This window comes from Sinohyriopsis cumingii, chromosome 8 (assembly GCF_028554795.1).
Source record: "Sinohyriopsis cumingii isolate HCF-2022 chromosome 8, ASM2855479v2, whole genome shotgun sequence".
NCBI lineage: Eukaryota > Metazoa > Mollusca > Bivalvia > Unionida > Unionidae > Sinohyriopsis > Sinohyriopsis cumingii.
In genome coordinates, this window is record NC_142968.1 from 106,072,453 (window position 1) to 106,144,541 (window position 72,089).

Sequence of the window (72,089 nt, forward strand, 5' to 3'; positions counted from 1 at the left end):
AGGGGTTACTCTTGTAATGCAAATTTCGTAGTGTGGCAATATCCTCTACTGCCCTCTCCTGTCGGCAAGTATCTGAAGCACCTCCACGATGGTATCGCCCAGCTCTTGGCAGTCCAAGAGCTGGCACCCCGGTGTTTTGTGGGCCAGGATCATTTTGTCCATGACCATGTGCATTATCTCCATCCGTAAATTATCTTCCAGTTTTTTTATTCCTCCATGTTGACATGCGAGTAATTTAAGTTTGAACCTTGAATAATTGAATGTTCAATCGAGTACTGAATTAAAAAAATACCTACAGGCTAAATACTACAAGTTTTGGTTACAGTAGGTACTGACAATATCTGAGAGAGCAGATGCAAAGATTTTATAATATAAATACTATGAATCTTTGAGAAAAGTAATGTTGATTATATTGGTTCATAATTTTACTAAATAGTTCTATACTGTAAGTACAGGATAGTTTAAGCACATGTAAAACTTTCTGTTATACGTGCAGCTGTAAAAACGCTCTAGGTATAAGGTGAGTTTAAAATCATTCCACGTGAGCGATGTTCACCACAATTTTTCATTCATGTATAGAAAGATGAGAAAAAAGAAAACATATTAGTGCTCCCTGTAATAAACTGGTCAAAAATAAACACTTGTGAAACACAAAAATTATGTAAACATTATATCTAACTAAACTAACCTTTTTCTTTCCGCGGATAAGGAGTCCGTGGTAAATGAAACAAAACAACAAAGGGGTTCAATACTTTGCCATCCTTCCCTTATAATCCTTAATGAGCGATATGTTAAGATGTAAATGCAAAACAATGATATTGCAGTATACTATCCTAAAAGCGGGATCAAGTGGCATGCTTTGGTGGCGTGATCGATTCAGTTCGATCTATACCTGATGATAGTTACATGTGAGCGTGGGGACAAGTCTTGGTCTCGGCCGGTATGGGTAAAAGCTTGCCAGGAGCTTCTTACGTGTCGACGATTCTTTGCCTGGGTCATCCTCCACCAGTTTTCCTGGCGAACTATCGTTTGCTGAAAAAGGGCCTTCCCACATTACAACAACAATTATTCTATTCATCAGTATGGAGTATAGTTGTATAACTGGTTTATTAATTTTCCAGTTTGCTTTATCTTTTATTAGCGTTGTGAAAGTACTATTACTTCACAATGAATTATATTACTAATTTTTCTTTATCATCTCTCATGACTTTAGATATCTTTTTTATATATAATACAAACCAATATTGACTAAGGACATGTGTTTTTATTACTTGCAGTTTATTTATTTTTCTATAATTTTCTTTCCAATGATTTATATTTAGTTTTCTATAATTTTCTTTCCACTTATGTATATTATTTATATTTCTTAAATTCTATTTAAAATATGTTTATAGTTGTTTCCATAGTGATTTTATAATTTTAAAAAATGCTTCAAACTTTGATGGTTTCTTTTATACATCGAGGCATAAAGCCTTCGTGGTTTTCTCTCCAGATTCCTGTTAGGAGAGTCTCTATTTTGGATGGTTTATTTGCGATCCGGCTGCTTTTACAAATTATTCTTATGCTTTTTGTAAATGTACTTGTAAGAGAGTGTATCTCTGAAATAAAGTTTGTGCAACCTTCGGCATGTAGAAACATTTTAATCTCTTTCTGTACATTTAGTAATTTTATTCCATGGATACATTCCTTATTATTTTTATGCTAACAGTTTATATCCTTAACACATATAGCAACTTTCATGGTGCAAAACTACCTTTTATTTTTAATGCTTTTGTCAGAGCCCCATTTACATGTACCTTGGTGTGTGTGTGTGTGTGTGTGTGTGTGTATATATATATATATATATATATATATATATATATATATATATATATATATATATATTGTGTGTGTGTTCGATTCCAGGCGATTTGTCTTTGTTCGGCTGCATTATTGGTCATTTTATTCCCGTTGGAGTAATAGTACTTTCACCACTATATTCTTTTCAGCAATTGTATTGAGATGTTTACATTTTCATATTATGATTTTATTTATTTTTTAGTGAATGCTAAGTTTTGCTGACAAGTTTTGATAAAACTGATTTATTGAAAATTGCTTCTAAAATATTTATCCTTTGATAATACTTTGACATGCAACAAGATACCGACAGGGAGCAAAACTCATGTTATCTGAGTTTATCTCAGTTGAGGCCTTGATCGAAGGTCTTGACAGTTTTCTTCATAACATCTCACATTAGTTGAAATTGAGAGAATTCTCCATTGCTCAAGAAAATAAGACCAAGCTAGGAAATTAAAACTTTCAATTTGTCCAACATTTAAGAAAATAGAGATATTCATCGCTTTCAAAGACTTATCAGCCAATGTTTGTTGAACTTTAGAGAATTTTCCATTGCTCGAGAAAATAAGACCAAGCGACTTTCAATCACGTAAATATAATTTTCGGCTATATTCCATACTTCGTTTTGTCGCAGCGGATTACCCTTCGAAAGACCTAGCCTTTCGTTTTATTAGGACAGAATTTTCTTTAGTAAAAGTAATAAGATTTAAATTATGAAAGTAATTTTTCATTAAATTATATTGAAAGTAATTTTCTACTAAAATATATTGAGATTAATTTAACTTATTTCTGTATTACAACTATATACTATTTAATAAAGATTGCGCCCTTACGAGCAAAGGCAAAACTCCCTTGCACTATGCATTTCTCTTGTATCGAAAAGTCAGCAAAAATTATACGCGGTAAGCTGTGTAGGTTGTTTAACTAACGAATTCCAAAAATTCCTTCCGAATGAATAAGAAGCTAATGTAGCAGAATTGTCTATCTGATAACGTAGTCAACAGTCAGTTTATTTGCGAAGAGACGGGAGCCTCGTTCTGATTCGAGACGAACGAAAGCAGGAAAACTAGACGCGTGTCCATATATGGGATTACGTTCAAAACTGCGTTTAAAGAGCGGGCTTGCGCAAAATCAAACTCGTTCAATGCGGAATCAAGAGGCTGTCTTTTCTTACAGGTAAAAATCGTCTGTGTTAGTAAGCTTCTTTAAAGAATAGGCTCTTTTTAATATTTGAGATATTAATGGTAAAGTTCACATTTTTTTCCCCAACATTTTTCTGAGTTCTTTTATTTTATATTATATTGTAATGGAATGTTTAATTGTTTTAAAGAATTTATATTCATTTGTATTTATGGTAATTATTATTGGAAAAGACGAGTTCGTTATCAACTTCATGTTTAGATATAACGAGGAAATAAAATATTCTTTAAGTAATAAAGAATAATGTATAGTAACCTATTCCATATTTAGTATTCTATTTTAAATTTTGTAAAATACATTTCTTCGAAATGATTGTTGCATTAATCGCAACTATTGAATTTTAAACTTTTTGGCTACCATCACGTTAATCAAGATTTAACTATCTGTATTATATTCTAAAATGCAGAAATTATACAGAAGTAAGAAGTTGGTAAGCTGGAAGGAAAAGTGTAATCTTGTATGTATTTCGTGTATCTTAAATATAAAGGCTTTATAGGTGTATCTCATGGATGTACTATTATATATATCAATTATTTAAATAAAGAATCATCGTCCAGGAATCAGGAGACTCTGTCTTTTCTTACAGTCGTTCCCAACGTACCTCTGCTTGCCATATTCCACAAGATGTAGCCATATCTACACCATCATGAGTGACACCTCTTTTAAGAGAGCCTGAACTCTTTCTTCTCTCTCTCACCATGGGCAAAGACATTTCTTAACTTATGAGTAATTCCTTCTCAAAGCAAGAAATGAGAAGAAGGCTATGATTCAACACACACACAATCCTTATCATAACAGTTTTATCAAAGTTAATATTCAGACTCCATATATTATTGTAATCATGTAAACTGCCGATGAGCTTTTGTAAACCCTCAATGTTGTCTGAAAACACCCTAACTAAATCGTCAGCAAACTGTAACAAATGTAAAGACAACTCGTCTAAGGCAGTGTAGATCTCACCTATAAATTGTAAAGCTGTTTCCAGATCTTCATCAAGTAACGAAACTAGCATCAGTGCTGAAAGTTTACCTTGTATTAAACGTACTCTATACTGAAAAAGGGAGTTTTGTGTCCTCCAGTGGAAGACACAGTTTATCTAAACTTTGCATAGAACAAAGAACCTTTAACACTTTGATATTTGTGGTTGCGCACTACAGTTTGTACCAAGTATACGGTTAAAAAAAATTTACAGAAAAATAACTTCACTCGTTTTCTTCACGGGATATTTAAAAAAGACTTTTATCTTAGGTATTTTAGATGATCTTTTAATTCCGTTTATTTTGGAGTATGACTGATCGGTATAATGTGTGTTATATAATATCTAGCTTGGTCTTACTTCAGATGTGCATCTATTAATAAACTGCAAGCTCTGCTTAGTCATTTTCACTTTCTGGACTTCAAAGGCAAATTGTGACCCCCCCCCCCCAAACAAACATTATTCCCCCCCTAAAAAAACATCAAAACAAAACAAAATGAGCTGGTAATATTTTTTTACTCTTTACATATTTTGTAACTCATTTATTGCTGTTTCATAAGCTGTATAGCTACCTGGTATTATTCATTTCCATGTTTTAATAATTACTTAAGTTAATGTACTTTGGATTAGTTAAGGCTGATTTTTAGAGCACATAGGAACAGCCATTTTAGTCATGTGTAATTAGATCATGTACAATTTCTACAAATATAACATATTAAGTACAAAAATTTCAGCCACAGTACATGAAAGTAGCATAGACTTATGCCAAAATTCTCTCTACCCTAACTCAAAATTAATTTGCTACTGACTCTAGTAAACACTGACCACTCCCAAAGTGACTTTAGTTTCTTTCTATGCATACCAAATCTGACTGAGACTGGAAACAAACCCTAGGAAAGTAACTCATCAAATCAAACATGGATTGACTGGTATTTTACGGCACTACAACACATAAAAGGTTATATCAAACCAAGTCAATCTGCATAAAGTAACAATCATAAACACCACGATGGTCAGGTACAGGCAGATTCGAAAACCCCATTTCAGTCACTATTCCTGCACGCTAACCACGGAGTTCACCAGGTTCATTGTACGAGGTATTCCATACATGTGACCAATCAGGGCTCTAAGCCCGGGATGGGGGCACCATTTTGTAGATCCTGTTCTTTTATTCTGTATTTTACTTAAATAAACGCAAAACTTTTCTTAAAATTAAAATATTTAGTTTAGTTATTATTCTCATAACATTTAATACAATTAATAATAAACAGTTTGCGTTGTTGTTTTTTGTTTTATAAGGAGGGGCGCGTTTCGTCCAGCGCAAACGTGCGACAGACCTGAAGCCAATACAGTCCCACATACAGTGCCAATTAAAATATAACATGTAAATGTAACAAGACACGCATGTTGGCCTGATATCGCTCACCTGTCAGATAAATTAATGGTTTACACATTCATTAAGAAGGTTTAACCAGTATTGTAAGAAAACATCTAATTTAAATGAACTTCCAAACTCTGTATCATGCTGACAGGGCGGCCGTATAGTTTGCAAGCCCAAGTTGCCACTATAGCAATGGAGCCCAGCCAGTGGAGTTACTGTAGTATACCTAATTTTGTTGTCAACAGGAGTGCAGGTCCTCAAAGGTGTACCTTGCCCTAAGGCTGGTCCTGCATGCAGACTTTTCCTCTTTTACAACATTTTGATAAAAATCTTTTTAAAGATAAATGCATAATTATTATAGTCTCTCGCTCAAAATCAAAGTCATCCATGTACTTGATAAAAATAAACCAAGCAATCAAAAATACAGCTTCAAGATGATGATAAAGTCAGCCAATCAAGTACAAGATACCCCTCCCCACTAATATGCGTGGATTCAGCTTACTTTTGAAATTTCTTGGATCTGGATAATACATGTACAAATACCAAATGATCAAAACTTGGATCAGAATTATGGCTTGTAAATGAGGAAAAGCTTAGTCAGTCACATGCAAAATTATATCCATGCATCTTGTAATTTACTGAATAGTTCAGATCTTGATGAATATATTCCAAGTCTGATAAAAATGGACCACAGATATGGATTCCATAGTAGTAACAAGATCAGTCAATCAGACGAAAGATTTTGTCACTAATGTTTTTATCTCTCTCATTATTGAACCGATCCAAGATCTAATTGATATAAATCCCTTTCTCTTGTCTGATCAAAATCAAATCAGAAAAAGTGCTTCCAGAAAGGCAACAAATTCACCCAAATAGAAGATCAATTCGATTAATACATGTACATCTCGCTCATCGAACTTGTGCAATACACTGATGATTTAAGCGTATATTACAATTCAATAAAAATCGGATCAGAAATACGGCATCGAGAATGGTAAGATCAGCCAATCAGATTCAAGATCATCTCATTAATATGTGCTGATCTCATTCATTGTCGAACCCATCTGAAGTACTGGTGATATAACCATATGTTCCAAGTTCCATCCAGATCCGATCAGAAATGGTAACGTCAGTCAGGCAGAGGCAAGATTAACTGGATCTTGCTTACTATGGAATTTATTAGAATCAAATCAGATACAAGGTTGGGGGAGGGGGTAACACATTGAGCCAATCAGATGCAAGATCATAATGTGTCCAGGTGAGCTAAACTTGCGATTAGATTCATGTTTAGTTGGTTGCTTGTTATGCAGTCAGTCCTGTATTAAAGGTAAAATAAGCAATTATCTGTCTGAAACAATCACACGTTCAAGGTCAATCAAATCAATGTATTAATGAAAGTCTTTTATGATGTGACCATTCTTAGAAAACAATTCTGCATGCAGCAATCATTAAATAGATGTACACCAGGAAAAAATAAAATGGAAACTGGAGATGGACACTTGGAAAGGTTTTTGGATTTTGTGTGATTTGATATGAAATGGTCCAAATGATACAGCTTCCTAACTCCATCCTTGTCATATGAACCTAGCACGTGTACACAATATATATATTTACTCAGATGTCCTCAGACTAGTATCATTAAAGTAGGAAGGCAGCTAACTAGAAAGTAGAAAACAACATTTAATAAAGACATCTATATCAAACCATATTCTATAATGCATACAAATACATCTCAAGACACCAAGAGATCTGCCCTCAACACTTGCAGGGCAGCATATTATCATCTTTGATTATAATACTCCAAAATGTACATTTTTCTAATATTCAAATAAATTAGTTTGGAAACTTGGATGCACATGTTGCATAAAAAACTGAAAGAATCGGAACTGTATTTATACAGACCCTCTCCCCCCATTATCATAACAGCTGAGTATTCACAAGTTTTAATGACCATTTTAGAAACAGGAAGCTTTAAAACTATAATGGCATGGTTTTTATATGACCTTTTTGATCCGATTAGCAGCCAAAGTAATATTCCGATCCAATTAGCAACCAAAATGATATTCCGATCCATATTAGCAACCAAAATGATTTTCTGATCCATTAAGCAGCCAAAGTAATATTCTGATCCAATTAGCAACCAAAATGATATTCCGATCCAATTAGCAACCAAAATGGTATTCCGATCCATATTAGCAACCAAAATGATTTTCTGATCCATTTAGCAACCAAAATGATATTCCGATCCAATTAGCAACCAAAATGATATTCCGATCCATATTGGCAACCAAAATGATTTTCCGATCCATTTAGCAACCAAAATGATATTCTGATCCAATTAGCAGCCAAAGTAATATTCCGATCCAATTGGCAACCAAAATGATATTCTTATCCAATTAGCAGCCAAAATGATATTCCAATCCAATTAGCAACCAAAATGATATTCCGATCCATTTAGCAACTAAAATGATATTCCAATCCAATTAGCAGCCAAACTGATATTCCGATCCAAATAGCAACCAAAATGATATTCAGATCTATTTAGCAACCAATATGATATTTATAATTTCTGAAAAGTGAGTAACATTAAGTAGTTCATAAATTTTACTCCAACAGACTCCATGCTCACATCGTAGTATTTCTGCTGTTTAAAAAAAAAAAACTTGCTTCTGTACATCTGTAATTCTGTGATGCTATATTTATGGGATGGGTGGTTAGTTTGTTGTCACTGTACTCTTATTCTACCAGACGCATGGCTCAATGAGATTTATGTCATAGTAGTCTTATAAAACTCTGTACAGACGACTGTAATGCTCACAAAGCCTGTCCAAAAATATGGTAACGTTGATGATTGGTTCGAAGGTCAATCAGCATTCTTTATTAAAAAAAACACTGAATGACTCAAATGCACAATTCTCACAATTCCTTTTTACATTTCGCACCAACCACATAAAACACTTATAATGAATATAATGTTTCACTTCTGCACAAAAAGTTTCCTTTTAAATGAAAAAGTGGTTGTGAAATTAGAACATGTCAATGATTAGCAAGTTAGGAATATAAACATGTGAATAAAGCTGAAAATGTGCAGTAATTTGAAAACATATACACTCTAGTGGCCAACAGCAATGCATACAATGCAATACAGACATAAAAATGCACACAAAGCAATACACACATACAAATGCACACAAAGCAATACAGACATACAAATGCACACAAAGCAATACACACATACAAATGCACACAAAGCAATACACACATACAAATGCACACAAATACACACATACAAATGCACACAAAGCAATACACACATACAAATGCACACAAAGCAATATACACATACAAATGCACACAAAGCAATATACACATACAAATGCACACAAAGCAATACACATACAAATACACACAAAGCAATACACACATAACAAGGCATACATAACAAACAATATTATGTGGACAATAAGAATCCTTTCCAGTGCACTGGATGCAGCATGGAATATCATGTGTCAGGAAATGAATAACTAAAAAACACAACTGATGACGAATGAAGAAAACTAGTTTCTAACTAGCTGAAGTGCTTCAGCTCTCACTGAATCTTTAAAGAAGCTACAAAACCAAGAAAAAAAAAAATTAAACAAAAATCAGCATGCTCAATTTACAACAATATACACGACTGCATGTCTAACAGAAGTATTATTTGAAAAATTTAAATGTTGTGCCTTATTGGTTTGAACTTGTATTATTAAAATGACCCACTGAAAAACTGCCTATCGTCACCAAACAAGAGGCCACATATAGAGATGTCACAAACAGCCAGTGGCCAGCAAACAAGAGGTTACGTAATGGGATATGACCAACAGCCAGTGGCTGGTAAAGAAAACACTACATGATGTACATGACAAACAACGGTTGGAAAACAAGAGAGTAAAATGTACAACCACCAGTGACTGGTAAAGAGGAGACTAAATAAATAATCTTATGAATTACCATTGACTGATTAACATGAAACCATATATAACGAATTTCAATTTTTCCAAGAAACCTAAGTTTACCAGGAAACAAAACTGATTAACTTAGTCCCATTTTCTTAAAATTTGATTGAGCATAAGATGAAATAATCCACAAATTCTAAGATTATGTATCCTTAAGCCAGAGAAAAGTTGGAATTGCAGCACATCTGCACAATCATTATATACTGGCAGTAACAAATAGATACATGATGATATGATAAACCATTGCTGGTTGGTAAACAAGAGACTACATGGAGGGACATGATAAACAGCTGTTGGCTGGTTAACCAGATACTACACAGAGAAACATGACAAACAACTGTTGGTACAAGATACTACACATAGGGACACAACAAACAACTGTTGGTACAAGATACTACATAGAGGGACATGATAAACAACTGTTGGTACAAGATACTACACACAGAGACATGACAAACAACTGTTGGTACAAGATACTACATAGAGGGACATGACAAACAACTGTCGGTACAAGATACTACATAGAGGGACATGACACATAACTGTTGGTACAAGATACTACAAAGAGGGACATGACAAACAGCTGCTGACTGGTTAACCAGATACTACATAGAGGGACATGACAAACAACTGTTGACTGGTTAACCAGATACTACACAGAGGGACATGACAAACAGCTGTTGATTGATTAACCAGATACTACATAGAGGGACATGACAAACAGCTGTTGATTGATTAACCAGATACTACATAGAGGGACATGACAAACAACTGTTGATTGATTAACCAGATACTACATAGAGAAACATGACAAACAACTGTTGATTGATTAACCAGATACTACATAGAGGGACATGACAAACAGCTGTTGATTGATTAACCAGATACTACTTAGAGGGACATGACAAACAACTGTTGACTGGTTAACCAGATACTACATAGAGGGACATGACAAACAGCTGTTGATTGATTAACCAGATACTACATAGAGGGACATGACAAACAGCTGTTGATTGATTAACCAGATACTACATAGAGGGACATGACAAACAGCTGTTGATTGATTAACCAGATACTACATAGAGGGACATGACAAACAACTGTTGATTGATTAACCAGATACTACATAGAGAAACATGACAAACAGCTATTGGCTTGGTAACCAGATACTACATAGAGGGACATGACAAACAGCTGTTGATTGATTAACCAGATACTACATAGAGGGACATGACAAACAGCTGTTGATTGATTAACCAGATACTACATAGAGAAACATGACAAACAGCTGTTGATTGATTAACCAGATACTACATAGAGAAACATGACAAACAACTGTTGATTGATTAACCAGATACTACTTAGAGAAACATGACAAACAGCTATTGGCTTGGTAACCAGATACTACACAGAGGGACATAACAAACACTAAGTGGTTGGCATAGACGAGTTTACACAGACAGACCTGACAAACTGCCACAGACTACTAGACAAGAGAATACATAAAAGGATGGGACAAACTTCCAATGACTTGTAAACATGAAATAACCAGTACATAGCTGGTTGTGACAGTTTGCCAGTGGCTGGTAAAATAAAAGACTAGATACTGGGATCTGAGAATCTATTAGTGGTTGATAAACAAATGACTAGTATACAAGCTGAATTTGAGAGGTTTTGACCTTTCTTCATGCCACCTTAACTGTACACAATACAGCGAAAAAATGTGCATCGACTTTATGCAGAGAGCACACTAATTTGTTACTCACATGATACAACAAACCCATCATTGACAGGTGCTCTATTCTTGATGAATCTGAATTTCTCCAAGTCACTGTGTCAGCGACAGGTTTCTGGCCATTGTTCTCAGAATAATATATTCAGAATTATGAGTCCTTTCGTTCCTGTAAAAACTGAAATTGACTAATACTTTCATATTTTTGTACAACAAAATGGGAAAGAGGATTATTGTTGATATCACATGATAAATGGACCTCTGATACCACCAACATGTAGGTGCAAGATTTGTGTAGTTATATAACTAGAAATGCAAAGGGTGAGTATCAGGTAAAATTTTGTTAATGCTGTAGTTGTGTCTTGTCAGCAGAAAATACATAATGATTATAATACTTGCTATTTATCAGAAAATATATAATTTTTGATTTCATGCAGATATGACAAGAAATTTCATCATTTAAGTTTGCTAGGCCTGCTGGTAAGTGGTTACTATAATAATTTTCCTAAATCAGAAAACATGAACAAAATCCCACCTCACAAAACCTGAGCCTTTCTTTTGTATAAGGTGAGTTCGTATGTTTATTAACATTTGTTGAATTCTGATTTTGTCTTTGGCCCATAAAATCTGACTCAAGCAACACATTACAGTGTATCAATTTCCATTCAATAATATCTGTAGTTAGATTCATAGCAGCTGTAGGTAAATGTATATCATATTTCTCCGCCATTGGCAAAAGCACAAGCAAATCCATTTCCCTTAAAAAGAGTGGTCAGAACAGACAGAAATATTGATCAAGGACATCTTCAAATTGATGTTACCAATTTTTAAGAACCCTGAAATATTGAGACCTAGTTATGTTGACGATCTTTCGACTCCCTGAGACACAATTAAGATAATTAGGATGGCTTCTCAATTTAAAATTTTTGTTCAAAAATTGCTCCCTAAATAATTGATTGAAATAATTATTTAAAATGTTAACACCTAATTTAACAAAGTCAACTAGATCATCCAATTATCCAGAACGTTTTGTTATATCTTTAACGAATTTTTTAGAATTTGCCAAAATTCAATAAATTTTTTTATTCTTTTAATCATGATGACAAAAACTTATTGGTGTAAAATTGTCAAATGAAAACTATTTTCTCTCCCTTCTACAATATCTGACAAAAATTCCAATATTTCCAGAAATATAAGGAATGTAAATCATTTACAGAATTAATGTGAAAAATGTTAGAAACCATTACATGGCTCTTATACTTTAATCTGAATTACTTGAGACATATTTCATTTACTCCATTAGTTTCCTGGAACAGACTATATTATCAACATCATGCAATGCTATAACTGTGTATTATGTGACAAATCAGAATGCTGGGTATTAATGCTACCTGCCAAGAGATCATTTTCTAAATTGTTCCTGGCTGCCAAAGCATATCTGCGTCTAGATTTGCCCACACAACCTAGTACGTCACATTTCTCTGCAGCGTATCCTCTTTCGAAAACAAAGTTTGTAACAACTGAAACAATGCAAATAATTAAGAATGAAACCACCATTGCAAATGTTCTGAAAGGGAACAGCTGGCCATCATTGACATTAAATCCAGGATAGCGAATGAATTCTGGGAAGTTAAGGGTCATCTCTCCTGCACCAAGTCGTAGCAGCAATCCTGCTGCAAAACCAAGAATGGCTCCGTACGAGTTTGTGAATTTGAAGAATACAGCACAAGTTAACTGAGGAAGCACAATTACAAAGACTACATCAGCAGCTAGAATGAAAAGTCCATAAATAACGGGGACAAATATCGAAATCACGGTTGCCAATGCTCCAATGACAAATATAGACAGTCGTTGTATCCAAATTAACTCCTGGTCTGGAGCCTGAAAAATAAAGAACAAAGATATTAGTTCATCCTGAATCTGGTAAGGGCTATTCCATTTAAACATACCCCTGGGGGGGAAGGCACATTCAAAAATGGGTGAACACCCATAGAAATGATTTTTTTCTACCACCACCAGTCATAGCAGCGAATTTTGGACACCCATGCCCATGCATCTTTTGATATGACATGGCACAGAAGTGATTATTGTTTATTGATGACCATGCATGGAAGTTTTTTTATTTTGCCGTCCGTGGGGTAGTGGTATGTTTAAATGGAATAGCCCTAACAGAGAACTAGCTCCTCATAAAAATATCATGATAGTGCTATAAAAATGTTTAATTTCCTCCGTTTCCTCACAATTTACCTTTTTTTTCTCATCGTTACATATATGTGTATATTTTTTATATACACATGTCTAATGTATAACATGAATAGAGTTTCAACACTGTGTTTTCACCCATTAATCTCGTCATATGCAGTGAATCCACAATACATTAATTCCATCAAAAATATGCAGATTTAATATTAAACAACTTCTCTGAGATTATAATGTGTCTGAATTGATGGAAACAATTAGCAAAATTACATAACCAATGATGAAGTACATTTACTTTTCAGTACGTCCCAAGGTCAATAAACAGTGTCAGTAAATTTCATAATGTAAAGTTTTCTCATCTGCAAATCATAACACTTCAATGGGTTTTTTTTAAAACTAATTCATTTTAAGTTTTTTTCTGTTACTATCATATTTGCTGTTGGCAAAGTTACTCATATATCTCAAATGAAGAACTCAAACAATAACTTGTATCTCCAAGGCTTCAATCTTCTCTTTAACAGTAAAAGCTTTACATTTCCATATAAATGTCCACTAACACTTTTACACCTATTTGTTTGAATGACTACTGCAAGAAAAATTGTCAATGAGCAATGGGCCACATACATCTATATACAATTTTCAAGTTTTTTTTTATGTGAATAAATCATAATCGATACATTTCCAATGTTCATCATCTTTCATTACCATATTATGATTTGTATTACTGAGCACAACTGAAAATGCTATTAAAACAAGCATGCTCTACCACCAGTTAAGTGTGGAGGGGAGAGGTGGTACCTTCTATATTGGCTTGGAAAATATGTTGCTGTGACTATAAATTTGTGGGTTACACCCTCAACCCCAACTCCCAAAGCACAAAAGTGAATTTTAAATGATGCACAGTATCTAAAATTCTTAAAGTTTGCAATGGTTGAAGATCACAGACTCGTCTTATCAAATTAACAAATGTTGGTGAGTGATTTTCTTCAGCATTATTACATCTCCCTAATGAGATCACAATTTGTTTTTGTTAATGCTGCATGGCTGATTTACTCTCCATGTCATAAATCACTCAAGACTTTATAAGGTCTTTAGATATTTTGATAACTTCTTCGTTTTCTTTCATATGACTGCTATTGTGATCATCATTTAAAAACAATTCTGTTGATTATTTAATAATTTACAGCAACCACAACTAACTCACGTTACCTTCAATCTCTGCCAATGTTTATAACACTGTGATATGCCTTTTTAAAAAGGGACATCATACTGATGTAAATTATTTGATTTTAATTTTCGATAATGCAATCAAATTATAAACAATGTAAACTCTAACTGAAGTACCGGATGCAATAAGCTGTTATTATACCCATATTGCTTACATAAAATAATGTGCATGGATGATGTCATACTATAATCAATAGGTCATTATGACTTGTACAGCAAGCATATATTTTACACAAGTGGACTACCTTCATATAAATTGTGAGAACGTTGACAAATTCAGTTTAAGTAATTCTGAAACCTGTTTTCTAAAGAGCTGCCTGTAGATATTGTGAGTAAACATGGAACTGGAGCCCAGTATAGCGCTGTCCATTGATGACATAACTGCTGCAGATATGGCACCCAGGCCTACAATAGAGAGAGAAATTTTATTAATGTCCCTTCAACTTACCATTTTACTTGCTTATGAGACAAGTATCTGAGTCTGTGCAGTTTGTTAGGAGTAATCAGTAGAACAAACAACATAGACCCTGATCTGCAGGTACATTATGCTATGGCAGATGTTTGCATAGACTTGACTTATAAGCTAATACATGCGGTAAAATCTGATTGTGATATGAAAAGCCCATGTAAAATAGTGTATCCTTGCTTTTATTTCAGTACATTCCCAAACAAATCCAATATACTTAGTGTTTATTTCTAATGAAACTTGCCTTTCAGTGTTAAATTTTACACTTGTGAGAAGGCAACGATTTCATTTTATTACAAATGAATTAAAAGTCTGAGGAAATAAATCAATATAAATTGTCCATTCTAATATATTCAAACCTGTTAATATCATCCACTCATGGGAAAAAACAGCCAAACTGTACGACTTGGTTTTATAACAAATACCATTATTATTACGAACCGATTTAACTTTATAGATTAAATTGTAACTGACGCTTGAAACAGAATAATTTTTAAAAAAATCACTGATGACAGTTTATACCGTGCACCATGTCAAAATATTAATTTCACAAGTAACTTACAGTTTACATGTTATAAAATATTTGCTCTCTGTTTGGCCAACTTGTATAATTAGGCTTAAGAAAAAGCTGTTCACACTTCAAACAATATCTGGACTGAATCATCTGCTCAGCTCCCCAAGATAAAAAAAAATCGAAAGAATTTTGTTTTCTGATTAGTATTTTGAGTATAAATCCTTACAAATTATTGTTTAATACTATTACAACATTGTATGCACATTTGCATGTTTGAATGTTGGGATTTCTATGCCTTCCTCACTCATGCCAGCCACATTATTAAAGTAAATGTTATTGTTAATGATATAATCTTATGTTTGTTGCTCAATTTTCTATATATCTTATTCTATTTTATGTACTTCCAATGATCAATTCAACAAATAGTTTAAATCAAAAGATATGAGATATGTGAGATCATTGCAGACCTGCCAATCCTCTAAGGCAGTATATTTTTTCCTGTAAGACAAACAAATTTTCAGTTAAGGGTAACAAAATATCATGTACCACTATTGTTGTCATGGAATTGTATAAACTCCTTTATTTATTAAATAGATTTACTCAGGTTTCATTGGGAAAAAATGAATACTTCTAGTACACAGATGATGTATGGCTGCATTGTCTGTGTATAAATGCCTCAACGTAAGACTAAATGTTCATATTACAGAACATCTTGTCAGTGAGCAGTCTACTTAAGGACCTGCACATCTTCAGCTGTAGAGGTATGAGTTATTTATTCATTTCTTGTGTATAAGTTATAACTATTGTACTACCACTGTTATTTTTGTATATTTTCTATGTAGCTTCGGCTTATGTAGTATAATGCAAATATTTTTTTATTCTTGTTTGTGACTTGGCAAGAGATTTATATTAGCAATTAAGCTGCCTTTTATTAAGAAACGTTTAGTACCATAGGATATTTATCAGACACAGGTAGGTTCACTTCTGAATCTGGTTATTGCTGTGTAATATTGTGCCGATAATGTAATTTGTATAACTTACTGTATATAACGTGTTATCATGTATGCCTGTGTCATGCATAGTACACGGTGTTTGATGTATTTTCAGTTGATCGGAGTCAACATGGTACCAGCTGTAGAGCTAACCACAGAAGTTGACCACAGCAGCTTGCAAGCTGAACCATAGCAGCTGTAGAGCTGAGTGAACCGTGTCGCTGGTCGAGTAGCAGGTGATCAGGCATTGCTGACCGATTGGTGGGTGATGATTGTGTGAATGACCAAGATTTGAATGGTGGTTGGTGACTACCTGGAATACTGACTGCTTGGTTGACCAGTGTGATTGGTAGTAAAGTGTGCTGGTGATGGAGTGTGCAACTCCATACATGTAATTTTGTTGTTGTTGTAGGGCTTAACGCCATTTTTCAGCACAATATAGGCTATACATGGCGGCCAGTATAACTGGTGGAGGAAGAACCCTGGAAAATCCCAGGAAGAACAACCAACCCATGAGAAGCTACTGGCAAGCTTTCTCACATATCCACATTAGCTGAGCCTGAGACTCGTACCCACGCAGACAGAGGTGAGATGGCAGTGATCCGGAATGATGACATGTAATCTTGTAGATGTGGGGTTTGTAATACCCAGTGTTTTGGGATTGTAATACCCAGCGTTTTGGGATTGTAGTACTCAGTGTTTTGGGATTGTAAAGATATTTCATATGATACCTGTCCCTTTGTTTTCATCATTTTATTATTTGAGTAAAATACATCATTTTTCAATATTTGAGTGAATTCATTTTTACTATTTGAGTAAAACACGTTATTTTTTCGTCATGTGAAATTACTGTGAATCATTCACCTTTGTCCTTGAACTGTGTAAGGTCATTTATTTGTATTTTCATTTTGTTGCATTATTAGGGTTGTGCGGATTATGTTATCTTGTCTAATATTTGGATCTTATACAAGCTCGCATTAATCATAATTCTTTTCTCATTCAAGTCATTCATCATCGAGCATTGTATTTGTATCACCATCAAAAGTGTTAGGTTGCAAATCCAAAATACAACCCGGTTATCTTGTTACAATTGTTAAGTTGGTAAATATGCACTCATGAAGTTATATTCATGACTGATACAGCAATGGTAAACATGATGTTCAGCTGAATGGTTTGTGAAGTGCACTTTGACCAAAATTACCGTCAGTGCAGTTGCACAGACTACAGTACTAAACCCTATGGAACTGAATGGTTTCTTGCTATCTCTCAAGCTAATTGCTGTTACATATTTTAATTTCAGATGATGACAGCAATCATGGACATAATCAACACTTGATGTCGAATAAACATAACTGTTGCCCTTTCTGCATTTTTTACCCAAGAATCTGAATATTCCTCTATATTATTCTGAAATAACTATTAACACTTTTTAAAAATCTTATTTTTCTTGTTTATATTGATTATCTATTGTTTGTTGAATGCAATATTTTGAAAATATGATAAGCATGACCGATTAGGATTTTTAAATATAGCTTTCACAATTTTTCAGTCATATCGCTATGATGTCTGCAGTGTGGTAGTTTATAGTGATGTCTAGTACTGGGGCATCATGCTGCAGACATATTGCATGATGTCCCACCCAGTTGCATTATCCTGACACCTGGCTGACCAGTCCTAACATTAACCACTTAATGATGAGCACCAAGTGAGGCAGATATTAGTACCATTTTTATAAGCAATCTTTGGCATGACTCGGTCTGGGTTCGACCACTTGCATCAGAGGCGGATGCTCTAACCACTAGGCAAACAGAGCGGTAGAAATTTCTTTAACAGTTTAATCATGCGGAAGTTGTGCATGATAAAATATGTGCAATTTAAAGCATCTGAGTTACTTCTCTAATGTTAGTCTGGTTCCCTGACCAACTCTCCTAAATATAATAAGAAACACTGTTCCAAATCAAAAAGGAACAAGCCATATCCAGATTTTACAACTACAATCATTTTCTGCAACTTTTGCCTTTATTCTGACAGTCCATGTTTTAAGGGCCAAAAGAATTCATATCTCTCCTAAACAATAACTATTTCCACAGACCAACTTTTAATTTACAAGCAAAATTTAAAAAAAAAAGTAAAAGATTTTGAACAGTATGTGTCACAAAGTCACAGTGGCAAATCTCATTTCTGTTGTTACTTTACATCTACTTTTCTCCAAGGAAATGTTTCAACCCTCTCCCTCTAATGATAAAAGCTGCCTTGCTTCTGAATTTGATATATTTACATCTTTGAATTACAATGACAGTATGACATGAGTACACCGAATACAAGTAATATAAGAAATACTGACATATTAATTCACATATATCTAAAGATTGCCTTCCTCATTAAATAAAGTTTAATTGCATGCAAAGTGTGGCAACTGTTGACACATTCCAATAATTTATATAAGCTAAGCGAAAACTTAAACTGGTTAGGACACACCTGCATACATGACTTCTATGTAGGAGTTTTGCTGGGGGCGGGGAGTAAAGGTGGGAGGATTAGAATGTCCACTGTTACCATGTAACATGTAACTGTTATATAAATATACACCTGCTTAAAAAAGGACCCCTTTCTGTTTATAGTTTACATATTTAAAGTTTCAACAAAAAGTAGATGTATATACACAAAATGACTTTTATCTCCAAAACAGCAAAAATTTGCATATTTTCAGGATCCATATCATTAAACTTTGTGCTAATTATGGATGTTGTTTGATAATACTGCCATCATCATCATAACAATTATCATTGTTATCATCATCACCACCACCCTTATCATCATCTTCAGTGGCAAATCTATCTGACTGAATAATGATTTAATGTCAGTTTCTAAAAGACTACCTAGGATGGCAACTGGCTGTGGAGTAAATTCATGAAGCACGTAAGGCAACACCATGCTTGCTTTCCCAGCAAGAACAGGGGACATGCCCAAACTTGTGGAGTTCCAGTCTGAAATAGAAGGGAAAAAAAACAACAAAAAAGCAAGATTTAAACTGCACAGGAAGCATGCCATAACTTATATGACAAGACTGCCCCCAGTCTTTGATGATGAGGGCACTTACATAGCTGCCAACTTCTGAATACAAAAAATATTGACTGCTTATGACAAAAATACCAATTTTCAGGAACATATTCTGATTTTTAAAACTTTAATGCATTGTAACTATTTACAATGTCTACAACCATCAGTAAAGTAGGACAATAACTAACTTATTTAATGTCAAAGATGTATGTGTTGCACTTGTGCACCTCTGAATAGGCACTCTGTTCCATTTGGGTGCCCATTCAGAAGGTACAAGAGTACAACAAACTCACACTCAGACACAGGCTGTTTATAGGAGCCTTTTCCTCACCTTGTTTTTTTAATAAGCCTCAATTCCAATGTACCATCTTTCATTAATCATCCGAATTCTGTGCGATTTTTTTTTATTATTGATCTGTTTACATTTAAGCATGCAAGGAATCCTTTGAGATTTTACTCTCTGGACAAAGTGTGCAAATAAATCGCCAGCAACACTATCAACTGAAAGAGGAAGGATCATTTCTAAACGAAATAAAACAAACTTCCGATTGAATTACATCAAAGTTCTCTCTGGTATATATAAATGTTGCAAGGCTGTATTGTTGATGATGAAGCAACAAGCTGATGTTTACGAGCTTTTCATGCTGTTTTATGTCATGGGCACATCCATGCCCAGTAGTGAAATCACAATTATACAATTTGTAAAACAAAGTTTTTTCCTTTACAAGATGGAAATTGTCCTTCCAGTTCTGTTTTCTTTTTTTTTTGCTGGAGAAATTCTGATTCTTCTGCTTTCCTTATCGGCACAACAAGAAGTTGAATATTATGAGGGATGAGATGTGGTGATAGTGGCAACTGCTTTGTACAATACTGTGTTTAACAACTGGTATGGTAGCCTTGATTTCAAATGAACCAATAATATTTTAGAACTCTATATCCCTATATATATACGATTCATTTACTATCAGAATGAAACTGGGTGTCCATTCTAAACAGAAAATTGTAAAGAAAGTTTTAGTTTAATTTTTTAATTTAAAAAAATCAGATTTTTAACAAGAAAAACATATACATGTATTCAGGTCCAAAACATGGAACAAATGCTGGAAAAATGGGACACTTGGCGGCTATGCATTTCTCCAGGGTATGGATGTATGTATAGATGGATAAATAGATATGTACAGTGATGCCCATGTGACTACTCAATCAACCTTTTGCCAAGTAATGCTGGAAAAGAAATATAACTCTTATACTTTAATTTTGCTATAAAATCTGTAAATTTATGTCAATAGCTGTAACATTTATCTGAGTTAGTCACGAAGTGATCATGAGGCAATACAGTCAGTCATTAAAGATGGGAGGTCTAAAGTAGTAAAGCCATCCAAAGTGGATGCCTCTATAAAATGTACACTTGTTTATAAAGTACAGTATTATGAACCTGTAATAATAATTCACTTCTATATAAAGGACACCTACTCAGAACAATGTATATGATCCCCTTCTGTTTAAAGTTTATGTATATAAACGACGCACCCTCATAAAGGATAGTTTATATACCCACCCTTTTATAGTTTACATAATATTTCACTTGTATATAAAACTGTCCACAAAAGATAAAAAATTTGGTCCCTTGGGTGAACATTATACACAGGTTTGATTATGCATGATTTGCAAAGTTGACAATGTGTATAGAACACAATAGACATAATTTGAAATCACTTGTTCATAAAATAGATCAGCTAAACTGTTGATCTTTTAACATAGTCACAATTCTGTTTGAGCATGACTCAAACATTTGAACCAACATTTATCTGAAAAACAACTAAGACAGAACAAACCCATGGAATATTCCTAAAAACTTTGATCAAAAATTAGTCCAGTGGTTTTGGGAAGATGTCAAAGATACAATACTCTCCACCTGATTTTTGCAACAACAAAATAGTTGCTAAGAAGATCAAACATTCTCCACCTGATTTCTCTGTAAACTAAATCGTTGTAGAGGAAACAGCTGAGATACATCATGTAATGAGGAACATTCCTACAAAGTCTGATTAAAACTGACCACTTGCTTTCTATTTTTGGAGAAGTCAGAAATATATTTTCTACTTGTTGATATAGAAGCCAAACAATTGCCAGAAAATTTCTTCCATGCCAAAAATACATTATATTTCTGTTTAGCTGTTGAAACCAAATGGTTATTAATGAAGCCACCCAAGAGAAAACTTGAACTGAATATGTCGTAAAGTCAAATCTTAAAAGGTTTGATAAACACTAGCCCAGTGGTTTTGGGGAAAACATAAAAGAATATGATTTACTTTTATGTTCTACAATGCATTTCACAAAGTACAATTTTTTAAAATGTGACACATATTTGATAAGCTTACCATGAAAGATGCTGACACAGCAATGACATTAACTCAGATGGTCTTTGTCCAGGTGGGGCCCCAAGTGGCAGAGTGGTCTAAAGCGGTCTCCGTTACGGATCACTGCCATCTCACCTCTGTCTGCATGGGTTTGAGTGTCGGAATCGGCTAATGTGGGTATGTGAGAAAGCTTGTCAGTAGCTTCTCATGGGTCGGTGGTTCTTTCCGGAGGTTTTCCGGGTTCTTCCTCCACCATTAATACTAGCCGCCATGTATAGCCTATCATGTGCTGAAAAATGGCATTAAACCCCACAACAACAACAACAAATTTGTCCAGGTGACATAAAAATATTTAAATCATTTATTGTAATGCGCATGAATTTTTTCTGAATTTCATTTCCTTAATTTTAAAATTTACAGAAAATAAAACAAAACAAGTTTCTGGAACTTCTGGGACAAAACACAGCTGTTTAACTTACTAGCAGAAACTGATGCTGCCCCAATCAACAACGATGGTGTGACCAAAACCAGGGCGCTAACTGCTCCCACCATGGACAGCACTTGTGCCTGGTGCCCACTTCGTACAGAAAGCACTCGCTGGAAATACGCCTGCCATGGGATAGTTCCAAATGTCTGAAACATTTTTACAATTTTTTAACAACTGTTAAGAAAATGGACCTTTCAAACATAGAAAAGAATCACAGGATTATACTGTCATTCAAATACTTGACAACAGCACTGATTTGAACCTGTTTCTTTAATGGCTTTGTGAATCTTATATTTCCCTAACCAAGACTCAAAAGTCAAACAGCCTTGGCCTTTTCCATCACATGCTAGAAAAGAAATCAGTGGTCATTCTCAAGCATGGTGTTGTTATTATTTCATAATAATTCATGTATATCATAATGACCTGTTGTCACAAACAACAGTCTGAAGCTACCAAAAAATTACTTTCAAGAGACACCAGTAGTGCATGCTTGACTGGAGATTACTGGTTTACAATAGTCTGGATGCCTGGACAAAGGATGCTAGGAATGTAATGATACAAAATGATACTTACCATATCCAAGTTATTTTAATCTTCAGCAGTCAAGAAAAATTGTATTAGTCATTTGCCAAGTTATTCTTTCAATTGAGAATTCATCGTTGACAGCTGTTGCAGGCACATGAACCCATTTTCGTTAGTTAAAACAAAAATGGCATGACAACACTAACCATCTACAAAATTAATACCAAGCGCTGTGGTTTGTAAAATTGTTCCCTTCCCCGGACAATTCCATGGTAATTATTTATGCAACAGCTTGCTCGGAATAAAGAAGTCAGAGTCAGAGTTTCCTCTGACCTTTGCCCCTTTGTGATATTTGGACATTTATGTTGGGGCATAGGGTCTAAGCATTGCATGCCAAAGCACTGGAATTTGCCAACACCATATGGTGTTGAAATAGGGCAGCCATTTATTAGTCAAACTAGCAATCTTGAATGCCCTTACAGCGGGTAATACCTGCAAGAAATTGATAGGAAGATGATTTATTTTGTCAGAAACTGTGAGTACAGTAAAAACTGTTATCAGCGACCTCTGCTATGAGCAAACACCTACCTCATTTCCAACCACAATTGTAATGCACAGATTGATTATATAAATAATGTCATGAGCGACCACCTGCTGAACATGACCAGCAACCATGATGTCTTGGCAAAATATGCGTTTTGACACTGCTATGAATGATTGCAATTATAAAAATGGGTATAAATTCCATAGACATTTATTTAATCCAATGACCGCTTGTCTGCAACAACAACAAAAAACTGGCTACCGGAATCTGACATCTTGTAGATATGCCTTTAGAGTTTCATATTTTCTATTGGAAACCAGACTAAAAGTACCTGTAGAGTATTTAAGTACTTAGCCTGGTTCCCGGCTGTATCCAACTCTATGAACGAGCATCCATACTGTGAGAACAGCGACAGACACCACTGACCTTTATGTAATTATTGGTAACAACAATCTCTCGACTAGTAAAGTTTGTTCTGATCAGAACACGAATGAAAATACAAGGAAGCTGTATATAGCAACAGATGGTACAGACTATAAACCAGGCTAATATATATTTACCATTTTAGTACCCAAATTAACTTAGTGCTCAGGTATATTGTTCGTCTTTTGAGTTAATCCATACTGCCTGGGGGTAAATAAGGTCTTTGTCTATTAAATCAGCAAGTGGGAATCATCTGAGGCATTCGACTGATAGTGTAAAAGGCTTGTTGTGTTTGTTGTTTTCTTCTCCCCGAGATGTTAGTGATTACATCCCAGTCACCAAGCTCTCGTCTATTCAAGTCAGTGCAACCAGGTTGCACACTTAGTCTTCTTTGAATTAAGCTGTTGACTTTTGTCTCTGAGTAAATGATTCTGTTTCTGGATGAAATAACTGTTTCTTTTTATTTCATTAATTGTAAGATATGCAATGCACATGTATAGATTTATTATATTTGTCCAAAGCCTAGTCAAAACCATCTTTACAGTTGATATTACAACTGAGCACTATTAATGTTGACACCTAGTACCTTAATAACAATGAAATAACCGCCAATTAAAATGAGACAAATCTAACACTGCAGAAAATAATTATTGTAACTGAAAGAAGTGAAAAAGAGCAGACCACTCACAAAAATGTGCTTTAAATGTTGGTAAAACAAATTTAGGGTGTTCTCAAGGAAAAAATGATTTCATGTGCTATACATATACATGTGATCTTCAAATGTAAATGTAATTTCATGTTTAATGAGAGAAGTATATCCTTATTGCTATATAATTTTATTTTCAAATGAATGCATACAATATTTTAGAAAGAACTATTAATTAAAAAAACAATATATGTACAGTGATTATAGTTATGTTTCGATAAATTGTTCTGAAACTGGACATTGGAAACTGGTCTTTCTGTACAAACCTGTTATGAGAGACCACTTGTCTTGAGAGATCGTTTTTTGTTGGCAGAAGGGGCGGTCTCTCATAACAGGTTTTACTCTACAATATTCTGTATGTCTTGAATCTGTTGACAGACATGATGAAACTACAGCACTGAGTAAATTTGTCCTATAAATTGCCATTGGCATTGCTAGTCACATGAAATAAATGGTTGTTCAACTAAATCTGATTGGCACATTGTGCCCAGGAACAAGCATTATGTTAGTTTTAACTTGCATCAAGGAAGTTTTACAAATGCTTGGTTAAGAAAAGGCTAACAAGAAAACACCAAATGGCTGATTCCCAGCAATAGTTCATCTTCAGATGAGGATTTTGTTCTGCAAATGCAGGCTGATGATATCATGATGATAATAAATTTTTAAGTTATTAAGTATGTCCGATTATTGGAGCTGGGAAAGTGTTAATGGAGATACCAGTGCATGCCAATCAGACATTCAATTTAAAAGTAAATTCAATTTGAAAGTAGAATGCAATTTTCACTTCTTTTCTCAAACAATTTAGCCCTTGGGGATCATTTGATACAAAACAATATTTCCCTACTAGGGTTAAGATAAACTGAACAAATAAGAACAAAATAAAATGAAATTAAAAAGTAAAATTATCAGAATGAAGATACCTGTGGCTAAAGTGAGTTGAGCATCTATCAGATGGTGCAGCCTTACATGACCTAAAATGCTGAATACAAATCACTGACAGCTGACAGACAGGTAGTCTGTTTGATAGTGTTTTTGTTGTCTTGCCACAGAAAAGAATGGCATATAAATAGTTGCTAAGTATATGTCAGTCTGTAATCTTCATACTGGAAATACAACCAGTAAATCACATGAAAGGACACCACCTACCACTAATAGGCCTTTTAAAGATGGAAAGACCAAGTTAATATGTGTAATGTGTATTGATAATTATTGTCTTGTAGGCTGTGTATCGTGAATCATATCAGTTCATGGCACAGATATATTGTTTCACCCCTAAAGAATGCAGTTTATCTGCCAGATTAATAAGTGTCAAGCGAAAAACTTGATTTTTACTCCAAAACTCCCAGACACACTGTTGTGGTTATAAAAAAAATAATTTCCAGTTAATCCTATGAAAAGAAAGGAGCCAAGAGTTTTCCTGACACACTGATATATGGCTGTAATCTGATCAGCACTGAATAGTCATGATTCGCAAAGCTTTGTGCCTAAATTTCATTTACAGTTAATTGTCCCAGGCAAGCAACTACTGTTCTACAGAGTAACTAAATGACTGATGATAACTCAGTGTGATTATGTGCATGCTAGTATTTTCAACACTGACATGGGAGAGCTCATTTGGCTAATTTGCAAATACAAGTGCAGCAGCCCATTTGGTTTAAATCTATGTTAATCTAAGATGTGTTCTGAATAAATAAATTACATTTTGCTGGCCTCAATAAAAATTGTATGACATTTTTATTAAAGATTACTGGCGAGTTTGTGATGAGTAGTACATATACAAAATGTGATCAAATTTTGGAACTAAAAGATCCATATGGAAGTGTGATTCATTTTCAACGGTAAATTAAAAATGCATCTTTGGTTTTTGGATGAGCCATCTGCAAAGTGATCAAAGCCAAATTTCAGAATTCTTATTTCACTGACTCTGACTTGGTGAAATGCAGCAGCAAGTGGCAAAATTTGATACTTTGTAAATACATGTACTCCAAAAACAACATCACCATGGTGACACAGCCCTGCATCTGGACAGATGAAGAAATATCATTTTCAATGCTGAGACAAAATCAACAAAACTTTTCAGTAAAGTTTGAGTGTGAAAACAATTTTTTACCGCCTTCAAACCCATTAATGAACTACTGAGAGCAAGAAAGTCGGCAACTCTGAGTCAATACTAAATTTCAATATCAAGTGGCTTTTAACGACAGAAACTTTGTGTATTTTTGTAAGATGTGCCTGTGTTTGTATGCTGATAATGTTTGACTGTACCAAGTCAAGCAGATGTTTTTCATTCCATGCTTCAAAAAAAACATTTTTTTAACACTTTTTCTAAATCTGAATTACAGTACTTTATTCTCAGCTATAAAAAAATTGCTTATCTGAGTTGCATGCACTGACTCCCCGCCTGGGATCACAAAACATACTTTATGGTAGGAATCCTTAAACACCCTCCACCATAACAACCTTGACCTCTGACCCAGAAATCAATAGGTCCCTTCCACAGCTTAAGTGCACACCTTCCACAAGCTCTCTGTCCAGAATTATTCAAAAGCCATTTGTCATTTTTCAGTCGGGTGCCTTAACTGTCACCATCTGAACTTAAGATCAATAGATAGGCTTCTTTCCTACACAATGCGCAAGTCATCCAAGAACTGTGATGAAGGTTGATGATTGAAAACTAAATTTTTGTGTTGAAACTAGCAGTATGGCTTATATTCCTAACAATAATTGGATCAGGGAATACAACTGAAGGAGAAATACCATTCTAACTGGCTCAATGCATGCATTGCTTTAAAATATAGTGAACAGCATGTCATTAACCTGTAAAAGAACAAAGAACAAAACCAGTCACAAATATATCCTACCATTGCTATAAAGAGATCAATCCACTGTCCACTCATTCTGGCATCCACAGAGCCCAGCCATTGATATTTGTATTGACCTATGTCCCCAACTTCACTGTTGGTCAAAACAAATGGTACACTCAGGACCTGTACAATGTCAGACACTTCATATGAATAAATGTGCAAATAATAAGCTGTACATTAACATATATATTGAATTCATCAAAATAATTAATTATGAACTTTAATTATAAATAAATATAGTACATTCATTACTGATCCAGGCATTACAAATCTACTTAAGAAATAAAATAATACATACCCTATAGGTGTGAGTGTATGCAAAGATCTAAGACATAACCACCCACAACAAGCAACTGAAATTATCTATGTGCAGGTAATTATTTTTATCAATATGATAATTAGACCAAATACAGATAAAGAAATTCTACAGCAATAAAATGATGAGTCAGAAAAAAGAAAATCATTCAAACACAGAATCTCACAAATTAGGACTGCCATTAAATAAATAATATCAAGGACACATACAAACACCGTATCTGTATTAATGATAATATAGGATATTCTAACATTAAAATGAACTTGAAACCTATCCAAAAGACATAAATATAATCAAAAATATCTTTTAAAGGACAGCATATCTTTTAAATTAGGGAATGTATTCAGTGAACACAAATGCCTTCATCACAATCAGGGCTCAGCATTAATGCCAGCATACAGAAAATCGGAGTTATTTGTTGAAAATGCAAGTTGAGATTTCAAGCTCTTACATCTTTTAAAAGTGCACAATTTTCTTGTGATATGCAGCAAAATGAAAAAGGTTTTACAACTGATTAGGTTACATTCAGATGAACTTTTTAGCATATAGCCCAATACAGTGGTGATATGATAATATGATACAGATACTAAACAATGCCAAGTATATGGGAGGTAACTGTGATTACAATTTAAAGAGTTTTTACAGAGTTAAGCTTCTTTATTAAAAATGGTGGAAACCTTGTGTTAACAAGTACACACTGAGGCAGCTGACCCATGTTGGACTGGGCAGATATCGAACCTATGATCTTTGGATTATAAGTCCGATGCTATCATGACTCCTTCAACCAACTAGGGTACATAATCCAACCAACTAGGGTACATAATCCAACCAACTAGGGTACATAATCCAAACAACGAAGATATGTAATCCAAACAACAAGGATAATAATCAAAACAGCCAAGATACATTATCCAACTGACTAGAGTACATAACCCAAATAACTAGGATAAATAATCCAAACAACTAGGATACATATGTGATACATTTGTGGAGCACCAGACAGTGAGTCTGTCAAATGTTTTTGAAGTCACGCATTTAAATTATTGCAAAATGCAAACAAAGTTTTCTTTCAGTTCCCTTTGACCATACATTAAAATAGTTGCAGAATAACTGGAATAAATACTAAGCTTATTCAATAGCACAGAGCAACTACTGTAGGTTGAAAAATTGCTTGTCCCTGGGAGATTTTAATAGTGGAAAAAAGCTAGTAGCTTGCAATCTGCAGTATGATCCAGCCATATGCTGCTCCAATCTGATGTTCCTCCCTTAAATGGGCCAAGAACTAAAATTTACCTCAATAAATGTAAGCGGGTTTGGACACTGCCAAGGGCAAATTTTAATTCTAGGTGCATTTTAATGAGAGACTGACTGATTCATGTTATCAGTAAGAACACACAAAACATGTGGTATCTTGTAAGGGCAGCCATTTGCAATATTCCACATCCAATAACATCTCATGTAATCTAGTCTTGGCCATTACAATACTTGACCATCAAGTATGGTTAAGAAAAGTAAACCTCTTGATGACCATGATCATAGCTGGTTATGCCCTAAAATTTTGCAAGTCTTTATTGTCAAGTGAGAAATGGATCTCAAGAAGTACAGCTGAGATAGTCCATATTTCTGCAAGAAATTTCCTCATAGTGTCAGGTATCACAGATATATGAAGAGACATACCAATCCAAATGTTATTAGTATCAACTGTGCTATATCAGTGTATGCCACGGAGATCATCTGTCCAATCATGGTATACAGGATAGTCACGGCAGCTGATGTACAGACAGCAATGGTGAGATTCATATTAATGATGACACTTAAACTGGTTCCTGTTGAAAGAAAGAAAACTTGAAAGAAGCAGCTGAAGGGCCAATTCAAAGTCAAACAGGGGAAATAACTCTGATACATTTTACTGAAAAATGGTTACAATTAAACCAGTCCAATGTGCAGACAGCAATGGTCAGATTCCTACTGATGATGGCACTTAGACTTGTCCCTGCTGAGAGACTCTTACCTGGAATCTGTATAATTGCGAACAGTTGCTCCAGCATGGATTCTGTATTATTGATAACAGTGACTCTTGCATAGAATTTGGGTAAGTTTGCAAAAGGTTTGCAAACACACAAATACACAAGTAAGCTGAAGAATGCCACCTTGAATAAAAACATGTACAAGCCTACTATTATCTTCAGAGATGTGAAAAGGAGTATTTCAGATTAAGTTCATCTCAGCAAACCTGGCAATAGCCACAACATTGTATCCCTGTCGTAATTAATTTTCCACTGATATTTTGATCATATGACATGCCACAACTTCGGAAATTTTAGTACAAAACTTAGAATTTGATGAGCATTAATAGGGCAATAACAAGTTTAAAGGCTGCATTTTCCTTTAAAAACCTATTCATAGATCAAAGTACCTGTAGAACCGACAGTCAAAAATTTTAATTGAATTTTACATTTAAATGAAAATGTACAGTTACTCAAAGGCTCTACTGTATAAAGGATCTTTACCTATTCAGGATAATTTCATCCTGTCACTTTCATATCTCATGCAATCAGCTCCAATGAAGCATTATTTTGTTAGAAAATTATCCTAATTTTAAATGCTTTCGTTTTAGATTCCCTGAACTTTTTCTGAATGAAACATTCCAGTTACCTAGTGCGGACAGTATGGAGGCAGTCCAGAAGACATCCCCCCACAAAGTGGCCAGGTATACCAGGAAGACAACAAGGCTATTGTATTGTTCCTGAAAGGGGTCAAGCATTGTCAAGTATTGTTGGTCTCGCATCCTCTTGGCAAAAATAGCACCACCTACAACAAATATCCAACAAATAGGGATCAATAATGGGTCTGGTCTATGGTGCATGATTGTGGCATTCACACTAAAATTTCCAAACAACTAAAGTTTAACAAAATCATGCATTAAAACATACAAGAAAACCAAAAAATCACACACTTCGTTGTAAATTCACAATTATAATATGGTCACTTCATGACTTCCTATCTGATGTCCTGACTGCACCACAAAACATCAGTTTGGCTGACAGATAATAAAAAATAAATTCATTGAAATTGAGGAACTTATAGCTTTGAGATATCTTTTAAATCTAACCTGGGGCTATCTTAAACTACCAACAAATTTAAACAAAGTCAATGAATAATGAAACATAGGTCACATAATCCTCTCTTGGCAATAAAGATGTCCAATTTATCAAGATGCATCCACTCACTAAGTTTCATATTTCTACGATGGAGAGTCAGCACATAATATGCCATGTGGTCATGAGCCAAATATACAAATTTAACTAAAACCAATAAAATATAAAATGTAGGTCATGATGAGCCACTTTTGTTGCAACGATGTGGTACTAACAAAGATGCATATCATAAATTTCATGATTCCACTATGAAGAATACCTGAACACTTAAAACACAATTTAAGCCAAATCAGTGAAGCATAACATATGGAGTATAACAACCTATGTCTAAAATGCTCATCAAGATGCATCTCCTAGTTTCAAGATTCTATATTGGACAATGCACACAACATGTCAAAAACCATTCCGGTCATGAGGTAAATGCAAAACTTAACTCAAGCCAGTAGAATTTGAAATATGGGCCACTGTGAAGCCCCATTATTTTGACATGCTATTAAATCCTACTACAAAAATTAAACTAAATTCAGTGAATGGTGAAATATGGGTCATAATGATTTACTTTTAAGTTGAATATGTAGTACTCATCAAGATGTATCCTTTCATGATTTCAGGTTTAACAGTATTATACAGCAGATAAAACACCAATGTGGTCATGAACAAACTGCAACAACAAATATGAAATGTAAGCCACAATGACCTCTGTTTTAATGGTGTGTTACTAATATGGGCTCATACAATTACTGGTTTGATGCTTTTGGCATGAACAGTGTTTGTGACTGAATCCAAGTTAATGAATCAAAATATACGGGTCACACTGACCTATGTTTATGATCAGGGTATATTACTCATCAAAATACATTCCCAAGCCAAATTTCAATGATTATTTGACAACAGAATATATATATATATATATATATATATATATATATATATATATATATATAGACACACACACATACAGGGTGCTAAAAACCAATTTGGCAATGAGCTACATGCGAAAATTTAACCTAAGCCAGTAAAAACATGAAATGTAGGTCACAGTGACACTCTTTCTTGGTAAGGGTGTGGTACTAATACAGATGCATATAATTATTTAAATATTTTAACATGAACAGAACTTGAGAAATAAACTTAAAATTTTTGAGTAAAGTAAATGAATCATGAAAAATAATGAAAGTGATGTAATTTGTACAAGGAGGTAGTAATAATCAAGTTGCATCCCCTCACCAGGTTTCACAAATTTAGTTAGAAAACAAACACACACAGGGTGAAAAGACATACTTGTTTATGTGCTAACCCTAAGCCAGTAAAATGTGAAATGTTGATTATTGTGACCTTCTTTTGACATAACAGTCTAGTAATAATAGAATATAAATAATCATACAATTTGATGATTCTATCATGAACAAAGCTGAGAATAAAATTTAACCACAAAATCTACATAATACGAGTGAAGAATAAAATATTGGTCACAATAACCAATGTCTGTGAAAACTTGACTACTAATGTACAAGTAAATACAAAGTTAGCCCTTTACTTTAGCCCCATAACCTGTGGGGATGGTACAATAAACCCCATTTCAAACTGCTGCCTAGGCACTAGGAAGAAAGAATGGCTGACATTGAATGAGGATATACATCTGTTTGTGCTTTTATCTGTGAAGATGCAGACATCTTCTGGAGTAGTACAATAGTCTACCATGTCGAGTTGAGCTAAACATATTGGGAGCCAAGAAGTGATCTAAATGTTATAATGACGTGCTTTACAGCAGGGTTCCACTGTATTCATAACAAATATGACCAAGATCCAGGATCCAAACAGAATTTCAGTATTTGTAAATGACATATTTTCTGCAAGTTTTTGGAGGGGAATTTTTTTTTTTTCTGCAGAAAAGCATATGAAAAATTTCAGCATCTGAAAATGAAATAAATGAAAAATCCAACTCCATGCAATCAGCTGCATGCATCTTATGGCTATCTCTCACATTAAAAAGTACTCACCCTTTACATGCACATTAATAAATGAAAATTGATGTTACTTGCCAAATTTTGTATTATTTCAGTCTACAAAAAAATGTAAACATACTGAAAAACACATTTTCACACATCAAGCAAAATAATCTGGCATGCTTTAATCTCTTACCATCATCTACCAGCCATAAAAATCCTGCATTTTATAACTGAGATTGGTTATAGTTTTTCTTTAAGAAAAACAAAATAAAAATAGATATGACAGGACAAATCTTGATTAAATGCAGTAACGTATTTTGGCACTAGGTAAGAGATTACACGGTCAGAAAACCAAACACTCTCACTCATTAACAGAACCAATCGCTGATCCCAGTTTGTATGGTCTGGTACCAAATCTAAGACTAATAGAAAACTAAATCATTATAAATTTTCAAGGCAGTTAAAGTAGCATAGTATATCAGGTGGATAATTAAAAAGTCAGACTTAAACGTATATAACTAAAAGAACCAATGAACTGATTCCAGTTTGTACAGTCTAGTAACAAATCTTATAACAGCAAACTAAATTACATTCCAATCCTTATAAAATTCAAAATAAATGAAACATGTTAAAGGAGTAGAAAATTTTGTGCCTGGTTAGTTTTTAAAAATAATGTGTTATTATCCACTAAAATTTCTATATAATATTATATGACTGAGTGTAGGTTTGAGTATTATTGACAACTTTGACTTCAACACTTTCATCTTTTAATAAAGGGTGATCTCAACAGTTTTGTATTATTTTAATGGTTTAAAGATTGAGATTTTGTTTCAACAGGTGAGTAACAGGAGTAATAAACAAATGTTATTTGTTAGGTCAGTGACCTAATAATTTATGAAATGTGATTCTCACAAACTCTGACAGTTTCAATCATATATATCTAGGCTAATTCCGATGACAAACCAGCCATTTAATATCCAATTTCAGAAAGCATTAGTCAATCTCTCTTATCCTACCAAATTTGTAGAACTACAATTGTCTCCAAGAACTTCAGCATATAAATGAAATTCATGTCAAAAGATGTCCAAAAATTACAGAGCATTTAAAAATTATTATGGAATAAATGTTTGAACTGTAACTAGAAAGTGATCGAAAACATGCTGAACATATGATAAATGTAATAAAAAAGAGAAATAATTACCAAGAATTAGTCCAATAAAAATACCAAAGGGGGCTAGGGTCCAAACAAGTCCCCATGTTGCTATGGATTCAGCTGTTCCATTAATGTAACCACCTCCAACAGTTGTTGCTAAGGAAAACAAAAACAAAAAATAGCATAATCAAAAGTTTCTTTTTTCCTTCACAAAAATAAATAGGTACAGTCAATCTTTGCTAATTCAAAACAAAAGTAGTACATCAGTCCAAAACGAGTCTGAGATCACTTACCAGGCTCATATTTATCTCAAAATCAAAGGCCATCATGGCAGTTGATCAATCACAAATTTGGTTAGTATGTTGCTTTCTGACATTACAGTTTTCAATTTCTTATTCCTGTGCTCTCTCTTTATAATGGTATTCATTACAACTATGAAAAGTGACCAGCATCATAAGTGATGGATTGTTATCCTGAGCAATGTACCTTCTTTAAAATGCTGTTCAAGGAAGCTAAGAAAACAAAATGTTGGGAGGGGGTAGGGGTACCACAACTTGTAACGATGTAATACTTATCTGATACGGTTGTGTAGCTCACTCATTTCTGGTTGGAAAATACCCTCAAACATAGCATGAGAATTAGTCCACCAATAGGGTGACTTCCAGAAAGATCCAATATACATCCCATTACCCTGGACCAACCCTCATTCTTTTTTGTTGTTATCTGTGTAGGGCAGGAGAAATGAATCTGGTAATAACAGGTAAGTATTACATCATTAAAATTAGCTTACCTCCACCTTACCTAATATCAGTAATGCATAAAGTGTTTCTGATGCATAGCTGAGTTTGCCAGTTTAGTGGGTGGCTTGTGATCCCACCAACTGCTAAATGCTGCTCACCCTTACTGGTGAAATGCAGAGTACTGCTGGATGGTATCTATATAGACCACTTCTTGTGTTACTATTATCATTCCAAAGACTACGCATTCACTTTAGGGAGTCTATGAGTGAAGGTAGAAGGTAGAGAAGGTTATGCTACAATGAGGTTTTCATCATATCCTCCAAAGATGCACGAGTTAAACTGATCCACATGGTACAATAGCTCAAGCTTCATCAGCTCTAATTATCATGAATGAAAATACACTCTCTGTAAAGGACTGATAAATTCTCTTGATAGTCATGGTAATGCACCTCTCAATGAAGAAAGCCAAAATATCGACCGATCCCTTGAAGAGGTGGAAAAGATGTTTCTTACACTTTCATCTCCCATTAGAAGGTGCCAAATAAAAATGTCCTGAGCACAAAAATCTATCTTGATCATCCCCAGCAAAGAAGAGACTGAGACTGGAGATCACAATCCAGACCTGCCGAACCTGATGAGTCTGTCTCAGTAAGGCAGTTGATTTTTTCTGTAAAATTGACCAGTTTTCAGTAAGGTGTTGTTGTTGTTGTTGCTGTAGGGTGTAACGCCATTTTTCAGCACACGATAGGCTATACATGGTGGCCAGTATTAATTTTGGAGGAAGAACCCAGGAAAATCCTGGAAAGAACCACCAACCCATGAGAAGCTACTGACAAGCTTTCTCACATACCTACAATAGCCGAATCTGAGACTCGAACCCACGCAGACAGAGGTGAGATGGCAGTGATACGTAATGGAGAGCGCTTTAGACCACTCGGTCACTCTTCAGTAAGATGTAACAAAATATCAATAACTGCTATGGTAAAGCTAGAAAACATAATTAAAAGTTCGACACATCAACAATAAACATTATGTTCACTGAAAAGTTTGTAATGTAAACGTAGACTTCATTTACCGCTAGTACAGTTGCACAAATTCTAGTTCCAAACCCTCAGCAGCTCAATGACTTGTTGATATCTCTCAACTTGACATAATTCTTGGAAATTCTTTTCGATTCCACATGATGATGGCAATCATATCTCCCACCAAGAGACGTACTCAAATTGGTATGTGATGTCCAATAAACGTAATTGTGTCCTTTCTAGATTTTATTCACAAGAATCTAAATACTCCTTTTTTATCTTCTGTTTTGATTATTAACACTTTTTTAGAAGCTTATTTTCCCTTTCGTCTTAAACATGCATCATTTTCTGGATGCTATTTGTAAAAATTCTTTAATCAATAGTTGGATCATGCAGACACTTCGCATGAACAAATAGGTGCAGTTTAAAGCGTCTGGGGTGCTGTTGTAAAGTTAGTCTGGTTCCCTGACTAATTTTACTAATTCTACAATGAAACCCAGATCCAAATAAAACACGGATGAACCAATTATCTGGATTCTTCGGCAATTATAATTTTTCCGTAATTTTTGCTAGCATGCCGTAAGTATGTATTTAGGTTAATTTTCGTAAGACTTACGGCAAAATCGTAAGAGTTGGCAGGTCTGATAATCAGGAGTGCAGTAACCAATGGATGCTGGGAAGAAACCTGACAGATAATGGAGAGAAAATGACTTGCAATTTCCAATAAACCTTAGACAGCCTTGCCCTATGGAAAGGACATGAAGCTCAAACCTTCATCATGTAGACAATGAGCAAAGCAAAAAGTCGTCAGGATAACATTCTCAAAAGAAGCTTTACCCAAAGGTTCATATGGGGTTTAAGACAGACATCATAGGACACAAGAAAGACTTTATTTAGGCATACAGCTTGTAATACCTGATCAGGTAAAACATTTGAGTGTGTAGGATAGGGCTGCCCTAAAGCCCTGACAGCAGCCTTTTCTTTATTCATAAAGGAAGAGAAGAACTTCAGCCACTGTGCTCATGGTGGGACAGCAATGAATTAAATGTTTCCTACTGCTCCAACTTCATAAGATTCTCCACCTTGCATCAAAGAATTTGGACAAAGCCTGTCTCCTGAACTGAATGATGCACCACGGAACTTTGCTCAAAAACATGTCCTGGCAGAGACATCATTTAAACTGAGCCAAGCATGAAAGCAGAGAAGCTGTGGGCTATATTGTGCTGAGACAAAGGCTTACTCCTCTTGGGTAATGTCCTGGGCTGGTCTACAAGCAAATTAAGAAGATAATGAACCATGATCAGTGAGGTCATAAGTGGCTATCAAAATGAGCTGGGCAGTTGAGGTCCTTACTTTCTGAAGTACATGTGGAATCATCCGGAAGTGTGGGAAGGCATATGCAAACTGATGATCCCACTTCAAGCTGAAATTGTCCACTGCCCAGTCTTTCTGGTCTGGGACTGGAGAGTTGTAAAAGGGCAGCTTGTTGTTTAGCCACGTCACAAACAAGCCCATCAAAGTCTCCCCTAAAGCCTGAACTATGCTATGGATTGGTGTGGAGACCATTTTGTAAGAACTATCTTGCCCCTCTTGGAAAGACTGTCTGCCAAAATATTCTGTCTGTCTGGAATGTGGTGAACTCTGATGATAATCCCTTCCTAAGTTGCCCAGCAAATTAGGTTCCAAACCTACAGAGAAGGACATGTGTGCCTCATTGTCACCTGAGGTACCCTACTACTAACATGTCATCAGCAGAGACCATCATCCAGAGGCATCTTATTTGGTACCCTTGAAGGTCTAAGAACAATGCCCTCATTTCCAAACTATTGATAGGGTGGGCAGATTTTTTCCCAGCAGCGTATATATGTAAATAATGCACATAAATAGCTATGTAGATAAGAAAGACTTAGAATGCTGATATACTTGGAACAGCAAGATATACATGTATATAGAGAGATAAAGGGATAGGTATAATTTTGAAACAGATACATTTTTAAATGAGAGGGAGAATTAGAGCAAGACTATTTGTAAGGATTTAATTATACTCATAACTCATGGATTTAATGAACACTTACATTATCCATTTACTTGACAATTATCATGTTGTCAGGTTTAAAACCACAACATGCATCAAACTACTTTGAGAATCCAACTTTTTAGAAGGATTTAAGAACACTTTTTTTTGTCCATTTAACTGCTGTTCAGCAGTATTATCAAGTCTACAGTAATTATTATGTAAACAACATATCATTGTTAATTGTCGGAGACAAGTCCTTTTATTTACAAACATTCATCTGTCAAAGAAATCTCAAGTTTTATTCTGAGCAATTAAGACCTACTTGCCATAAAACTTACGGCATGCTGGCAATCTGCTGAATGAAACTGTATCCAGGTATGCAAAAGAAGAATGTACTACATATAAATCCCAAATAAATGTGCTGATATATATTATTAAGGCAAGATCATAGGGCACTAACTTTGCAAAACATAAAGCATTAGCAACTGAACAAGACCACTTATCGGTAAATTAGCCCACAAAGAATTACTGTATATTACCCAAACCACCAACGTTCAATAATTTTTTCTGTAGCTTGTATCCCTCTCTCAATTTTGTACTTGACTGCTCCGATGCCCTTGGTGGTTAAAGCATCCACCTCGGATGTGGGAGGTTGCGGGTTAGATCTCCGGCTGAGTCTTACCAAATACTTCTAAAAATGGTACTAATAGCTGCCTTGGTTGGTATTCAACATTACAAGGTTAATGTTAGGACTGGTCGGCCTGGGGTCAGGATAATGTGACTGGGTGGGACATCATGCCACATCTACAGCATGATGTCCCAGTGCTTGATATCACTATAAACTGTCACACTGAAGAATTATTAAAGCTACGTTAAAAATCTAAAACACACTCAATTTTTTAGACCTGCCCACAGGCTAGTTCTCTGCATGCCAAGATAAGCTTGTCCAAACTGAATTTGATCTTATCCTAGAAGTCTGACAAGAGGATCTGTAAATCCCTGCAGACATCCAAAAGCTTTCTGGTCTATAAATGTAAAATGCTCATTGAGACCCTTGAACTGCACATGTCAAATGTTTTCCATAGAGTTTGAAAAACTTACAACTGAAAAAGCACATGGACATAACTTACAAAATGCAAGTTATTACATATTTTAAACGTATACTAAAATGAGTATATTTCCTGAAATTCTTTTAAGGAACAAATCTGAAATTTATTGATAAAAAGTTTCTGTACATGTACAGAATTATCAGAATTATACAGTAGAACTTCATTATCTTCTGTTCAGGTTTTTCCCCTCACCATCTCTAATTGCATCGATGAATATGTTTAAACCATGATGCGATGTTCTCTTCTTTAAGCTGATTATTTATATTGTTGGTTTTAGTTGGTTTATTATTACAAAATCTAAGTTCTGATTATTTTTACTGATGATTTTAGTTGTGTTAATATAAAACTTCAGTTTTGATTATCTTTCTTTTTCAAACAACAGCAACTTTCACATCAGCAAGGTAGCCAAGAAATATTTAATTAGCCAAATATGAATATATTGTAATGATTCAAATTCAATAACCATCAACCAGATGATTCTCCATGATACAGCTTTTCCTTATTAATAGGAAGGAACCCAAAACATTTTCAGGGAAATAAACTCAGCGATATGAATTTTATATAAAATAAATATAATCTTATGTAAAGTGTTTAGGCTCGAATAAACAGTAACACAGGAAAGAGAGAAAACAACAAGCTTTGAAAAATATAACAATCAATTTATTTCCATGGAAAAATGAAAAAATATGAAAACTTACGGTTTCCAGAATCAAATCCAAAAATAACACAAGAAGAACCCACAAATAAAATTCTTGAAGTCCTAATATTTAAATGTTCTAATGATTCCAAGTTCGAGTCCTGACGAATAATCCAAGATGGAAGGCAATGACATATGCTGTAGCATGTATTGTGTTGATGTCAACAGTTTCTTGTAGAAACATAATAATTATTCCTCCGGTCTTGGAAATCCAAATAAAATTATCAAGAAAAGTCCTTGTTCAAGAATTCTGTATGAATACAATAATATTTCCAGAGAAACGAATTAATCTTCTAGAGTCCAAATAATCTTAAGAAAATTGAACATATAACTCAAAATTTTCAATACTGGTCACAACAGAAGAAAACAACTTGACATCAAGTGTTTAAAAGCCCCTGACTCTGAGATCTCTCTCTCTAAACATCACTATTAATACTAAGTATTTTGCAATCTCGGAAATGCCCAATTACAAAATAGAGGATGACGTGATCATGTTTACATGTAAAAGTCACATAGCACCTGTATGTCCTTGATAAGAACCAATCATTTTACATTTTAGAAAAATATTGTTTACTTGACAATCAATCAAGGCCAGGAACTATGTCAAAAATAGTTGTCGTTGTTGTTGTGGGGTTTAATGCCATATTTCAGCACATGATAGGTTATGTATGGCGGCCAGTATTAATGGTGGAGGAAGAACCCGGGAAAACCCCAGAAAGAACCACCGACCCACGAGAAGCTACTGGCAAGCTTTTTCATATACCCACATTGGCTGGTCAAAAATAGAAACAAGTGTTTCTATTACTAGGTATGTAAGGAAAAATTCAGGTCAAACTGAATTTTCTGGAAAATATCAAATTCCTAGTAAACAAAATTAAACTACATTGACATGTAAAGAAAATAAAAAGATTCCAAAACCCACAAACAATCAAATCAAATCAAACACAACTTAAATCAAATATAAATTAAATCAAAAATACATAACAATATAGTTACAAAATAAATTCTAAAGTAAATTACAAATTGCTCCATAAAGCTGAGACAGCCTAATTTGAGCTGATAAACTATTTCAGCTTCAGGAGGGCTTTGCCACTATACCCCGCCATCCCCTATTAGTTTCGTAACTTCTCCTGTTGCTCTCTTTCTTACTGAAAGTCATACAGTGGTTATATGAAAACCCACCTGTCATTGTAAAGATCCCAACAATTACATTGATATCCCGATCCGCCACAATGGAGGACACCATAAGACTGGTGCCCTGGTTTTTCTTTCTCCTGGATGCTAAAATTCCAATTACCAGAATAAAAATGTAGAACCCGATTAGGGTCAGTAGGCCTGCGAGGTTGATAGCCATGGCTGAAAATGCTGTTGAGCAAAAAGAAAGAAATGAATCAATAGCAAAAATAGTCTAATCAAGGTTCAAGACAACTTTAGAATAATGAAACTCCAATCCAAGTTTTTAGTACATTATTAAACTTATATCAACAGTCATCCAGACTGCAAAATCTAATTTCTACAAATCGCTGAGTAAAAAATCAACATGATATACCAGAAAGAAAAAATAAAATCACTACTATCCTAATAGAACTCAACATAAGCATTGTATTTATATAATTTCTGCATATGAATGGACTAAAAAATGCATCAGTTTTTAAATGAATTCAAATAAAGCAAAACTATTTAATTTTAAGCATTTAACCAAAATTATTAGCATATTTCTCCTGCCTTAAAAACAGCCAATGCCTTACGATGGTACATCAATCAATATAAACTATGCAATTTGGACAGGTGATTGATGTTCAGAGCTTGCTTGAAATAATAAAAACTCTGTGGAAACATTCACATAAAATGCACAATAATACAGAACAGTATGAGTTACACTAAGTGTTTGATGCCTTTTCAAAAAGATGATGTAGTGTTCACAAAATACCGTTTTTAAATTTTAGAAAACACAATTGGTTTCAAACTAGTTAGTACCAGAATTATGATAATAATAATAATAATAATAATGAGGATTTTGTATAGCGCCTAATCTTTAGAAGCTCTAAGTGCTTTACAACATTAGACAACACCTATAACATAAAAAAACATAATAATATTATTACAAAAACAAACACTATGAAATTAGAAAAACATTAAAAAATAAAAAACATGCTGAAAATAGTTACGGTAGGAAACATTATTAGGTCTTTAAGTTTTTTCTTGCAGTCGAAATAAGTGAGTTTTGAGAGCCCTCTTGAATGTGATCACTGTGTCTTTGTGTCTAAGTTCAGTGGGCAATTCATTCCACATTGCTGGGCCCTGGTATGCAAAAGAACGCTGTCCATGTGACTTTGTTTTCATAGTGGGAATAATGAGTATACGATTGTCAGAAGAGGAGCATAAGTAGCTTGCTGGTGTGTACACATGGGTGAGGTCGGATAGCTATGTTGGACTAGAGTCCGACAGTGAAACATAGCACAGAGAACAAATTTTGTGTTTGATTCTGGATCGAATGGATAGCCAGTGTAGGGTACAGAGCAGCGGGGAGGTGTGCTCTGATCGTAGTGCTGTAAGTATGATCCGAGCAGCTGTGTTTTGAACTTTTTGACGTTTCTGGAGTGGATATTAAGATGAACCAGACAGAATTGAGCTACAATAGTCCAGTCTTGAAAGTACTAATGAACACACAAGTGTTTTAGTGGCATCAGCTGAAAGATATTTGCAAATTGAGCTGATGTGTCTCAGCTCAAGATATGCAGCCTTGCATATGTTCATGACATGTTGGTGCAATGTGAGAGTACTGTCCAGAGTAACACCTAGGTTTTGTGCTGATTGTGTGAATTTGATGTTGGCATTGCTGATATTTATTGTTTGAGGTGAAGGATGTGAATGAGAAAGTCTTTGTGTTGTGATCAGAATGGCCTCAGTTTTATCATCATTCATCTATCTACAGCTTGTTACATGTCATCCATGATTTCACATCAGAAATGCACCTCTCTACACCTTGGATGGTAGCATCAACTTCAGTTGGGTGGCTAGATTTGTATATTTGGGTGTCATCAGCGTACAACTGGTGAGACACTGGATGATGATCTATGACACTTGAGAGCGACTGAGTGTACAGAATGAAGAGAACAGGTCCAGGAACAGACCCTTGTGGAACACAACATAGATCAACTGGGCTGGAGTGTATTCCATTTGCAGATACAATTTGTGTCCTGTTGACCAAGTAGGACTTGAACCACAGTAAGGCTGTATCATGAATGCCAAATACATGTTGGAGACGGTGAAGTAATATATCATGGTCTATTGTGTCAAATGCTGCAGACAAAATCAAGGAGGGTGAGGACTGTAATCTTTCCGCTATCCAATGCAGAAAGAATGTCATTAACTACTTTTAGAAGAGCAGTTTCAGTACTGTGGCAAGGGCGATATGCAGATTGTACATTGCTAAAAAGACTGTTTGAATTTAGATGAGATACAAGCTGGGATAGAACAAACTTTTCTAAGATTTTTTATATGAATGGGAGATTAGAAACTGGGCAGTAGTTCTTTAAATTGTTATGGTCTAGTGTTGGTTTCTTCTGCAGAGGCTTTACAATGGCATGCCATCATGCGATACATGCCTTTCTCAGATTAAGATAAATTTGGATTGGGTTAATTACAGATTAAGAGCAACTTTAATCAGGTAAATTACAGGTCTCACTTGATGACTGTATATTAAAGGTTCTTTTGCATACCAGGGCCCAGCAACGTGGAATGAATTGCCCATTGAATTTAGACATAAAACACAGTGATCACATTCAAGAGGGCTCTCAAAACTCACTTATTTCGACTGCAAGAATAAACTTAAAGACCTAATAATGTTTCCTACCTTAAATATTCTCAGCATGTTTTTTTTATATAATGTTTTATAATTTCATGGTGTTTGTTTTTGTAATCATATCATTATGTTTTTTATTTTATAGGTGTTGTCTAATGTTGTAAAGTGCTTAGAGCTTCTAAAGATTAGGCACTATACAAAGTCCTCATTATTATTATTATTATGTTCATTAGAAGCACAAGCTAATAATATCAGAAGATCCCTGCTTTTCGATTGGACCATTTTTTCCAGATTAATTGCAATTTTAATTTGGTTATTTGCAGAGCAGGAATAATTTAGTTTCATTTAATTTTTATTATAGTCAAGTTTGTTAATTACTCCACAAGAAGCACTAGCTAATCACTTTTTTTATTAAATCATAATGACGTTTTAATTTCCAATAATAGTCAAATGACCAACACGTTGCATTTAATTTAATTCCATCAAATAATTACAAGGCTGATGATGCAAATTGTCAACCAGAAATGATACATTCACTTGAACAGGTGCATGGATTGATAAATACACAAAGGTAATATATCTCTACCTGCTTGTTTTTACAGGTGTATGGATTGATAAATACACAAAGGTAATATATCTCTACCTGCTTGTTTTTACAGGTGCATGGATCGATAAATACACAAAGGTAAAATATCTCTACCTGCTTGTTTTTACATCAAGCAGGTATAAATATACAATTAGAGACCTCCACATAATTTAGCAATATCAGACGTTTAATTTCCAACATTTTATCATTGCAATTGGGTTTAGTGATTCGCATGAGAAAACCAATCAATTATATTTTACTTTATTAAATTTTGAAGATGATGCCCAGTACAAAACTGTTTGCAGGCATCAAATCTTTATCTCTCTGACATCTGACCTAAAGAACACAGAGTCAGAGAAGAAAAATCCAGCCTGTGCCACAGTATTCTCGGAGACCTTTTTGATTTTTTGCTCCGTTAACTTTACATTGTCAGAATCGTTTAATATTCATAGGTTACTGCCTTTGTATGGGAAAATATGAACGAGTTTTGGGATGGAATACTGCACAACCTTGGGAGTGCAGTATATCCTTCCGACAAAATGAGTTCATATTTTCCCATACAAAGGCAGTAACTTTTTTATTATATGCTCATTTTTTTATTCTACCTAAGGTTTAATTATATAAAAACAATACACTACAAGAAACAACGTAAATGAATGTATGCCGCATTCCAAACTAAATACACAAGTGCATATTCATCATTACACAAATCAACATTATTACTGCGCACATAACTCTGCCCAGATAAATTTGAACTTAGTTGCGTGCTCAACATAACTTTCAAAAGAAAATGGATTGTCTAGTTAAAATTGAAATTTGGAGTCATATTGTGAATGAATGTGCATTGCGACAACTTTTCCATTTGATCTGGAATGAATAGATTTTGGTATTTTTCTCGATTCTAGGAAATTTCATGATTATTGACTGGATTTGTATGCGACGATTCCACGTAAAATACATGAGATTTAATAAGCTTGGAAGAAGCATGTTGACATCTGCAAATGTGTTTCTGTTTCTGTCATTGAATGTTTGAAATCATAATGTTGGAAAAATATGAAGTCTTTCAATTGCAATTATCAAAAAGACGCTATGGAATTTAATGCTTATTTCATTTTGAGTGCAGTAAGGAGGATGCAATTGCACTTATCATTGAAATTACAGCACAATTTCGAAATGTGTAATCCAGATTGAAAACCTATAACATGGCTCATGTAATTCGGATTTGCAGAATTAAGAAAATATATTTTGAGGAAATTCAGGATGCAAAACTGTAAGTATATTTTATTTTGCCATTCTTATCACCAGCTAAAGAAGACAGTATATGCCTTGTCACTTGTATGTTATTTGTAAGGACCTTATCTTCCGTCTTTTATATAATGTAGCTAGCCTAAATCCGTAACATTGTATCAACACAGAATGTGCCAAATCAGTTTTTCTGCAGTCCATGAAACATGTTTTAGTTCATTCAGAAACAAATTTAAACAAGCACAACGTAAAGAGCCTCTTACGCAAGTGTATATGATTTGTGTACAAATCAAAAGTGTTGGCGTCTGCGTCCATTGTTTGTTTACAATAGAAAGTAGTTCCTTTATGCAAGTGAATGCTATATGTGTATTGTCGCGAGAGTTCAGTATCAGGGAATACTGAACGATTCTGACAATGTAAAGTTAACAGGGGAAAAAAATGAGCATATAATAATACCCAATACTTCTTTTCTATTTATAGTAAATGAACATGACACATTTCTTAGAAAACAGACAGTTTTCTTGAATCTGAAACCATATGCCACCGATCTGTTGTAGTTTAATACACACTTGAGTAGCAGACCAGTCTGTATTGAAAAATGGCACAAAACAATTGGAATTTATCTATGTAAATCGTGGATGTTATATGATTAAAAAATGTTAGAGGAGAGGGAAATTTTTAAACTGTAGAAAATGTAGGAAAAGGACAAATCAAAAGTACTTTACAAATTTTGAAAGAGGAATTTGATAGTGATGTAATACAGTATTCAGAATTTGTCGACTTTGTGACCCTTCAAAAGTTAAACATTTTATGTAGACTAGTTAAAGTGAACGTTGTGTATAAATAATTTATCATTTTGTTTTGTGTCTGTATTCTCCAACTAATCCATATGGGTTTAGCTGATTTGTGACAAGAATTTTAACTAACTGCAGATCCAGGTAAGTAGCAAAAGTAAACATGTTTCTGATACGGTTTTCTGTATTTATGGTATGCAATATATATCTTAATCTTTGATGCTCAGATTGCATTATTTGCCAATCATATTAGTAATAATTACGCATATAACTCTTGGGTGGGAGAGGATTGACATGTCTGAACTTACAACAAAACAATTCAGTTTCACATTTAATATAACGTCCCTTTGATGAGGTACCCACTCAATAGGATCAACAGATACCCAGGTGAATTTTTACTGTCAGATCATCTGCACTATGCATGATTTGTATGTACAGACATTGGTGTTTAAATTAAACTTTTCATGTTTAGTATAGGCAAAAAATAGATAAATTTAAAACTATTTTGATGAATTCTGAAGAAAATGAAAACCAATTCATGTCATTTATTGTTTCTTGTGAGTATAAATCTGAATGAATATCATCAGTATAGGGAACAGAAAATTGACCTAGCTTTTCTCTGTTTTAAAAAAGGTCCCGCAAAGCATGATCTTCTTGAAAACTCAGTGCCAGTTCCTTCTCTCTCTTTCTCATTTCGCAATTATCATTATTTCATTAACTGAACAATATTGATCAAAACTGGTGAGAATTAATAAGAATTATTAAGAAAATATCATGAATTTGGGACAACCAAAATTTCATAATGCAACATCCAAAATTTATACCATAGATTTACTGTAATACAAAATTAGAGGAAAACCTGTAAAATATGAAAAGCTGAATAAGGAATTTCTATCATAACAAAATTCTAGATTGGCAATTGTGGTCAACTAAATTGTGATTTCACATCAATGTATGTACAAGAACACTGTAATGAATATATGCTATTGGTTTTAGGAATAACATAAAATTTTAACTTGTCAATGCCCATCATTAGGATTTTTCTTGCAAAAATGCTGCATGGGAGAGGGCTACTAGAAATACTGAAATATACTCAAACACCGAAATACACCAAAATACATTTATTTTTTACCATAATACTCATTAAGGTAAATGTTTATGATTTGTATGTGCCTGAATAACGATAAAAAAGCAAAATAAAGTGAAGTGATTTTTATAGGAACTATTCACATTTTTCTATTTATAGTTTCAGGATACCTGGGTATACACCCATTCACGACAACCTGAGTAATAAAAATAGCAACTGGTTACCCCTTAAAATAAAATTAAAAGAAAACAACAAACCAACCATGTTTCCAAGCTCAAATCGAGACAAATATTAAAGATTATAGTTTGAGGCTCATGTTGTGTGAACATCTATTAATCGTCACTGGGGTTCATACTGTTGCTTAAAATTAACTTGCTATACATTTACAATATAACAATATGATGGACGATACTTCCCTATTTAAAAATCAATATTTCAAGCTAGATTTCATGTAGTGTAATAAATTTGGTACCGATTCTAAGCTCAGGTATTTGACTTTGTATGCCAATTCAAAGTCTGGCTTACTATCATATCTTTAAGGAATGCCAGACCATTTTACCATGCTATCCGCTCAACACTACCATGACTGTGCCCACTTAATATGCAAGTACAACACTAAATGGAATACTGCCCTCTCAATGGCCAAAGTAAAATGACATGCTGCACCTACTGATAACTTCTTTCTGTATTATTATAGAGTACACATACTGACTGATTGTTAAATTGTAAACAAAAATACGAGTCTCATGTTCATTGTACAACCTTCATCTAATTTCCTTTTTTTCTATTTATAGTGTTACGTATAACAGTTAGAAGAAAACAGACATGTTTATTGAATGTGAAATCATGTGTCACAGATTCATACTACAGTATTTTGTTACCCTCATAAGTAGCAGACCAGTCTAAATTGAAAATAAATGGTGCCAGATAAAGACAATAAATGGGCTTTATCACTGTGACTGATCGATGTTATATGACTGAAAAATGTTAGTGTGTGTGTGTGTGTCTGTATGATTTGGATTTTTAATTAACTTTAACAATTTTTCAGTCATATCACTACAATGTCTGCAGTGTGGCATTTTATAGTGATGTCTAACACTGGGACATCATGCCACAGACATACAGCATGATGTCCCACCGAGTCACATTATCCTGACACCAGGCTGACCAGTCCTAACATAAGTGATAAAATGTGTACAATACACAGGTAACTTATCATAATATGCATAGCATAGTCATTAATATGGAAAGTTTACTACTGAATAAAAAATGTATTCCTACTATGAACTGCACTGGTCAGGAAAGTCCTTTTGTACAGGCTAGGAGATATATATTAAGGAGAAATGAAAGTGGTCCTGAGCTAAACAAACATACTTAAACTTATGTTGGATATGATGTGTTTTTGGATTTTTAACGTAGCTTTAACAATTTTTCAGTCATATCACCATGATGTCTGCAATGTGACAGTTTATAGTGATGTTTAACACTGGGACATATGCCGCAGACATATATCATGATGTCCCACCCAGTCACATTTTCCTGACACCAGGACAACCAGTCCTAAAACTAACCTCTTACTGATGAGCACCAAGCGAGTTAGCTGTTAGTATCATTTTTGTAAGTGTCTGGTATGACTCGGTTGGGGATCCAACCCACACCCGAGGCTGACACTCTAACCACTAGGCCACCAGAGAAAAATGTTAGAGAAAAGGAATATTGTTAAGCTTAAAAACATAATGCATCCAGAAATGGACAAATCAATAACACTTTAAACATACTGAAATAAGAGTTCAACTGATGAAATCATCAGTCATCATTTGTGGACCTTACAACTTGCGAAAGTTACCGAGTGTTATGCATAATAATAATAAAGACTTTATTTAGAGAAGGTAACTCGATCAGTTACAGAACTAATCTACCTTGAGGCCTTCTATCTATGATGTACAATATATACAGTATATACAACATGATGTGAAGAATCTGGCTTGACACTAGATAATTAACTGATTTTAAAAATCAAAGCATCAAGCCCGGAACATATGCACAGGCATCTGTGAACACATAAACATATATAAAATATCATCCTGCATTGAAAAATTCAACTGTGAAAATGATGCAAAATTACAATTTATCAGTTTCTTTTGTGTCTATACTCCTGTACTAACTACTAATCCACATGGATGTAGCCATTCTGTGGCAAGAATTTTAACTGCTGAATCCAGGTAAATAGCAAAAATAAATGTAAGCTTTTCATATCTTTTTGTTTTTATGGCATGTAATATATAGACTGCTCTTTTTATGCTCAGATTACACTTTTTTGCCACTTAAGTTAGTAATAATTACACTAACTCTTAGGGGTTGGCATGTGTGAACCTAGAACAAAGAAGCTCAGGTTCACAGTTAATACAATTTCCATTTGATCAGGTACCTGGATCAGACATGAGTCTGGTATTCCCAAAAAAAGCTGAAAATTTGAAAAAGGGGGTTTGGGGTCCTCCCCCAACAGGGTCTTGAAGGACAGCACCAAAAATGCATTTTACAATCATAAAAACTGCTCCTGGTGCAACTTATGTTCATAATATATAACAAAATAATCATTTGAAAAACTAACAAACTTACCAAATATTTTCAACTTGACTTGAATTATTTCACAATATTTATTGTCACATGAATTTGTTCTTCAATACTATTGGTGCTTAAGTTATTTCATGTGCATATCACTGTTCACATCTTATTTAAGTCAAAATAATTTCTCAGTTTTTGCAAATATATAATACTTCTCTCTGTTCAAGTCTGTAAAATAAACACCCATGTACATCAACTATATACAAATAATCCCATACATTCCCTTGTCTTTTTCTCCAATCAACACAACCTGTTGATATTCCAGTTGAACTCTTTTTGCGACTTTGGCAAAGATTTGTTTAGCCTTCCTTTTGACTGACTTTTTTGGCTCAATGTGCAATCGTTTCTTTTCCTTCTCAATGAGAGCCTTTTTTCCTTTCAAGCTGGTGATTGTATTGGTGACATGCAGTGCACATATTCTGACAGAGAGCTACATCTGTTCTCTCGTGCAAGAAATTTTTCTTCTTATAGTAATTAACTGCACTTTTTCCAGATGCCTTGAGCTTCAATTTTTCCGTATGCAGCTTCTTTTGTAGGTGCAGTTCCATAGTCTTCCAACTGTGATTGACGTAGAGCAGATGTCACAAAATGCCAGTCCTCAGGCATTTAGTTTCTTATAAACTGACCAACTAAATTTCTGTCGACCTTTCACTCCAGTCATTCCCATTTCCATACGTTTTTTAAACCTTTATCTAAACTTCTTGTGTCATGGTCTCTCTCAACAACTTGGGATGCCATTTTTTTGCTGCAAGCACGCTTCTTCTTTCCATACCATCAGTTTCCATTATAGAAAGATTCATTAGATGAATTTAAACTTTTGACCAATCAGAATACTCTTTATGAGAGTTGTAGGCTAACTAATATATGGAACGAATATGTTACAAGGGTTGTTGCAGAATGGGATCGAACAGACCGTCCCAACTCTGACCTCTTAATGCTGAGCACCAAGTGATGCAGCTGCTAATACCATTTTTAAAAGTCTTTGGTAAGACTTTGCCGGGGTCTGAAACCACAACATCCCACATCTGAGGCAGATTCTCTAACCACAAGGCCACCAGAGCAGTCCCACACCAATATTATTAAAGCTACGTTCAAAATCCCAAACATACACACTTATAGCTCCATTTGTGTAATAAAGATATCCTGTTTTCCTTGACTTGACAGCTTATAATATGTAAATAATTGTGTATTTCGGTGTATTTCATTTTACTTTGGAGGGTTCTGGTGTTTCTAGTATCCATGGGGGGTAGGGGGGCTTGGGGAAAAAAGCAAAGAAAGGTTTCCGAGTGCCTGAAACAATTAAAAGTAAGTTTCTTCTTGAAGCTGAATTTTTACAAAACATTTATATATAACTATATATAACAAATATGCAAATTATAGCATCAGATAAGTTAAGGTCGAGAAATTGCAAAGAGTGACCAAAGATCAATATTAAAATGGTGGGCGGTGCTCGTTAAAATGCTTAGTGCGAGTTTATTTGGCAAAATATAAAGATGGGTTCATTTTTTAGTTCTGCACACTCGAATTAGGCAGAAAGATTCCATTTTTATTTCTTCCAACATTCTGAATGGAAAAAATCATCCCCTGTTGCTACATTATGTCGGCCTTGAAAAGTACTGTTAAGGTGACATCACATGGCTTCGTTACAAAGATATTTTGGAGTATCCGTCCTTGAACCGTGGGATGGGGGTTCTAACTTGTCACAAATCTGGATTATCCGTCCATAACAATATTGTTACAGGTTAGAACCCCCATCCCTTGATTTATGGACGGATACTCCAAATTTTCTTTGTAACGAACCCCTGTGGCGACAATTGGTAAGCTACGGCTGCGAGGACAGATCCTCTGTCTGTATCGTTCAAAGCTTTACAAGCGTGCTGTTGCTAACCAACACTTGCTCTTGTTCGTTTCCCTGTTTTAATATTAACTATCTTCTATCTCAAAGTCTTCACAGAGCATAGAATTGATACAAATCTGCCCTGGTGACAGATGAAAACACAAACCATGTGCTTCCGGTCATGTAAAATGAATGCACAGATATATGTACATGCTACAACACAACAAAAAAAAAAGAGTAAATTGTTGTAGTTTTACATTCACACAAATGTATGAATGTTTCCAATATTTAGATATTTAAAACGTTATTTTTTTTCTTAAATAAAATTGTGCAGTTGCAAAAGATGTGAAAATGTACTACCTAATTGTGTAAGCTGGTTACAGTAAAAAGAAATTCACTAGAGGCAAAACTTTATTTCAAAGCTTGCTCATCCGTGATGGTATGTCGTTTTGTAAAAAAAAAATTGGGTACCACTAATAAAAGAATGAAACATACTAAATTATTATAAATGCATTATATTACTTTGATCTTAAATGCCTTTTCACTTAATCCACTTATTTACATTTTCAAATGGAGTAACAACTTTGATTTAGGAATAGTTTTGCAACATTTCATTTCAAACACAGTGTTAAAAATGAAATAAGATTCATGGTGGATTTTATTTTTTATTGATGCCATTTAAAAAAACTGTAACATTTTATTTTGGAATAAGAATGAGAAAGAAAAAAAAACAGACTCCATCACAGTAACAAATTTTACTATAGAAAATCCCTTAATAGTAATAAATAAAGAGCCATATAAATAGACCCTACTGTTTACTTGATGGTCCTTTGATTTCAAGAGACTTGGGGCTTCATTTACACATCAAATGGGAGTCAGAAATATGTTTGGGAAGGGTTTAGAAAAGAATGAAAGAAAAAAAAAACAACATAGTTCTTAAATGCCAGCTTAAATTTTGCCTAAAGTATGCATTTAAAACTGAGACCATTTAAAAACTATGCTGAACAATGCTAATTATATTGTAATATATTAATTATTCATTGACTCTACATGTATAAAACCATGTCTATTGCAATATTTTTATATCCCATGGCAATGTAAAGTTAATTACTTGTAATGAATTATGAACAGAAAGTTTTAGAAACTTCACAAATTTGAACTATTCTTACTTGTTGTGCTACATTTTTTCTGTCTACTTTGTTTGCTCACCTGGTTATTAAACCAGAAAGTGAACTTGTGGTAATGCTCTTTGTTTTGTTTCCATGAAAAGTTCCTGCTTTTAGCTTCTTCTACAAAACTTAATATATTTCTTTGTAAAAACTGCTCAACAGGATTTGACAAAATCTGACAGAAAGCATTTCTGCATTAAGTGCTTTAAATCTGAGACAAATGACAGACAGCATAACATTCCTAATCAATTTAAGTATTGCAACCTCATCTATCCCTAGAATGTGGAAAACTGCAATGCCTATACTGGTTCTAAGGATGATGCTGATAACTACCAGCTGATCTCATTACCAAATTTGCCAAAATTGATTGAAATACATGTCCATGACTCATTCATGTCATTTTATCCCAAAAGTTGCTGTTACACCCTAACCAATTGGGTATTTTAGACAGAAACATTCATCTCACTACTGATAAATGGCTTCAAGCACTTGATCAAGGTAAAATAATAGGATCTGTATTTCTAGATTTCAGGAAAGTTTTTGGTTGGATCATGAAATCTTTTTGAAGAAACTAAAAATCTAGCAGTGTGATAAAAGAACAATTAGATGGTTTACTTCTTACTTAAGTGAGAGAACACATATTTACATAAATAATGTTCTGTCTGAACCTGAAACAATTAGATATGGAGTACCACAAGGCTCAATTTTAGGTCCATTAATATTTATGGTATTTATTAATGACCTACCACTTTTACTTGGTGACTCAATTTCATTTTCAGACACAACATTGTTAGACATCCAACACACAAATCATTAACTGGAAATTTATTTACAGGATGCCCAAAACAAACTGGATAACTGGTGCACATGCAATGGCATGGTGGTAAATACTGGTAAAACTAAAATATTACTTATCTCAACATGGCAAAGAAGGACAACTCTTGATAGTGATGAACTATGTCTGACATGGAAGGATACAAATTTGCAAATGGTCTGTCATGATAGAATACTTGGTGTTGTGATAGATTATAACCTATCATGGACTGAACATATCAAACATATCAGCAAAAAAGTCAATTCAAGTTTATGGCTTCTCAGTAGGATAAGAGATTTTTCCCCTGAAAGACACAGAAAACTATTTTATAACAGTTGCATACAACCCTATTTAGACTACTGAAATACAGTATGGGGTAATTCAAATGACAAAAATAGGAAAGCTGGGACATCTTTAAAAAAGAGCATTGGGCTAATATCAATCCAAACAGAAAGCAGTGAAAATTTAGCTGGTAAGTTAAAAATCTTACCTATTAAAGACCAGATCTGGTTGCATAAAGTCAAATTAATGTACAGGATATCCCATAATAGTGCTCCTGAAACGTTACAATCACTATTCCAGTATAGGCTACCTGGTAATACTCCCCACCTGTGATCCATATCTACCAAACAGTATAAAATTCCCCAACCAAAAAAGGAATTATTTTAAAAAAGTTTCCAATACCCTGGAACTTTGGAATAGTATTCCAGCTGAGATTAGAAATGCCCACTCTATTTCCTTCTTCCAAACCAAATATATTCAGTGGCTTCAGAGATGAAAACAACTGTATCTGGGCATCATTAAATATACTACTCATATATTTTGTCACTAACTGCATATTGCATGAATATTGACTATGTGTGTTCAATATGTGTGGGCAAATATCCATCTGGTGGAGGAAAGAAAGTAAATATATCATTGTCTATATGTGTACATGTTACTATGTATATGTATGCATGTGTGTATATGTGCTTTTTGTATCTAAATAATTCCTTTGTATGGGGGCCTCAAGGTAGATTAGTTATTCAGCTAAATGTGTTACCCTCTTTAAATAATGTCATTATTATTATTATTAGTAGTAATATTATTATTATTATCATCACACAACCATCAAACATGGGTTACCATTATTAAAAATAGAAATGCCTTGAAATTTTTTGCAAAAAAGACCACTGAACATAATCTGACCAGATTTGACAGAAAGCATCTGAAAATTTAAATTTAAAACAAAAATGCTGATTTGCTATCAAATATGTCCACAGTTATTAATAATGACTATTACTGAAAACCACTTAAGAGAATTTTAAGTAGGTACAAATGATGCCAAACTGCCATCAAAAATGGCTGCTGTTACTAAAGATAGAAAACCCATAAATCTTTTTCTTAAAATTGGCTTATCTGAATTTGACCAAAATTTGAGAGAAAGAAGGTCTTTCAGATTATACAAATTATTGCCATCTGTTATCAAGTATGACTGCCATTACTAGAAACATAACAAAAATTAAACAACTTTATCTCAAGAGTCTCCTGAAAAGAATTTGACCTAATTTGACAGAAATAATTATGGCACAAAGGTCTTTAAATATTGGACATGCTAACATGCGATCAAATATAGGCAAAGATACTAAAAACCAAGAAATGCTTGTTTTCATAGCATAAACAGTAAACAGCACTGTGGAATTTGTACAGAAAGCACCCTACTGATTCAGATTTCTTGACAAATTACTCTTGCAGTTTGTATACTGGTATTAGTCAGATGTCAGACAGGTGCACAAAAATCTTAGGTACACTTGGACCAATTGTTTTTCATTGTCTTATATTAGCTTTTAAAGTTTTGAACTTGTTTGATTTGAAGTCATGTAGAAACTGTAAAGTTTATAAAATCTCTCTAATGTACTGTAAAAACCAGTCCACTGTTGGCCAAGATGTTAAAATCATTTTCAGTGTGTACATGTACCTACTTTTTGATCCAATAGATCTTATGATTGTGCTGTACCGCTACCCAAACAACAAACACATGAGAGCAGAGTAGTAAGAGTAGCAGTTGCCTCTCCTCTTTCATATTTGATACAAATGATGCTGATCTCTCATCACAGATGACCTCCATCACAGACAATGGAAAATCCTTCAAACGTTTTTCCCAAAAAAATCATGTAATGATTATTTCCAAAATTCACAAAAGCAAATTGCCATCCAGAGCTTTCAGTTTTGTGCAAGTACTGTGGATCCATTGCCAAATATCACCACTGTTACCAAAAAGTGAGAAAAAAATATGAAAAGACTTTGACTCCAGAAATATTCAGTTTAATCCAACCAACGGAGAGGTGTGCTCTGATTGTGATACTCTAAGTATGATCCGAGCAGCTGTGTTTTGAACCTTTTGAAGGTTCTGGAGTAGATATTGAGATGAACCAGACAGAATTGAGTTACAATAGTCCAGTCTTGAAAGTACTAATGAACACACAAGTGTTTTAGTGGCATAAACTGAAAGATATTTGCGAATTGAGCTGATGTGTCTCAGCTCAAGATATGCAGCCTTGCATATGTTCATGATATGTTGGTGCAATGTGAGAGTATTGTCCAGAGTAACACCTAGGTTTCATACTGATTGTGTGAATTTAATGACGGTGTTGCTGATATTTATTTGTTTGAGGTAAAGGATGTGAATGAGAAAGTCTTTGTGTTGTGATCAGAATGGCCTCAGTTTTATCATCATTCATCTACAGCTTGTTACATGTCATCCATGATTTCACATCAGAAATGCACCTCTCTACACCTTGGATGGTAGCATCAACTTCAGTTGGGTGGCTAGACTTGTATATTTGGGTGTCATCAGTGTACAATTGGTGAGACACTGGATGATGATCTATGACACTTGAGAGTGACTGAGTGTACAGAATGAAGAGAACAGGTCCAAGAACAAACCCCTGTGGAACACCACAACATAGATCAACTGGACTGGAGTGTATTCCATTTGCAGACACAATTTGTGTTCTGTTGACCAAGTAGGACTCGAATGCTAAATACACACTGGAGACGGTGAAGTAATATATCATGCTCTATTGTGTCAAATGCTGCAGACAAATCAAGGAGGGTGAGGACTGTAATCTTTCCGCCTTCCAACGCAGAGAGAATGTTATTAACTACTTTTAGAAGAGTAGTTTCAGTACTGTGGCAAGGGTGATATGCAGATTGTACATTGCTAAAAAGACTGTTTGAATTTAGATGAGCTACAAGCTGGGATAGAACAACCTTTTCTAAGATTTTTTATATGAACAGGAGATTAGAAACTGGGCAGTAGTTCTTTAAATCATTATGGTCTAGTGGTAATTTCTTCAGCAGAGACTTTACAATGGCAGTTTTGAAAAATGGTGGGAATTCCCCGGATGAGAGAGAGGTATTAATAACATCAGTTAATGAAGGCAATACTGGATCTAAGCACTCAAGCAGCAGTGATGTTGGAATTGGATCAAGTTCACATGACTTTGGTTCACTCTTTGTCAGGATTGTATGTACGAAATCCATAGATACAGCTTCAAATGCTGCTAATGGTTGCCACTCAAATTCTGTATCCCAACTGTATGGTGACGACGAGTCAGTTGAAATTGTGGTGTCAAGCCTATCTCTAATGGTTTGTACTTTGTCACGGAAGAAATTTGCAAACAGGTCAGGAAGATCGACTGGAGAGAAGATAGTTGGAAGTGGTGTAGATTTCTTCCTTGACATTAGCTTGTTAGTAATCTCAAAAAGCTCTTTGCAGCTGGAACTTTTCATGATCTTAGCAGTGTAGTGGGCTGATTTCGCTGCATGGACTATGTGACATTCTTCTTAGCGGCTTCATAGAGTTGCTTATGAATATTGAGTCTGTTGGAAAGCCAAAGCCTCTCAGCTTTATGGCAGTCTCTTTTAGCAGTGCGAAGCTGGTCCCTAACACTGCTATACCATGGAAAACACTTTTGAATTGATACTCTGCACTTGGTAGCTGGGGCATGTTTGTCAAGCAATGAATGCATGCAGTTATCGAGTTGTTCTGCGGTAGGAGGTAAGCAAGTTGTTAGGTTAGCTTGGATGTCGTGCATTAGTTTGGTTCTATTTATCATCTAGAGGTTTCTCTTAGTAGCAGATAAAGGTGGAGGGTTAGGGACTGATATGTCAAGATGGCATATAATGCAGAGGTGATCTGATGCAAGGTCATGCGATACCAGGGAGGACTGTAGAATGTTATCATCAGGTCTATGAAGAATCCAGTCTAAAATGTGACCATGTTTGTGGGTGGGTTGGTTAACTACCTGTTTGAGGTTGAAAACATTAATGGACTCTATGAGTTTTGATGTATTTGAGTTTCCAGGACAGTCCAAGTGAAAGTTGAAATCTCCAAGAATAATCAGGTTGCCACCTATCGAATTTCCATAGTCCAGGTGATTCGGAAACTGCTCCAAAAAGATATGGCAACTATAACTAAATATGAATAATTCTTAAAATGACTTCACAGTAACCACACAAGAGAATTTGACTTTATTTTCTAGAAAGTACCATGGCATAAAATCTTGTTAAGTATGTACCGATGATGCTCATCTGACATCATATATGGCTGCTGTTAATAAAAATAGAAAAAACTTAAAATCTTTTTTATCAAAATCTGCTCACCAGAATTTGACCATAATTTGAAAGAAAGAGTCCTAGGTTGAAGGCCTGTCAGATTATACAAACCATTCCCATCTGTTATCCAATATGGCTGCCATTACTAGGAAGAGAAACATTGAACCAACTTTTTCTCAGAAGTCTGCAGAAAAGAATTTGACCCAATTTGACATATCATTCTGGCACAAAGGTCATTAAACATTTGATAAATGATGCTGGCATGCCACAAAATATGGGCAAAGATATTAAAAACCAAGAAATGCTTGTTTTCATAGCATATACAGTAAACAGTACTGTATGAAATTTAACAGAAAGCACCCTACTGATTCAGATTTCTTGAGAAACCACTTTTACAATTTGTTTACTGGTATTAGTCAGATGTCAGACAGGTGAGTGATCTTAGGTACACTTGGACCAATTCTTTTTCATTGTATTTTATTAGCTCTTAAAGTTTTGAACCTGTTTGCAAAAAAAATTTTTGATAGGTAAAAATTTTGGACCCCTCCCCCATTAGACTTATTTGTTAACTGTACACATGAAAATTTGGTTTATTTAACACAAAATGTTGACACAAAGTTGAAGATAAATATTTCCAGGGAAGGTAAATTCAATTGGAATCAAATCTGGAGATGTGCAGGACATTTGTAATGGCCTGTACTTAGATTGATTCATTGTCCACGTTAAACAAACTTAGTAATATTACTCCAAAATAAAGAGGACCAGAATGTATGAAATTCTTTTTCTGTGTTATATTTCTGCACTTCACAAAGTAATAAAGTATGTATCTTTCAGTTTTCTAAAAACGTCATTCTTGCGGCCTTGTTCTGATTGACAATTTTACAGCTTGTCCATTGGTTCACAAAGTTTGGTCTTCTGTTTATCTTCAGAGGTCAAACATAAAAGATTTTAAATGATTGAAAAAAACAGTGTCCCCTCCCTTCCCATTAGATTTATTTACTATGAGTATAAATGAACACTTTGGTCCACAGAATGAGAAAGAAAACAAATCTGTGTAAGTGTTTAAATAATTAAAATGACCAAAATGTACAATAAACAAAATGAATCAAAAGCTATAAATATAACCAATATATGAAATGTATAGAGATTAAATCAAATTGATGAAAAAAAATTAAATAACTAAGCAATGTTTACATACTTGAAAAATGGTCAGTTAGAGACATTGCATAGATTTCTATGTAAGTCATGATTGTTTAATAAAAAGGAGACTGATGATTAACTGTAATTTTCAAAATCTTTTAATTAATCAAGTCAGCATTTTGGAACATCCAAGACCAAGATGGTGGGTTTGTCAAGATGAAAGATAATTAGAACGAGTTAGTAGAACACCAATGCCATAACTCAGTGGTTGAAAACTGGCCTATACTCAAACTGGAAAGAATTATTGTGTGGTGAGTGTACATTAAATTGTGATATGATATTGACTATTTGTGCAGTGTGGATTAATATTGTTTGTAACAAGTCTCAACTATATGTGCACAGAGCATGGATTGTTCATGGGAGTCACAGTAACTCAGATGGAACATCTGGCTCATAATCCAACAGTCTCAGGTTTGACATCCACCCAGGCTAGCCTGGGTCATCTCCTCAGTGTGTCCTTGAGAAAGGCACTTAGCTCTAATTTCCTTCACATGATATAACCTATAATGGGTAATAGTGCTATTACCCACCACACACATACCTACACTTCAGATTAACACTGCAGTGAGTATTGGCTACGTGTGCAGAGAGTGTATCAGCATTGTACAAAATATCAAGTAAGCATTCTCAGCATATTAATACTGAATTGAGTTATCCACTAGCTATATAGTGTATTACCATGTACTGAGAATAAGTTATGTATGCTGTGTATTAATACTATGCTGAGTATCAACTATTTGTACTGAGTGTATTAACATTGTACAGAGTATCAACTGAGTATTAACATTGTATCGATATCACCTATGTGTGTAGAGTATAAAATTGTACTGAGTATAGCTATGTTGAGTTTGTTAACACTGTGCTGAGTATTTACTATGTACATTGAGTGTTAACACTGTATGGAGTATTTACTATGTATGTTGAGTGTGTTAACACTGTACTGAGTATTTACTATGTATGTTGTGTTAACACTGTACTGAGTACATGTGTAACTATGTATGTTGAGAGTATTAACACTTGTACTGAGTATTTACTATGTATATTGAGAAGTGTGTTAAAACTGTAGTGAGTATAATGATGTATATTGAGTGTTAACACTGTAATGAGTATTTACTATGTATGATGTGTTAACACTACTGAGCATTTACTATGTATGTTGAGTGCATTAACACTGTACTAAGTATTTACTATGTATGTTGAGAGTGTGTCAACACTGTACTGAGTATTTACTATGTATGTTGAGAGTGTGTTGACACTGTACTGAGTATTTGCTATGTATACAGGTTCAGATCTTCTGTATGTGCTTGCACGAATGTGTTGGGCTTTCAGCAAAACTGTATAAGTTCAATATGTCCCGAACTTACTCCTAGTTATTAATTCAAGACAACAATTACTTGATAAAATAATATACAAATACCGTTTTGTGTGTAAATAGACTTTATTTTCAAAATAAAATGTTTCATAAACATACAGGTAAAGTAAACAAAATGAATTTTATAAAATATCCTGAAAACGTTTCAGTAATGTCCAAGTATGCATAACTAGTTAACTTTCATAAGGACTTTAGATATGCAAATATGAGACATGCATGAAAGCTTACAAGAACAATGCAAAATATAATTTATATTTTCAAAAGTAATTGATCCATTTGTTTTGCAATCTATTTGATAAATTAATACAAGATTTTATTAAAATGAGACCTAGTCTTCACTGAAAAGGTGTATCATCATATTAAGAGTCCTGCAAAATTTCTCAGCTCCATTCAAAGAAAAATTAATCCTGCCTGATTTATGTAAATAATAAAACAATTTGATGGAGAAGTTTTATGGATCTGCTTGCTATTTTCCACATTAACTTTTTTCCAATGTAGATTTTTGTTGAAGCTTATACAGTCAAAGAGAAAATTATTTTAAAAGGAATGATATCACAAGGATCAAAAACTAAATTTCCTTAAAGGTCACCGGCCATTCTCCAACATTTTCCTATTTATATCAGATTTGCGTTACATGATTACAAATAGTTATACTCACACAAAAAAACAAAAAAATTATCAAGTGTAAAGAAGAAATAATAATTTAATTACTCTAAATAGAAGTATGCAACGTTGTTACTTCCCCTTAGTTACGATTTCCCACCTATAGAGGATGCAACCGGAAATGATGTACATTTATCCCTACAAGACGAAGCACATGCTTCTTGATGTCAAAAAAAAATAAAACACTATAAACTATGGATAGGGAATATTTTAGATGAAACTAATGAAAACTAATTTACTGTTCAGCCGTATATCAGTATGCGTGCATGATGCACTAGATTGTGTCACTTTCGAAACTGTTCCTTTGTTTCAATTTATTTTGAAAATTCCTGTTAAATACAGGTAAAAAGAATCAATGCTGGCTTCCCTATGTTGGCAGACTTTATAAAAAAAAAAAAATGAAAGAAATCGGCACACTTAAAGAATTCAAAGGAACCAAACTTGACTTCCTTTTGTCGGCCGACTTCAAAGAAAAAATCAGCACACTAAAAAGATACCAAAGTCAATTTTCTGGGGTTGGTTTGCATTGTAATAAAAAAACCTATGTATTTGATATCCTGTTGATAAGTTTAAACAATGAGTTTATTGCTCCATGCCAGTTGTGTTTATCACCTGGGCTTCTTTTTGTTTGCCATATGTAATCATAATTGCAGTTTGCAGGGCAAATATTATACACAATTATAACTTGCTTTAATAATACTTTTGTAACCCATGCTAGCAAAAAGATTATCATTTGCACTCACATTGAATGTATTTTAAAATAATCATTTTTTTTATATTTGTGAGATACTGACTTATAGTTAACCTGGATACAATACAATCTGGGTCAGTTTGCAATAAGTAACTTAATGTGTGTAAATGGCTGGTGCCTTGAAGCAATTGATACTTTCATCTCATTTGCGATTTTGTTATTTGACATAAGCAATAAACACTACACTAAGGATGCATACACAAGCTGGCATCTGCAAGATATACGGAGTTCGTGGATATATATTTTTTAAAAATAATTTTCTCATGATGTAAAAAGAACGACTATATGATAACAATGCAAGCTTAATTTCTTTCATTTTATTTTCAAACAAGCGTATGTTTATCAATTTATTTTGTACCGTGTGTGTGTGTGTGTGTTGGGAGGGGCACAAATTAAACACAAAATTATTTCCTTTCTAATTTGTATGGAATAATGATTGACAGTATTGACCAGTAATGACAAGCTTTCAATTTATGTGCGCAAACACTAAGACAACTTGAAAAATAAAAACAAACAATAAAATTAACTGGTAAGAGCTTCATATTGCAGCAACTAATACCGACAAAATGCTCAACATTACTCTCTCTCTCGTGTAATCTAGTACGTATTGTATGCAGCTGTGTTACAATGTGAGGCCTAAAATTAAGTATATTTGTTATAATATCTCATGTACACTACCCTTAGCAAAATGTATACGTATTATGTAGAATATTATCTGTTACGTATTTTTGTTTTATAAATGATTATTGATAATTTGACCGGAAGACTTAAATTGAGAATGTCGTTGTGCAGATGCATATATTTTCTTAGCATAAAAAATGTATATAAATATTTTAATTAGAACAAGCAAGATATGTCAGTTAGTGTTTTCTCTCATAAATATGTACGTTACGAAAAATGATTATTTTCTTTCAAAGAATATCAAAATAGTTTGTTTAAATTTAGTTTTTTTTCCCCCTAAAACCTATCTAACATAGCATCTATTTTTTTGTTGAAGAAAAAGAACATACAAACCATTGTTAAGTTTGGCTGAATTGTATTTCGAGTTGGCCAAGTTGTCTTTGGGCCAAATTCACTACAATCCAGCATAAAAGACACAACTTTCCCATGCCTTCCCTATTCGATTGCACAGATTAAATACACTTTTTTTTCTGGTAAACATGGTTTTTCGGAAAAAGAAAGAACACTTTTCCCCCATCATCACTCTTTTGGTTACATCCGTATGCAACACAGTGCACCATATTTGCTGTACAAAATCATGATCATATGCTATATCACATGGACATTTACATGGGGGAATTAAACACTTGAATGGCTAGGTTCAATAGAAGGGATAAATGTACATCATATCCGGTTTTGGCACGCGTAAACTACCGATTGTTTACGGAGATTGCTGAATACTTTTTTCATTTTATAAAGCGGAGTTTTAAGTCTAATTAAACATTTTTATGGTGTGCATACATAACCAATGCATTTTGTTTATAACTATAATAATATCACACGTTTGTACAATATAGGTGGCCGGTGACCTTTAAGTACTTTGAGGAATATAAAGAATTTTTTTTTTTTGTAGGGTGGCTGTAAATAAAGGCAACCTCAAAAATCTTAAGCAATGAATTTCTCTGGAAAGAAAAAAATATTCTAACAAAGTAAAAAGTGCAAACCACTGTTAAGACCCCATGCCTTGCTTGTGACTCTGATCAATGAATATTTAGGCTTTTAAAAATGTGCAGAGTTGCATAACATTCCATTTACAAAAAAAAGAAGTCCAGCCATACTGAAAAAGTTGAAAATGCCAATTTGTTTAATATATTCATGAATTTAAGATTGTAATTTGTTCAACCTTAATAAAATTGGCAATGGTAGAAAAAGTAATCTAAACAGCAGTATTTAATATTGTTAAGCTCATTCTAAAGGAAAATACGTTTAATGAGACTGTCTTTAAAATACATGAAACAAACATAAAATGGCAAAAGATTAGGTACAATACACCTTATACAATGAAAAAATCTATTCAAGTAATAATATTATTATGAATGTTCAAAAATATTGTAACATGCAAGAAAGTAAATGGACAATAAATTAAACATCAAAGAATTCTCTGAAGAATACTAACATATAAAATAGTTTCAAATTAAATTAAACAATCTCTTAAAAATAAAAACCTTGTCTGCCTTTAGTTTTCAAAATTAAAAGAAAATCATTTATCTTTTAAACAAGAATGTTGTGCTTTGTTTTGATTATCTTCCATCAATACAATTTAATTATTAGGAATTATGTAATATTATTACTGAAAAAATTCTAAGAATGAATGGTCCAAAATAATAAATTGCATACAATTTACACAGATTAAGCATCATTTAAAACTTTACCTATTAAAATTAAAAACATAAGAAAAGAGACATTAAAAAATTTGGAAACATATTGGTTCACTTAAAAAATTATAAAAGTAGGCATTTCAGACAAACGATACATGAAAAAATTAATTTTAGTGAAACAGACTTATATGTGCTGAGAAATATCAAGATATACAAAAGGCACATAATTTCTGTTAAACCTCTCTCTTGTAGTATGAGTGCCTTATGAAGATTTAGTTGAACAATTAACCGTTTCTTTTCAACAAAATTAAAAATGCCAGATTTACACATACTCTTTAGTATCTTGACTTGATGGGAAGGAAAATCTTAACAGTAACAAGTTACAACAATTCAAAAGTACATTTTATAACAAACTTAAGGTACAAATTTGCAACAGTGTAAAGAAATTTTAAAAAAGGCATTAAAATGAACACAAGAGAAGTCTTCTTTAAGTCTTGGCAGTGCCTGACCAAAAAAAAATTGTCTCATAAAAAAAAAGGCAACAGTGTATTACTGGTACATTTTCAGACAAAAATATATTTAAAAACCCAAAAATAAGATAGTATAAAAAAAGTTGCATGAATAATTCTTAAGTTTTGTACAATAAATGTATCAAAGTGACAACCCTAATAGATCCCTACTAAATCTCAAAACAAAATATGAGACCTTGTAAATGTAACAAAATTTAAAGAGTTCTTGAATTTGGTCAACTTTTAATATTAATGACTATTTTATTAAAACAATTACATGTACAAATTAAGATGAACTAAGTTTTGATATAAGCTATTATAACATTTCCACATTAAAAATTATGTTCATATGACAAAACGTTTACAAATATATTCTGGGGCAGGCCTGACCCTAGTATGTGCGGGCCCAAGGCAGCAAGCGATGGGCACGGGGCAACAAGCAAAGAAACTGCATTGCAAGTTAGCACAGGGCCCAAGGGACTGTTCAGGGGCCTGGGTGGCTGAGTGGTCTAAAGCTCTCACCTTTACAGATCACTGACATCTCACCTCTTGTCAGAATGGGTTTGAGTCTCAGGCTTGGCAAACATTGCTATGTGAGAGTTAGCACAGGGCCCAAGGCAGTTGCCTCATTCGCTTTGCCCTAGGGCAGGGACTGTTCAGGGGCCTGGGTGGCTGAGTGGTCTAAAGCTCTCACCTTTACAGATCACTGACATCTCACCTCTTGTCAGAATGGGTTTGAGTCTCAGGCTTGGCAAACATTGCTATGTGAGAAGGCATGCCAGTAGTTTTCTGTGCTTCTTCTTGGGGTTTTCCCAGTTTCTTTCTCTACCAAATATAGTGGCTGCAATGTCTAGCCTATCATGTGCTGAAAAATGGTGTTAAACCACTAACAACAACAAGAACCACAAAAATCACATAACTTGGACTTGCCAACAACAAAAACATGGAATGTTTCAAAACAAATCTTGACAAAAGTTTGAACATTCCAAATCATACTTATTTTTCTTCGACTCAAAACTAATCATGATTAGAAGCAATTGATTTTCCTGTCAAACCTGTATTTATAACATTGCTTAACTATTAATTACATTAAACTATACACAATCTGATATTTAAAGTAATGCTAATTACAAATTTTCAAATTCTCAAATTTCTTTAAAAAATCATCGGAGTTTATATTTTAAAAAGTTGATTATCAGTTCTCATTATTCCATTTAATTTTCATTGCAATGTCAAGACACAACATGTCAACTTATTTTTCAATTCCATTCAATAAGATTAAATTTGGTCATATGTTAACATTTATTGCAACAACATGTTGAACACATTGAAATTTTAACACATATTTCATATAAACACATAAAAATATTCAAATCTAAAACTTCTTATATGAAGTTTAGACAAAAACATGTTTTTGCATAAAAGTATTCTTCTTGTATATGTATTTGTAGACTGCAGTTTTATTTACATAGACAATATAAACAAACATGATCTTTTCTGAGGCAATTTATGACACAACTGTGTGAATAAATAAGAACAGCAATGGCCCTATGCAAAATTCATATCAATGAAATTGCAAAGATCTCTGCATGGACATCTCAGAATACTCATCTAATTGCTTTCTAATTCCAAAAAGTCTTCTCCAAGAAAAGAAAAAAAAAAAAAAAAAAAGAGAAAAAAACAAAATAACAGACTGTTCAGGCTCGACTGATTTGAGCAATATCTTTAAATATAGTGATACATGTAGACCTAGTGATATCATAAAATGTTTAATTTCATAATCACCCTTTAAAATAACATTAGAAAAAGATAACTTTTTGTTTATAATAAACAAATGCCAAATGTTCACATTAATTTTTATAAGTTTAGAAATGGTTTAAAAGCTTTCTCCTATAACAAAATATGTTCTAGGCAGACGTACAACTGACGATGCTGTGGTCAGAAAATGATTCCTGTGCCTTCTTATAACTTATGCAACATTTTTTATTTATGCCATTTTTTTTAGTAGGTACTGTATATATTGGGACACGATAAAAAATTTTTTTTTTCATGTTCCAGAACTTATGGTGAATTTTTTTCACCTACATCATGCGTCCCAAGACTTAAGAAATGAAATAAATTGTGTTCTTTTTGCACCCCACCCCCAAGCAAGTACCCACACTGCATGCTATAATAAATAGATAAATAAAATGCTTATTTGATAATAAATTGAAAGTAACTAACCTTGTACTGTTATCATTTATTCACTTTTTTGTTCAACTTGAGCAATTTATTAAAGGCAAAAAATATATCCACGAACTCCATATATGTAGTGTATGCATCCAGACAATAGTGTTGTCGCTTTTGTCAGATAACATGACACACTGATCATTAACATGAAGATTGAGAAGTGACATGTGTTAGAGAGAGAGAGAGAGAGAGAGAGAAACATCAACCCATTACTTGAAGCCACCTGCCATTCATGCATGACCCTGTGTAAGGTACAAAATAACCAAGATTGTATTATATCCAGGGCAACAAGATGACAAAATCTCGCAAATAAATATCATTATTAGAAAGCACATTCACTATGCTTGCATGGGTTACAAAAGGATTACTAAAGCAACTTAATGCTGTTTATACTATTTACATTGCAGACTTCAATGCCCATTTGTATCAATTGTGAGTTTATACTATTTACACTGCTGACTTCAATGCCCATTTGTATCTATTGTGAGTTTATACTATTTACACTGCAGACTTCAATGCCCATTTGTATCTATTGTGATTATAGATGGAAAACAAAAAGCCCAGGTGTTGAATAAACACACCTTGTAATAAGCAATAAATTCATTGTTTGAACTAACCAGTAGGTTATCAAATAGAAAGTTATTTTATTGCAAAGCGAGATGACCCAGGAAGCAGACTTTGGATTCTTTTTAGCATGGATTTTTTTTATATAAAAAGATATGCATATGTATACAAAGTTGACTGACAAAGATAAGCAACTTTTCTTTCTTTCTACCAGTATTCACTGGAATTTTGAAAATACATGGAAACAATGGAACAGCTACAAAAAAGTGACTTCTCGCATTCATTTTATTGTGAACAGAGCATATATAAAGGGGAATAAACACAAACCATATTATAGATCTCAGCTGTTACGGATAAGTTTGTAGTGCAATACTCAAGTACTATAAAACGAGGCCTTGCCTCTTGCATGGAAAGAAAATCTGCTGCTAAAGTTTTAACTAAGAAGCCCGTAGGTTGACCAAAAAGGCATGATAGAGAGGAAGAGTGCAATCTAAAGAAAAATTAACCATCTGCAAATAGCACATGAAATTGGAAACCCTAGCCAGGACAGAGATGATGCCTGCAAAAATGATGATGTCAAGTGGTGAGGGCATTACAAGCATTTCACATTAAAGCAAAGGAAGAAGTTGTAAATTACTCAAAATTAATTAGAGAAACAGCAAGTTATTTCATGAGCCCAAATTCAATCATTGCAAATTGTTAGATGGAAAAATTGCAAAGTGAGTTCTTGTCCAGCATGTCCTGCAGATCCCTGTCAGTGTGGACATTTGTGCTTATGCCAAGGAATTGGTGTCAAGAAGTGTGGATATAATATGTGCTTATGCCAAGGAATTGGTGTCAAATGTGTGGACATAATATGTGCTTATGCCAAGGAATTGGTGTCAAGTGTGTAGACATGTGTGCTTATGCCAAGGAATTGGTGTGAAGTGTGTGGACATAATGTGTGCTTATGCCAAGGAATTGGTATCAAGTGTGTGAACATAATGTGTGCTTATGCCAAGGAATTGATGTCAAGTGTGTGGACATAATGTGTGCTTATGCCAAGGAATTGGTGTCAAGTGTGTGGACATAATGTGCACTTATGCCAAGGACTTGGCATCAAGAGTGTGGACATAATGTGCTTATGCCAAGGAATTGGTGTCAAGTAAACTTCCAGAGTGTGGACATAATATGCGCTTATGCCAATGAATTGGTGTCAAGTGTGTGGACATAATATGCGCTTATGCCAAGGAATTGGTGTCAAGTGTGTGGACATAATGTGCGCTTATGCCAAGGAATTGGTGTCAAGTGTGCAGACATAATGTGCACTTATTCCAAGGAATTGGTGTGAAGTATGTGGACATAATATGCGCTTATGCCAATGAATTGGTGTCAAGTGTGTGGACATAATATGTGCTTATGCCATGGAATTGGTGTCAAGTGTGTGGACATAATATGTGCTTATGCCAAGGAATTGGTGTCAAGTGTGTGGACATAGTATGTGCTTATGCCAAAGAATTGGTGTCAAGTGTGTGGACATAATGTGCTTATGCCAAGGAATTGGTGTCAAGTAAACTTCCAGAGTGTGGACATAATATGCACTTATGCCAATGAATTGGTGTCAAGTGTGTGGACATAATATGTGCTTATGCCAAAGAATTGGTGTCAAGTATGTGGACATAATATATGCTTATGCCAAGGAATTGATGTCAAGTGTGTGGACATAATATGTGCTTATGCCAAGGAATTGGTGTCAAGTAAACTTCCAGAGTGTGAACATAATATGTGCTTATGCCAAGGAATTGGTGTCAAGTGTGTGGACATAATATGCACTTATGCCAAGGAATTGATGTCAAGTGTGTGGACATAATGTGCACTTATGCCAAGGACTTGGTGTCAAGTGTGTGGACATAATATGCGCTTATGCCAAGGAATTGGTGTCATTTGTGTGGATGTAATATGCGATTATGCCAAGGAACTGGTGTCAAGTGAACTTCCAGAAACTTCAAGCAGTAGGAACTGGATAACAGGTCTTTTAAAGTGACACAACCTTGTGTTTTTTCATGGACAACAATGGCCCAGCATTTTGGAGGAGAAAAAAAATTATTTTGCAAATTCATAAAGGCAAGAAGAGAAGAGGACAATTTCAATGACAATCTGATGTTCAACATGGATGAAACTCCAGTGTACTTTGATCTCATTCCCAGATGATCTGCTGATAAGAGGGTTAAAAGTGAGAATTCAAATGTCTAGTGTGGGCACAAGGCATCTAACTTTAGTCCTTGCAGTTTCTGCAGCAGGAGATGTGCTGCCTCCAATGATAATTGTTTGTGGTGTGAGGGAGCTAAAAGATATTCAGGCACTGAAAGGATGGATTGTACATGTGCAGGAGAAGGGTTGTGTTGATAGGAGGTAATGCTGCATCGGATTAGCGATATATCTCAAGTACACAAGAATTGAACGATCTCCTTTGGTGATAGATTCATTCCGGGTGCATATTACAGATGCTGTAAGAAAGGCTTTGAGAAGGGGTAACACAGTGCCTGCAGTTATTCCAGGTGAATGCACCTACAAGCTGCAGCCACTAGATGTCAGTGTTAATAAACTGATCAAGTCTGACATGAGGAAAAGCTGGGCAAATTTTATCCATAAAGGAGCAGAGGGCCTTTCCAAGGAAAATGACAACAAATCTTGTATTAAGAATGCAGACTAACAAACAGATGTGGATTGGATTGTGAAAGCAGTCAAATCACTTCAGTACAAACCAGATCTGATAAGAAAATCATTTAAAGCATGTGGTATTAACAATAACTTGAATGGATGAAAGGGCAAAATGATCGGAAATTCTGAATGTGATGAAAATGGCAGTGACAATGAGAAGGATAAGTTTGATGGGTTTGAGCCTGAGGAGGCTGGGTGAGTAAGAATGAAGACAGCTTGAAGGATTTAAATTAAATATAGTAGCAGCATTCAAGTTTGTTCAACAGTACTTGGATTATATTGGATAATGCTGCTGTGTAAATAAAAGATTTTTTTTTTTAATAACATGTTTATCTATCACTCTAAACCGTCACTATTTACTGCTAGTTCAGTAGCTTTCATTTATAAATCTCTCTCCTATATTCATACAGTCTCTCGCTCTCTCTCATAACATATTGTTATGCAAGTGTTTAATGTTTATGTGCCATCTTGGTCATTCCACTATCTATACTGGCCTTATGAACTATCTGTAATTACAATACTTTAATCTAGGTGCTCTTAACAGTTAAAATTTATTACAATGTAAAGTTTCTGCTCTGCTCATGAAAAGTCAAAATTAAGTCATGTAATGAGCACGAATGGCAAATAAACCTTAGCATTTCCTCAAAAAGAACTGTGCTGAAGCATAAATTAGAACAGAAAAGTTGAACTCATTCTTCTATACACAATCGATTCATTCTTACCCAAGCTCTTGTTCTTAGCAAATTTGCAGTTAAGAAGAAAAGTGTACAAAACACTCACAGTGTTTTTCTAAAATGTTTTCATTAATAACATTTCAGTCTGAGTGCATTATATGACATGTAATTTTCTAATGATTTAAAAGGTGTCCAACAACTTTGGATTTGAAAAAATGCTGTGTCTCAGAACACAAAGTGCACATCAAAATTACTTAAAAAATTAACTTTTGGTGTCCCAAGAAATAGTGTCCCAATATATATAGTAAGTATGGTACCAACATGAATAACCATTGATAATCCTCCTAAACCAAAATAATTAAACATTCCTACTTCATAATAGGATGCAGCAATGGCAACATATATGTATCAAAGTGTAGGAATTGTCTCCCTTTGCTGACAATACATTCTAACCATCCTTTTCATTAGAAATTCACATACTACAGAGCTGAATAAAATCAAAGTAGTCTGTTGCTATGGCAACTGCTCACTCATCATCTTTGTCTTTCTGCAGACCTGCCAACCCTGAAGAGTCCATCTAAGTAAGGCAGCTGACTTTTTCCATAAGTCTGACCAGTTTTCAGTAAGATGTAACAAAATATAAACTTCTATTGTAAAGCTGGAAAACATAATTAAAATATTGGTATTCGGAACGTGCAGCAACAATAACAATATGTTCAACTGAAAAGTTTGTAAAGTACACGTAGATTTTATTTACCACTAGTACAGTGCACACATTTTAGTTCCTAACCCTATGCAGCTCAATGGCTTGTTGCTGTCTCTCAACTTGACATAATTCCTGGAAATTCTTTTTCCATTTCACATGACGACGGCAATCATATTTCCTGCCACAAGTCATACTCA

The 72,089-nt window shown here is 34.2% G+C and overlaps 1 protein-coding gene across 4 annotated transcripts; it reads right to left on the minus strand.

Moving 5' to 3' along the window:
* Positions 1 to 7,060: 7,060 nt before the first annotated feature.
* LOC149794315 (high affinity choline transporter 1-like) lies at positions 7,061 to 51,803 on the minus strand. 4 transcript variants are annotated; one of them, XM_089968469.1, is made up of 10 exons: positions 51,676 to 51,803; positions 40,828 to 41,010; positions 34,109 to 34,216; positions 30,456 to 30,611; positions 29,478 to 29,626; positions 27,482 to 27,607; positions 22,418 to 22,571; positions 19,398 to 19,505; positions 14,845 to 14,951; positions 7,061 to 13,001 (listed from the first exon to the last, which is right to left on the minus strand). In XM_089968469.1, exons 2-10 carry the CDS (start codon positions 40,997 to 40,999, stop codon positions 12,462 to 12,464), a joined length of 1,620 nt encoding a protein of 539 aa, XP_089824595.1. In that variant the 5' UTR covers positions 41,000 to 41,010; positions 51,676 to 51,803; the 3' UTR covers positions 7,061 to 12,461. The 4 variants fall into 4 exon arrangements, with proteins under 4 accessions (XP_089824595.1, XP_089824598.1, XP_089824597.1 ...); XM_089968472.1 differs by having other exon boundaries at positions 51,686 to 51,796; XM_089968471.1 differs by having other exon boundaries at positions 51,588 to 51,796.
* Between the last annotated feature and the right edge of the window lie 20,286 nt (positions 51,804 to 72,089).

Excerpts from the sequence above, each read along its gene's own strand:
- LOC149794315 (XM_089968469.1), bottom strand. The coding sequence starts at position 40,999 with ATGGCTATCAACCTCGCAGGCCTACTGACCCTAATCGGGTTCTACATT. Across the intron at positions 34,217-40,827 it reads TGGGATCTTTACAATGACAG|CAACAACTGTTGGAGGTGGT; the intron begins GTGGGTTTTCAT and ends TGTTTTCCTTAG. Across the intron at positions 29,627-30,455 it reads CTCCATACTGTCCGCACTAG|GAACCAGTTTAAGTGTCATC; the intron begins GTAACTGGAATG and ends TTCTTTCAACAG.